Raw genomic sequence first — 72,089 nt, forward strand, 5'->3', positions numbered from 1 at the left:
CTCTTGTCGTCATGTATATCCTCGTCTTCATAATTCAGCCGCGGAGCTGCACCAGGCCGAATCCTTTCATCAAACACTGAAAAAATATTTATTTTAATACTACCTGACCGCCTCCTCTGATTTTCCCCTGTTGCTTTTTCCCGCCTTCTCCACTAGAGAGCCACAAAACACCGCGCACGGACCAAAAAAAAAAAAAAAAAAAAAAAAAAAAAACCTCTGACGTCATCACGACGAGACGGAAGTGAAATTTGTAGTCGTTAGAAATCCTGATGGTGACATGACAAAAACAAACTGATTTCTGCAATAATATCGAACAAACCGAGAAGAAAATCGGGTGAGTGACTGGTTGATAATTTAAAGAGGCGTTCATTGTTCCGGTAGGATGGAAGTCTCAGGTAATATCTCGGGTTTGTTTTATTGTGAGCTGGTTTGAATGAGCTCAATGTTGTTTAGTGATAACGGAGCTAATTAGCGAGCTAACTACAGATGAACGGGTGTTTATGGTCAGAGTTTTAAACCTGTTCAGAATTAAACGTGTTTTATGTTCTGTAAATACAGCCGAGATTATAACACTGACTTGCTGTAACTTTATTGTCAGTCTGTCAGCTGTCTGTGCGTCTGTCATGTAAATAATACTCAGGCCTAACACTGGATGTCTGTCCCTATTTCATTTCATTCACAGATATCTGTGGAGTATTTGATAACAAATATAAAGGATGGTAAGACATGTTTTATTTGAGCTTTTTTATTTTGAAACACAAACACGCTGATTTTATTATTTTCATAATAAGTGATTAATTATTAATAGTCACCTTTTAGGAGCAGGGGAAAATGCATTAACTCTACCTTTCTTTGTTTTATTTTGACAGCACGGTCGAGTGAAGATTAAATCTACAGCCCAGCAGGAGGAGGAGAAGAGAAAAGAGCGAGAGAAGAAGCTGAAGATTTATGTTACTGCAAGAGATGCCTGTTTTTCTAAGGTAATTTTGTATTTAATCCTCCTTTTACACCAGGGTTTCTCAACCTTTTTAGCCCACGACCCCCTAAATAAAGGTGCCAGAGACCGGGGACCCCCACAGTACCTGAAGGTGGTTGAACACAGCCATGCACAATCTAGAATAGCCATGTGGAGATAAGGCTGCCCATTATGAGGGGAAAACAGGAGAGCTTTCTGGGGCCCAGCCAAACTTGGGGCCAGCAAAATCATGGTCCATAGTGAAGTTAAGCTGTGGTATTTTATATTTAACCTGAATGATAACTACTCTCCTGTGTAGTAAGTAGCCCTCTTAAAAATGTAAATCCTTTTGTCAAAAACAGAACCAAAATATGTTAAAATCGCTAAAACGGGTTAATAATGTAAAAATGGTGGAAAAGGTGGTGAAATTGAATTTTATAAGTATGAGAAGTGGGTCAGACATGCCGAAAAGTGGCAAAAATATACAAAAAAATGGAAAAAATAGGTTGAAGTGGCAAAATGGGCATCTTAAGTGGTAAAAAGGGATTAAAAAGTGGCTGAAATGGCATTAAAGTTGCAACAAAAACATTGAAAAAAGAGATAATATGGGATGAAAATTGATGTAAACTGGCAAAAAGGGTTATCTGAGGCAGACATAGGCAGAAATGGGTTAAACTGGCAAAAATTGGGCATATCAAATTGTGAAATGTGTAAAAAGTGGTAAAGAGGGGTTAATAGGGATAATGATTGTCAAGAGAGCTAACAGTTGGTGGAGAGTGGCAAGATTTGGTTTAGAAGTTGCAGAAATGTGTTATTATTAGCAAAATTGGATGGGGAAAAAGTGATGAAAACGGGTTAAAATTGGGCAAAAATGTTTTTTTCAAGGCACCTGGAGACCCCCTCTCAGTGTCTCGCAACCCCACATGGGGTCCTGACCCCAACTCTGAGAACAGTAGTTACACTACAAACATTTAACTGAGATTTTCTAGATGATATCCGTTACACAAATATGATACCAAGGTTTAAAATAACATTCTTCAGATCTTTAGTTATACTTTTTAACTTAAAACTGTGAGTAAAAGTCAGGCACACTCTTAATCACACAATCAGCAATGATCTGTTACTGAATCATCACAGAGGTGTTTGACAGTTTAGACAGTGCAGATTTTGCTGAATCAAACAATACAATACAAGAACTTTATTTATCCCTGAAGGGAAATTCAATGATATATATATTAATTATATAATAGATAATATAATAATAATAATAATAATATAAAAAAATATATATTTAACATTGGTTGTTTAGTATTTAATGCTGGGTGATTAATTGAGTTTGATTGTGATTTTAGCCTCCCACAATCTTAAATACATTGTAATCAAAAGTAAGCTATCACTGTGCTGCATGTCATGATGTAGTTTCTTTGAAAGGTGTTGTAAACGGAGCGTGTGCAGCCTCTCTTAAAGCTCGCAGCGTTGTGCCTGAACACGCTACATGTTTTTGATTTGGTGAAAAGTGAATTTTGATCAGTGTGAGTATAGCTCAGTCTGAAGCCAGCGTGTGTCGAAGCAGATTCTCTGTCTGGACCCCGACTGTCAACACATTCCTGTGAGAATTTCAGGCACAGTGAACTTCCAGAATGCTTTTCAAAGTTAAACCAGGATTTTCTATGATAAGATTACCTGATACTTTTTTATGAAATCATTTCTTAAAAGTTATTTCTTAAAAAAAAAGAAAAAAGTGAGTTCACACTGACCTTTCTTCAGGCCGTCATCGAGCCTTCTTTACAAAAAAACAGCCATAACTCACAAAGGCTGTTTGTACAGGCTATTTTAATTATTTAAATAATTACAGTTTTCCTGAGATCTGTGCAAAAAGTCATATCACCTCTGGAAGATTTGACAAACAGTCAGTAAATTGAGTGTTTAACATTTTCTACTGACATTCATTAATGATTCATTAATGTTTCCTGGTTAGAATCGACCTCTATGAAATTATAGATGCAAGAATTTGTTACATTTAAATGCTGTGGCTGCCCCACAAGGCAATACAGTGGTTAACTGAAGCCTTTTAATTTGAACTTCATGCACAGATGCAGATGTAAAATCAGTTAGTAATCATGTTTAATAATCATGACCGCAGTCTCAGTCGACATAATAATGTTTATGATTTATGCCATAATCAAGGAGCCTCCCTAAGGCTTCTATTTTTGTTCACAGAAAGGTTTTAATATCATTTTGGTTACGCCTCACTTTAAAATTCTGGTTTTGTAACAAGCTTAGTTTGACAAAAACACATGATTTTGACAGAAAATTATAACTGATGTCATCAATAAGTCTGTTCCCCACTTCAGGTCTGATTCAGCTCACAGTTATTGCTCTTTAATGACAGTTAGCAGATATAGTAGAAGGTTTGTCAATAGAGCACAATTTTAAACTTCAGTAAGATTCCAGTAATTATCAAAGAATATCAATCATCAGTCAGTCTTTATTTATATAGCACTTTTTATACAATGCAATGTAGCACAAAGTGCTTTTCACACAACATAAAAAAAAGAAAATACCCCCCATACACACACACACACACACACACACACACACACACACAAAGAACCCCCCAGTGGTATCCAAAGCCTGTTTGGATACCACTGCATCAAAAACAGAAGTCCTGGACACCCAATACAGGTTTCTTTTTCAAAACATTGTAGAAAAATTTTTGTAACTGTCCTTTTTTACACATATCCGGGCAACATTTCAATAACTCCTCTTTACTCACCATTCTTATGAAGTAAATGTGTTTTTCTTATCTTTTCATTACTGACGTAACAGGTACAGTATCGACAAGTAACCACAAGTGTTGACAGCCCTGTTCGCTGTAGATCACAGATGGGTTGGTAGTACTTTGTTTCATTCCAATTAAGGAGAATAAATTCATGACCTCCATAGTAATAAACCATCATAGGTCAGATATTTCTTTCTGTCTGTGTTGTTTTATAAGCACAAACAAACGATAAACATTTTGATTCAAAACCCATGTTGGCACAACCTCAACCTCCAAGCATTAAACCTGAGAATTAATTATTATTAATTCATGCTTAATCTACATCATGCATTCAGTACATGAGTGTTTTGAGTTCAATAAGGATCAGTATGTATTATAAATACTTGATAAGGGGCAAACCTTTAAAGGTCTTTCACATTTTCTGAAAACACCAAACCTCCAGAGCATGTTTTTGTTCGTGACATTCTTGTATTCTCTTTTAAATGAAAGTACAGAGAGTTAGAAAAGCCTCTTAACATGTTTAAATCCTTTGCAGACGTTTGACTGGAATAAAACATACTCCATAAATATGCTAAAAATCAGCAAAAACCATGAGTAGCCAAATGTTGTTTATATCACACAGGGTCCATGCTTGGTTTGCTTGCATTTTCTTGAGGATGTCCTTTGTCCTTAATCCTTTTAATGTTGCTAATTTTAAGTTGTTCAAGTCCCAAAGGAAAGTCTGCAGATATTCTGACTCACCATAAAGGCACACTTTGACTCTATTAATAATCTTGTCTTGCCTTTTGTGTGAGGAGAAAAGGTCCACACTCCAAGGAGCTCCCGTATCTGGCATTTATTAGCAACCAAGTGGTGTTTCGAGCCAGTATGCTCTTCTTTAAACTAGTAAATGCATCTTTGAGAGTCGCCATCCTAAATATGTGAACATTAACATGTGACCTAACACAGCTGAAGTCCATCAGTATCTAATTAGGTATCCCAACATGACAATTTCAAATTCAGAGCTTCAAAGTTACATTAAGATGGATCCTATGAGGAGTTAGACATACCCAAAAATACTAAGTGTATAAACTCAATACATCTAGAGCTAACCCTATATAAGCCAGAGAAATAAGTTACACATCTAAAAACAATTGAAATCAGTGAATATTCCCGAGAGAGTATATCTACTTATCTACTGCACAGGTGTCAAACTCAAGGCCCGGGGGCCAAATCTGGCCCGTGGAACGGTTAAATCCGGCCCGCAAGATGATCTCATATTTCTGTTGTAACTGGCCCATCAGTCTGAGGTCTGCAGATTTCCTCAAGTATAAAAATATGAACTTGATGATTTAAGATAGCCTTGTTAAGTCACAAAATCTGGAAATGTTAGGAGTAAAAATGATTAGATAAGTAGTCAGGAATGTGGGAAAAGAAATTAATTTGTGTTTTAATATCACATTTTTTAATTTAGCATCTCACTTTGATGTCAAACTTTGACATCATAATCCCATAGTTTGACTTTTTAGACTCACAATTTAAAATTTTGAATCATATTTTGACTTTTAATTTCATGATTACAAATTTTATTTCATATTTTGACCTTTTAAGCTCAAGTTTTTGACTTCTTTCTAATATATTTGCCATTGAAAACCCCATCATTTTTCAGCTTCAATGTCATGTTTTGACCTTTTTGAACTAATACATTTATTTTTCTCAGATTGTTGGCCTTTAAACTTAACTTTTTAAATGTCAAAAATGTTCATCATCAGTGCTAAGTCTTTTTCTTCATATTTTATTACCGGTGAAACAAGGCTGACAGTTTATGGTTAAAAGGTGACCCTGTTAGGCCCTCTGGTTAGTCCTGAATCCAGAATCCGGCCCCTGCTGTGATTGAGTTTGACACCCCCGATCTGTTGCTTTATGAGAATCTTAAATGATAGTCAACATACCCTAAATTTAAGGACAGCTGAAGATGGACCAAAATTGAGAGTCTCTGTACTGAAACTTGCCAGTATGTTTGTGTGATTAATGTAAACCAGTGGTTCTGTACTGGTCTGGCATCAGGATAAACGGCAACACAAATTTTAAAACATTTCCAACCTCACTTATGTATTTCATTAATATAGTTAACCTTGGATGGAACAAAACATGATTTAATGAAGAAGCAGGGCAAAATGAAGATGTATGAAAAGCACAGAAGGGCAAGCTTATATTTTATTTTTAATTCATTTTCCCGAGATAGAATGGAAATTTCACTCATTATTTTGGGAAACAAGCTTTATTATTCCAAGAAAAGAAGAAAAGTAAGGTGAAATTTATAATTATGACATTGTGGCTTCCATTTGTTTCTGATAAATACTATTTCACCAATTTATCAGGTTGATTTTATCCTTATACTCATTCCTCTAATCTGCTTTGTCTTCCCCTGACCACCCTCATTTGTTCCTTTATGATAGAGAAAGGAGGGTATTTGTGATGATGAGGCTCTCCAGCTCACCCAGCAGCTTCTGTCATCAAATCCTGACTTTGCAACCCTCTGGAACTACAGGAGAGAAATCCTGATGCACCTGGAGACTGTCAAGTAAGATTATTACAGGTTCTCTAGTCACAGACACATTTCAGCCCCCCTTCTTTCCAGAATATTTGTGTTTCTCCAAGTCGAAACACATGCAAATTTGGCGGGACGTTAAAGACAGTATGGCTGCACGAGTGCTTACTGTCACCAAAAATCTTTTCAAATCCATATACAGAAAACATCCTAAGTAAAGATACTTAAGGGTGGTACTGGCATACAGTAATTCAACCATATTCATCCAGAAATAAGAGATTTATTAGCAATAAAAAGTTTTTACGCTGTTGTTTTGCTAGCTTATCTGAAAAGACACAAGACAACTCCAATGTCAGCTTATGCGAACGCACATCAAACAACAAGAACTTAGTTTGCCAGGACTGAAGAACCAGTCTTCAGGAGAAATGGCGCATTTTTATGTGGAGTTTTAGTGTCCCACTTTTAGGATAATGCATCGTCTAAGAACTGGCAGTGGCTTCATGATTCTGTTTCTCATTTCTCTCCTCAGAGACGAGGATGAAGTCCAGAAGATTTATGAGGCCGAGCTGTCCTTTCTGGAGTCTTGTCTGAAGGTGAATCCAAAGTCTTACGGCAGCTGGCACCATCGAGGTTGGGTCTCCGCCCGGCTGCCTCGACCGGACTGGGCTAGAGAGCTGAGCCTGTGTGATCGCTGTCTGAGCCTGGACGATCGCAACTGTGAGTAAAAGGGAATGCAAAAAAGAAACCCTTTAGAGCATTTTAGCTGCTAAAGAGGAGACTGAAGGGAGTAACCCCCCAAAACAAACAACAGCTGAAAGAGGCTGCAGTGAAAGCCTGGCAAAGTATTAAAAAAGAAGAATGCTAAAGTTTGGTGATGTCAGTGGGTCACAGGCTTGATTCAGGTATTGCAAGAAAAGGATTCACTAAATATTAAGTCTTATTCACTTTAATATGTTCAAATGTTTTATTGTCAGGAGTATTCAGGTGGCTAGTTAGCTTGGGTCATGGAGTAAAGGAGTTCATTTAATGATTTTGAAAAATTTCTATTGAGGGTCAGTACCTTTGGACACCTTATGGTGTTTTATTTCAAATTAATGATTGAACTGAAAAGTACCAAAGCTGTAAAGAGATTATTTCAAAGTAAATTTAGTTTTTCATGAACTTTGCAGCCACAGGAGGGCTGCCAGAAAAGTTTATGCTAATGCTTTTAGCTCATATTTTATGTTCCTCAGGGTTTCTAATTTAAAATGTTTTTACTGCAACGGTCTCCTCTTCTACAAAACTAATTTTCTACAGCCTTTGCATTTAAATCAGTGTTTGCTTCAGTGATCTTTGACTTCAGGGTTTGTGAGCCAACCTTGGTCCATCTTGTTTGCCCCTAATGGCTTTTATCCTTTACATGATTAGTGGATAATAGATTATAAAAACAGCAAAATCTCAAAAGGGAAAAGTTATGACTGGAAGATTAAAAATGCAATAAATTTAGTCTGTTCATGAGGCATGTCATTTTTGTGAAGCAGGGGTTTCTGCAGACAAATGAAGTAGTCAGCCAGCCATAAAGTAGCCAGCCAGGAGGGTCCAAAATCATCTCCCAGTTCATTAGACAAATTGAGCAGCCAGTGCTTGATTCTCTATAATCTGGTAAATATTTCTGCAACAATTTGTGTCTAAAATTTGTGGAAAAAAACTGAGTAATCCACTAATTCTATATATAAGAAACGTCATGAGTGCAATGCATGTAAGATTTTTCACATGTGAGTTCAGTCATCCAAGCTCGCCCCTGATAAGCCAAGAGTCCCTGTAACAGGAAGGCCCCAGCAGGCATTTCTAGGTTTAGTAGAGACTAGATGATGCTGCTCACCTCCACAGCTCACCTCTGGGTTTTCACTGAAATTTGGGTCACAGTTTGTCATGAATGGGGCGATCCTGTGGTCCTGACACAAGACATGAGAACCACAGATGTAGGTGCAGCTTTAACAGCAGTTTGAAAGGAAATGTGCGTTAACTAAAAGTACAGGTTTGAAGGGGAGTCTGACGAAAGCTGGCACTTAGCTAAACAATAAATGTCTGGTATATAGACTAAAAACCTGCAGACTGACCGTCTGAAGTAGTGCTAATTTATGGTTTGTATTAGGCTGTGTTAACCCTAACAAAGGTTGTTTTAAAGGTTATTTATTTTCTAGACCTAACATCTTGACTTGAGTATTTAACCATTCCTGAAGCCTTTTTCTCTTCCAGTCCACTGCTGGGATTACCGCCGGATGGTCGTGAAGGCCTCCGGGGTCCCCGTCGATCAGGAGTTGGCTTTCACCGATCGTCTCATTGGCTCCAACTTCTCCAACTACTCCAGCTGGCATTACCGCAGCACCCTGCTGCCTCTGCTCCACCCGGAGTCCCCCGAGCCCCCGTCACCTTGCCGAGAGCCCCCCCAGTCCTCCCCGCCGCCGTCTCCTCAAACGCACTCCCACCGTGTTTGTGAGGAGCAGCTCCTCAAAGGTAAACAACACAATAATTCCAAAATAGTATGTCAGTAATGCCTTAAAGTAACAGCAGAGGGCAGTGTGAGGCTTTGTAAAGACTTCAGCAGGACATGACTGCCTAATGTGCAATACAGATAAAATATATGAGACCACAGAGTACACATAATAAAAATCTGTTTTTCTGCCTCGTATCTTTGTCAAGAGAACGCCTTAACAAAAGGAACACAGCACATGATTATTATTGCATTATGATATGCATTTATTACGTTTGTCTGACTTATATATATTTATCAATATATAACAATTCACGCTCTAAATAACATGTGTTTTCAGATGCTAAGTGGTCTTGAGCACCTTCCTAGTTAAGATGAAACCTCAAACATCTGACTCAACCACTGAACCGTAGTTTCTGCAGAATGTTGCATACTATTTTAATGATATGTGGTATTAAAAGAGTACCGATCACTTAAAGACTCCATCTTTTTCAAATTACAGTTGCATAAGAGAGGAATGCATCCATTCAGGATTGCATTGTTAGAATTTTTTTAAGAAAGCTTTAATAAAAACCCATGTTTTCTGTCAATATTCTGTCTATTCCAAAGCTATCATGAGGAGAAAAAAGAGAGAGAGCGCAAGCTTTTAACTGTAAAAAAACTAGGTCTGTAGGTTGACTACAGGCTTTGGTGTTCTGAAATAACAACTGACCCACAGCCAGCACCAGCGTGCGCCTGCCTATATTAATATTGATATTCTAAAGTGTTCTTAAAAGGATGTATAGCACGCTTTTGCATGTGGAATTATGTCTTTTAACAAGTTTCATAAGTGAAATGACTTTTTAAAGTATTTAAATTGATTCTTTAACAATACTTGTAACTTCAGCACCCAAAAACCATCAGGTGGTGCAACTGGGAGTTTGTCAGAATAAATGTATTTTCCTTTTATTGATTCTTATTGAAACTTTCTTCATTCAACCCTAAAAGTGTCCACAGTACCTCACATGTATTTGTGTTGTGGTTTACTTCTGTTTTTTATGGATAATGTACCACCACAGGTTTTATTGTCAAGGTATTTAGTGTCTTTAGTGTAAAATTTTGCAGTAAAATACTGAAGAATAATGATACAATTTAAGAAATAAGAGCAAACATGAGTGTGTTTTAACCTTTTATCTGCTTCTTTAAATGAACATTTTACCTGGTTCTAACACTTGACCTCCAATTTCCTTATACAGGTACATCTCAAAAAATTAGAGTATCATGAAAAAGTTCAATATTTTTTGTCACTCATTTCAGAAAGTGAAACCCATATATTACATAGACTCGTTACACATAGAGTGAAATATTTCAAGCTTTTATTTCTTGAAATGTTGATGATTATGGCTTACAGATAATGAAAGCCCAAAATTCAGTGTCTCAGAAAATTAGAATATTGTGAAAAAGTTCAATATTTGAAAGTCATGGTGTCACACTCTAATCAGCTAATGAACTCCAAACACCTGCAAAGGTTTCCTGAGCCTTTAAATGGTCTCTCAGTCTGGGTTAGTAGGCTACACAATCATGGGGAAGACTGCAGACTTGACAGATGTCCAGAAGACAGTCGTTGACACCCTCCACAAGGAGGGTAAGCCACAAAAGGTCATTGCTAAAGAAGCTGGTTGTTCTCAGAGTTCTGTATCCAAGCATATTCATAGAAAGTTGAGTGGAAGGAAAAAGCGTGTTAGAAAAAGGTGCACCAGCATAGGGAGAACCGCAGCCTTGAGAGGATTGTCAAGCAAAATCCATTCAAGAATTTGGGGGAGCTTCACAAGGAGGGGACTGAGGCTGGAATGAGTGCATCAAGAGCCATTACGTACAGACAAATCCTAGACATGGGCTACAAATGTGGCATTCCTCATGTCAAGCCACTCCTGAACCAGAGACAACGTCAGAAGTGTCTTACCTGGGCTGTGGAGAAAAAGAACTGGACTGTTGCTCAGCGGTCCAAAGTCCTCTTTTCAGATGAAGGTAAGTTTTGCATATCATTTGGAAATCAAGTTCCCAGAGTCTGGAGGAAGAGTGGAGAGGCACAGAATCCATGTTGCTTGAAGTCCAGTGTGAAGTTTCCACAGTCAGTTATGATTTGGGCTGCCATGGCATCTGCTGGTGTTGGTCCACTGTGTTTGCTGAAGCCCACAGTCAATGCAACCATCTACCAGGACATTTTAGAGCACTTCATGCTTCCTTCTGCTGACAAGCTTTATGGAGATGCTGATTTCATTTTCCAGCAGGACTTGGCACCTGCCCACACTGCCAAAGGTACCAAAAGCTGGTTCAGTGACCATGGTGTTACTGTCCTTGATTGGCCAGCAAACTGACCTGACCTGAACCCCACAGAGAATCTATGTGGTATTGTCAAGAGGAAGATGAGAGACACCAGACCCAACAATGAAGATGACCTGAAGGCCGCTATCAAAGCAACCTGGGCTTCCATTACACCTGAGCAGTGGCACACGCTGATCACCTCAATGCCACGCCTCATTGATGCAGTAATTCATGCAAAAGGAGGCCCAACCAAGATATTAGATATTATTTTTTTAATGATCTTATTTAATATTCTAATTTTCTGAGACACTGAATTTTGGGTTTTCTTATCTGTAAGCCATAATCATCAACATCTCAAGAAATAAAGGCTTGAAATATTTCACTGTGTAATGAGTCTATATAATATATGGGTTTCACTTTCTGAAATGAGTGACAAAACATATTGAACTTTTTCATGATACTCTAATTTTTTGAGATGTACATGTATGGGAGTTTCAATTCTTAAATTAAATCACAGGGAAAAATGGACTATGTTATGATATTCTGATTTTTTATGCCTCTATATGGGGACATTGCATCAGGTCTAAACGGGTTAAACATCAAGCACACTCATAAAAAGAAAGTGTAGATTTACTAGGGTGTCACTGATTTGGATTCCAAATTGAAAATTGATGGAAATGAGTGTTCAAGTCTGATTAACAAGATCAAAAGGCATTTTTTGCAGTTACATTAGTATTTATGTTCCTTCACGCTTCCTTAATTGCACCATCTGAAGAGAAATCACTTCAAAGTGAAAAAACATAGCATGGCTTTAGGCTGCAGACTCATGACTGCAGACACCGTGGCTCCTCCTGCTATCAAAGACGGCTGAAAAACAACAGAAACATCATAAAAAATACACAGTTAAAACCCTCCTGTTTCAATGACACCAAAACCATTCTTTTACCTGTCACTGGGCCTAAATGACCTTAGCTGCTGAGAAGTTTGACTTTAATCAAATTTTCATGGGTAAAAACGAGAGAGGTCACCCAAACTAGTTGTCTAGGACTTCTAGTTTGGCTGCTGTAGTATGGAGACAGGTTTCATGATCATATTTTTACCCTAAAATCAGGTCTAAGTTTAAAAACATCAGGTTTGATGACAGCCCTAGCACTGTATAAGCTGTGCAGCAAATTCTGACGTGTGATGTTAGTCTGAGTTGTTAACTTTAGATTGTATGAAGTAAGATCCCTCATGATATGACTGTTAATTAAATTCAGAGAAGTTTTTCCATCTTTCTGTCTGGAAGGTAGAAATGTAAAATCCTTCCCCTCAGAGTTAGAGAAAATTTGAATTACCGAGGGGAATCAGACTGGAACATTGTATTTAATGGAGGAAATGAGATGGATTTCCTTTCTGAAATGTACTTTTATTGGATTTAACTGCTTTAGTGTTGAATGCAGCTGCTTTGCTATGATGGATTTTTATTGAATTGTTGTTTAGAAGCCTGGAGGAGTGTGAATCACTCAGCTTTATTTCAGGTTTTTTCAGGGTTTTTTAATCTTTCTTTTTCAGAATATGAGCTTGTACAGAACGCTTTCTTCACCGACCCCAACGACCAGAGTGCCTGGTTTTACTACCGCTGGTTGCTAGGCAGAGGTATGTTGTTCTGAAGTTGTTTCCATATTCACACATTTTTGCAGCTCTTTTTGCATTTAAAGATACAGATTTGCTCAAACATTTTTTTTAATGTCACCAGCTGAGCGTGAGGAGATGATAAGTTGTGTTTACGTCAGTCGGGAAGAAGAGAGAGTGGCCGTCGCCCTCTCCAGGCCCATTAATGTGAGTATCTTTTTTGTCTCTCAGTATTTATGTACCAATTTGTAATTTTATGGGGTATTGTTAGATGATGTGACGTAACCAGGAAAAAGATGTGTATAGGAAGTGATTTATGCATAGAGAAGAGTTATTAAACTGTGAAGTTAAGTCCTGTTGATGGCTCTGCCAACCAGTCAAATTGTGGGAAAAAAACTATCTTGAGCTAATTTTGAGTCCCAAAAGTAGAGACAGAATTTACGTATAAAGTTAAAAAGTTTGATTAGAAATGGTGGATGACATAGATTTAAAAAGCCTCTAAAGTCTGGAGGGGTGGAGTCAGGCAACACTTAAATACGGTCTGTTTCCACCAAGGGATCCAGTTTGGTTCAGTCCAGTTTGTCAGAGTAAACCCTGATCTTTCTAGCGTTTCCATGTCTGATGTCAGTGTGCAACGATTCGTCGCTGTTGTTGGCAACAATCAATAATGATGTCTACCGCCGACAAATTTTATTGTTAATGATCCGTTTGTTACATCTGCACGCTTTTTTTAATGCAGTGTTGCTTTTGTGTTTGCAAAACGTTGTTTTCTCAAGCTGAGATGCTTAAGAGTGAGTAACTCAGTAGTATAACGTTACGGTGTCATTTATTTTCCTCATCGCATTTTAACCTCTGATGTTAACACATGACATAGAGAGTGATTCACATCTCTCATTACTTGTCAACACTTAAACAGTGGAGCGAACTCCAACCAGCATACAATAATTAGGCTTTACATTTATAAAATAAAATCATTCCACCTTTATTCAACACTAGTTATGTTAAAAGCAAGACAAGAATATAGTTTGAAATGAAAGTTTAATAGTGTAAGCAATAAAGTATTAGTAAATACATTTTTGAATGAAGAACTGACGTAATGTCTTTATTTTTAGTTCATATATGTTTGTAAGTACAGCAAAGTTCTTTTTTTTAAGCTGTTAGTAAAAAAAAAAAAAAACAATTGAGCCATCAAAGCCACCAAGGGATCTCACGCAGGGCACCCGACTAGTGGTTTCAGTGGTCAGCGACTAGTAGACTATAGCAGTGGTTCTCAACCTTGGGGTCAGGACTCTTTTGGGGGTCGCGAGACACTGAGAGGGGGTCACCAGCTGCATTTAAAAAAACTGAGAATATTTTTAAAATTATGCTGTTGCTACTTGACACCAATTTTACCAAAGTTTAACCCCTTTTCATCACTTTATAACACCAGTGTTGCCAATTTTAACATGTTTTTGCCACTTAAAACCCATTTTTGTCCATTTTAAACCCTTTCCATCACTTTTTTCTACCTGTTTTTGTCACTTGTAAACCAAATCTTGCCACTTTCTGCCTAATGTGGCCTCTGTTGACCCATTCCTGCCACTTTTTACACCCCTTTTTGCCCATTTTACCACAATTAAACCATGTTTGCCATTATACATCAATTTTTCATCCCATTCCACCTAAATTCTACCAATTTCAGCCCCTTTTTAATCCCCTTTTACAACTTTGTGTACCTGTTTTTTCCACCTTTACTTCTTTTGAGGCTTTTTTGCCACTTTTATCAAAATTTTTGCCACTTTGAACCCATTTCTGTTCTTTAAAAATCCAGTTTCACCTCCTTTTCCACCATTTTTTTTGCCATCATTAACCAAATTTAGCATTGTTTAACCCAGTTTACTTATGTTTTTAATGAAGGTTATTTTTATTTAAAGAAGGCTATTCACTTCACAAATATATAAATAAAGATACTTGTTTCTTTGATAAGAGTGGTTATTATTCAGGTCATGTATAAATATGGTTTTCATAACTTCACTTCACAATGGACCATGGTTTTGTTTACCTCCATGGACCCCCACTTTAGCTGGGTCCCAGAAACCTCCCCCTTTATCCCTCCTTATTGACAGCCTTGTTGATTGACTGTTCTTGAATGTTTATGGCTGTTCAACCACCTTCAGGTACAGTGGGGGTCCCTGGTCTCTGACACCTTTATTTTGGAGGTCGCGGGCCCCCGAAACAGCCCCTGTTGGGTGCCCATTTGACTTTTTAAAGGGGTCTTAAAGAATAATGACAATGGAAGAAAGGAAACTGGGTCTTAAACGGGACCCAGCTCCTGTTGCTCACATAAAAGAGCAGTTTTGTCAAACCAGTCCATTTGTTAATGACACATGAATACTTCACTGTAAAACAAAACAAGTTAGAAATACTCAAAATATTTGTTGTGGCTGATTACATCAAAGTTTTGAAGTAGTGGAAATACATTTTTGAGTATATAATTTCACACTGTAATCCCTGATGTGTTAATACAACATTAGAATATTGGAGGCAAATTATTATGTAAAAAAAGTCTCACTGAACAAACAGTACTTGATAAGTAGCAGGTACTTAGTTCTAAGTTGGATCAGTTGACTTTTCCATGTCATCGGGATCACGTACCTGCAAAAAACCTATTGCTTCTTGTCTCTTGGTATTTTTATACAGCATCTTTTAATTATTCTGTTGACTTTATATTAGTGTGCGTCAGCTAGATGTTTTATATTCTACCCTTTGTCCCTCTCCCATCAGGCGGAGTCTGTCGGCCTCCTGCTCATCCTCGACGGTCAGCCTCAAAGAGTGGAGTGGAGGAGCGTCCATCCAAGATTCAAACAGAGCCCCGTCTGGGTATCCTTTACTCCCTATTCTTCTTTCACACCTGTATTTATACAGAATCTAAGTTTGCGCCTTAACAGGTGCATAGTTTTACCTTATCATTATCTGCATACCTCACACTGATGAGTATGAGGTATGTGCCTCAATAAAAAGACTGGTCTGATCACTTAACTTTTAGAGGTGTTGCTGAAAGGTAATGCTGTTGTTTCCTCCCCTTTAGTAGGTCTGTTTGTCCAAAAGGATTTTAGCTGCATTTTACAGCAACAATGCTCCAAACTGAAAAGGTGACCCTTAGTGAAAATAAACAAGATAAATGAAAAACTAGATAGAAATAAACAGAATGACTGTAAGTCTTTTAAACATAAGCTAAAATTAAAGTAAATCAAATGTGCCATCAAAAACACAGTCATTAAGGATAACATAACGCTGAGATGTCAGGTTTTCTCAGATGACATATTTTTGTTAAGGGATTTCTGCAGTTTGAGGTTCCTCATTGTTCCCATTACATGACAATAAATGCATTTCATAATATTAATATAGTGCAACCAGAAATGACACACAGGTGGAGGAAAAAGAAGAAAATACTTCAATAATCTGTTATAATATCAGCCAGTTTACCAGCGAAGTATGTAAACAACACGGCACACTGTAGTCTCTGTTAAGAGACTGATAATCTCCATAGAGCTCCATGTGTTCAGTGCCATCTGCTCCTCTTCCTCACTGCTCTGATTATTATAAACAGTAGCAGGCCACGATGGTATCACTTGCTTCACTAAGAGCTCATCTGAACACATTACTGTCGGTAGAACAGTGAAAAAACGTAGTTTAAACCAGGGATGTTCCGATACCATTTTTTCCTTCCTGATACAATTGTGATACAGAAAAACCAGGTGTTTGGTATTGGCTGATACCGAGTACTGATCCGATACCAGTGTGAACTTTCTGGACTGACAGTGCAGACTAGCAAATTATTTTAGACCTATAGTTGACTCAGAACATGGCTCAACAAGTAGAATCATAGTATACAGCTTTTCTGTGACCCTAAAGTTGCTTTGCTGCTGCATCACAGGCTCTCTCTATCTCACTCCGTTATGCTTTATTCAGGCAGCATCACATGATTACAGAACAGCTTGCTATTGGCTGACAGACCCTCACAAAGGATTCACAATACAATGGTTAGCATTCAAGCTAGTGGTAATAAATGATCATAATTGGATTTAAATGCATAAAAGGCATTCAATTTCAGGTTTACTAGTGTGGATTTAACCATTAAAGTCTCCAAAAGTCAAACGAGTTCCAGGCTCGCTGAAAATGCTGCCGCAAGGGATTCAAAAGCATCAACAATGTCAATGTGAAAGTACAATGGCTAGCTTCAATAGGAAAAACAAGTAGGAGGCAATGATATACGGTTCAAAAGTTATTTAACTTTTGATAAACTGTGTCAGTTCTTGTCATGTACGACAACACAGGTCTAGAAGGCTTTTTAACAATCACATTCAGAGAAAAACTGTCACACAGCCACCATTCCTTGCTGCTGCAGTGGGTCCTTTGGTTCTTTCTTCGCTGCTCTAAAAATGGTAGCTTGTGCATGCAGTGTTTACCAGTTAGTAGCGCTAACATTTAGCTCGACTAAACGAAGTAAAATATAAAGTTAAACGAAATAGTATCGGATCAGTGCATAAACTCGTTTACTTGCCGATACCAATACCTGCATTTTAAGCAGTATCAGGTGGATTTCAGATACTGGTATCAAGAATTGGAACAACCTTAGTTTAAACTGTGATAAATAAGGTCATTTATTTAGAATATTTGGTTTGAATTAGGGCTGTCAAGATTAGGTTATCAACCAAGGTCCACAATTAGTGCACTAATGTTTTTTAATCTCATGCTTTATTGGGCCTTTTAGCATCCTTTGGGTAAGCCACTACAGTGTCACCCTGCAGCCACAGTGATGTAAAACAAGTCAACTGCTGCTCCTTAATGTCTCATTTCTATTTATAAAAATACAGACAGCTCAGTGGACAGGTCCAAAGTCATTTGAACCTTCTGCTATCAAACATTTATCATCTTACTGCTTCATTATTTCCTTTAAGATCAGTAACAAGCTCTTTTTTGCGTGGTTACATTTGTTTTAAAGTCTAAAGCAGGTCTGTATTTAGACAGGATTTTAATCACCCTGTCTAGACTCATGTAAACCCAATGAGACAGACAACAGAACACTAACGGTAATTAGCTAGATCACTGAGGCATAAGACTACCATGGTCGTAGTTTTAGTTCTCTCTCAAAAATCTAATTTATATAATTAAACCCTTGTTTATTTAACTGAAAGTTTCTGTTCTATCACGGACGGTTTATTTCAGTCACAGCTCCGTCTGTTTCTGGCAGTGAAACGCTCCAATGACTTCTCATGCTGAGAGCCTGTCTGGGATTTATTTTCAATTGTGGCTGATTTATTTTAGAAACTTTCACTTTAGGAATAAATAATCCAGATTCTGTCCTGATTTGAACCTTGACAACTGCTCAGATCTGCGATCTTCCTCCTGGAACGATCAGTGACACCTCCAACGAACACAACCTGACGGTGCACTGGACTGAGAAACACACGCACAGAGACTGCGCCCTCTATACCGGTAACACACAAACACTCTCTCCATGTCATGTTTTGTCTGATGTTTGCTTCCTCCAGCGTCTTCTTACTGTGAACTTTCATAAAGGTCGAGCTGAGAGCTGGTGCAGAGACTCGGCCACGGATCAGGAACTCTTCAGGTATCTTCTCCTCTCTCCAACAGCACACTGTGTTCTTTTAATTTTTAAGAATCGATGTGCAAGTGTTGGTTTTCTGTCTGCAGGAGTGAACTCTCAGTGGAGAAGACCTCGGTGTTACAGTCTGAGCTCCAGTCCTGTAACCAGCTGCAAGAACTGGAGCCGCTCAATAAGTGTGAGCACCTTTATTCATCTCATTCACAGGAGAAAACAAGATGATGAAGTCTGTTGCCAATAACCCTGTTTTTATGTCTTCTTTGAAGGGTGCTTACTGACCATTATCCTCCTGATGAGGGCACTAGACCCCCTGGGTTATGAAAAGGAGACACTCGCTCATTTCCAGACACTCAAAGTGAGTACAGAAAGTCTATCCATTTTCCAATTTTGTACCACTTGTCCCTTTTGGGGTCCCAGGGGTTGCTGGAGCAGAATGCAGGGGTGATTGGACAAGAGGGAGAGTACGTCTTGGATTGGTTACCAGACAGTCACAGGGCTGACAGGCCAAAATGATGCACATTGCTATCCACTGGTTGCTACCCACTGTTAAAGATGAAATAGATCAGTGTAGCTCAACCATGCCTTAGCAAAGAGCCAAATTGTTGGAAATTACCTTTGCAAGAGCCACAAGCTAAGTGGTGAAAAGTGGCAAAAAAGGGTTAAGGTGGCAATAAAAAAAATAAGTAAAAAGGAGGCAACGATTGCCAAAAAGTGACAATAATGAATGAAAAGGGGCAAATTTTGGGGGCAAAGTGGCAGATATGGGATAAAAGTGGTAAAAAATGGGCGAGGAGGGACAACAAAATGAGTTACAGGTGGCAAAATTGGTCGAAAAGCAGCAACGTAGCAAAAAAATTGTGAAATGTGACTTTAATGGGCAAGAAGCAGCAAAAAGGTGTGAAAAGCAGCAAAAAGTGGCATTTTTGGCAAATAGCTGAACAGTTGAAGAAAATGGCAAAAAGGAAAAAAAAAGGCAAATAGCAAAAAGTGGGCAAAAAGCAGCAAAAACAGGATAAAAGTGGCAAAAATGGGCAAAAAGTGGCAGGAATAGATTTAAGGTGGCAAAAAAATGGAATAAGGGGCAAAACAAAAGTAAGGGCAATGGATATGTACAGACAGAAAACAAAGGCCGACAATTAAAGCCTACTGTTTAAGTGTTGGAATCAACCTGACCTGTGACTTGCAATGGATAACTCCGATGTCAAAATTTCCCTTTTTAAAGTATTTTAAATGAAGACACAAAAGAGCCAAATGTGGCTCAAGAGCCACGCATTGAGTAACACTGAGGTAGATTTTGATTTAAGACGTAGAAATTTGATTTTATTCTGGCAGTTCAGCAAAGCATGCTGTAGATTTGGCAGAATAATACACAAAATATGGGTTCTCTTTTAGGATAAATGGGAAACAGAAGAGTCTTGAAGCCACTTTTTCTTCCAATTGGGTTCCATTTGTCATCGTAAAGAAAGAGGGGAGATCTGAGGCTTAACCAGAAGGGAAGCACAGATAAAAAGTCACCACTGAACATACTGGGATGTCTTTACACCAGTGGTACTCAACATGTGGCTCTTTATGCCCCTAGAAAACCTAAAAAAAAAAGAAAACTTTGACCTCAGAAATTATCTATCACATGTCACATTAATCAGTTTGTTTCCCACACTTATACATTCAGCTTAAATTGTCAAACTTAATTGTCAACTTCTTTTTGTCTGTATATTTCAGTTGTCCTTATTTGCAGTTATTTTGTCACTTTTATCCAGTTTTTGCCCCTTTTCAAACCAGTTTTTGACTCTTTTGTCCTACTTTTTGTAGTCTTCTGCCCCTTTTTACCATTTTCCCCACTTTTTGCTCAATTAAGCTGCCTTTTGCCATTAAGTGCCACTTTTTCTAATTTTTGCCCATTTTTCCCACCTTTTTCGCTGCCTTTTGCCAATTTTAGTCAACTCATTTTTTGTCATTCCTCACCATTTTTGCCACTTTTCACCCAGCTTTTGCCATTTTATGGCTGATTTGCCCCTTTCACCCATTTTTGGCACCTTTAACTAATTTTAATGCCACTTCATTTTTGCCATTTGTTGCCTATTTTGACTCATTTATTCAGTTTTAACCACTTTTTATGCTTTTTGTGAAATGCAAATTCAGTGTAGAACTGGATGTATGGTGGGAGAGAGGCTTATTAATCACCTGGTATATGCTGACGATCTGGTCATTGTCTCGCCCTCTAGTGTTGGTATGCAGCAATTGCTTAGAATCTGTTCCTGCTACGGTGTGCAGTACGATATCTTGTTTAATTCTAAAAAGAGTGTTATTTTAACTGTGAAATCTAAGGAGGAAAAGAAATCTAATTTTCCTTCCTTTGTGCTTGCTGACCAAGTGCTTGGAGTTGTGAACAAATTCAGATATCTTGGCCACATAATCAGAGATTTATGTGATGATGATGACATCCAGCGTCAATGCTGCAAACTCTATGCACAAGCCAACATGCCTGCACATATATTCAGTAAGTGTACTGAAGATGTCAAGATTGCTCTGTTTAGGTCATATTGTACTTCATTGTATACAGCACAACTATGGTGCGGGTACAGTGTTGCAAAAATGAAAAAGCTTCAGGTGGCATATTATTATGCATTTAGGATTTTACTCAGGCGTCCAAGATGGACAAGTGCAAGCCATATGTTTGTAAGCAGTAATGTGCCCACTTTTCATGCTGTTCTTAGAAAGTGTATATACAGTTTTATGTGTCGACTTAACCAGTCAAAGAATGAAATCATTATGGCCCTAGCGGTACCTGCACAGAGTGACACAAAATATATGTCATTCTTCTGGAAGCACTGGAATAGATGCCTGTATGTGTTTTAAATCTATTTGTGTTGTTTTTAGTGTTGTCTGTGTTCTTGTATGTATTTTATATGGACCTGAGTCTGGAAATAAAGTTTATCATATCATATCATATATCACCCCCTTTTTTGCTACTTTTTGCCACTTTTTCACCCATTCAAGCTGCCTATTGCCAGTAAATGCCACTTTTTTTCTCATGTTTGCCAATTTTTCCCTCCTTTTTGGTGTCTTTTGCAAATATTTGCCCCTTTTCATCCATTATTGCAGCTTTTCACCCATTTTTTGCCACTTTTCAAACTCTTTTTTTGCCATTTTATGCCTATTATTTCCCCTTTCAACCATTTTTTGCCCTTTTTTGCTGCTTTTTTGACCATTTTTGCCACCTTTGACTTATTTTATTGCCACTTGCCTCCCATTTTTCCACTTTTCATCTTTTAGATTGTGTCTCTTACAAGGGTATTTTTCAATAATTTGGCTCTTTGGTTGAGCAGGGTTGAGTAACACTGCTTTAGACTGTGGGAGGATGCAGGATTGCCCAGAGAGACCCTTACATCTAAAGGTCCTGAATTAGTGCAGCACACTTCCTTTAATCACATTTGCAATCATGATGTCAGGCTGTGCAATTACATTATCCCACAAAATTCTGTGATTATTTTAGTATTCAGCGGTACTCCATGTGTTGGCTTTTGCTGCCCATCTGTCAGCACAGTTGACTTGTGAAAGCAAATAGTAAGGATTTAACTGGGTTTAGGGTTCTTCCCTTTCTGTACTGCACAAGTATCTTGTGTTTGCTTCAAATGAAAGGTTTACAAAAATGCCCGCAGAAAGGCCTTTAAGTTTACAACAGTGATGCAATTGTGCTTTGTTTCATCTATGCTTTAAAAAGAAGCAGCCTTTCATGTGTTTTGTACCGAGAAGTGGCTTCAATCTACTCCAGAGATGTCAAACTCATATTGAGTCTGGGGCCAGATTTGCTCCAATGAGACATCCTGAGGGCCGGACTAGTTAGGCCAGGAGTGTCAAAGTCAATTACAGACTGTGAATTTATGTCTAACCTAAGAGCCTAACGAGGTCAGCATTTAATGATAAACTATCAATATCATTTTCACCAGAATTAAAATATGAAAAATATAAATAAATAACACTGATGACAAATTATTCTGAGATGAAAAAAGTCAAAATGATAAGTTAAAAGGCTCAAAGCCAAGATAAAAAGTCAAACTGATAAGTTCAAATGATCAAAACACGAAATTTAAAGGCAAAATAATGTTTTTAAAAGGCAAATATATGAGAGAAAGTCAAAATCACAGGTTTAAAAGGTAAAAATATGACTTAGAATTTCAAATTATGTATCTAGAAGGTTAACACATGATATGGAAAGGTTAAAAATCATACGTTTAAGTCAGAATTGTGAGATGCAAAATTGAAAATATGAAATGACAACATTAATTTCTCTTCCCACTTTCCTGACTTTTTGTCTAATTATTTTTACCCTGTACTTTTTCAGATTTTAAAAATTTAACAAGGATATTTTAAATCATCAAGGTCAAGTTTACACATTTATGCAGGAGGAAACCTGCAGACCTCATACCGGTGGGCCAGTTATAAAAGAAAGATCATATGCTTGTGGGCCGGATACAACTGTGCCATGGGCTGGATTTGACCCCCGGGTCTTGAGTTTGACACCACTGGTCTAGCCACTCTGCTAAAGCCCAGATCAGTGGAGGGCTGCAGTGATGCTTGTCCTTCTGAAACTTTGTCCCATCTCCACACAGGCTCTCTGGAGCTCAGTCAGAGTGACCATCAGGTTTTTTGGTCACCCGTCTTACTAAGACCCTTCTCCCCTGATTGCTCGGTTTGGCCAGGTGATCAGCTCTTGGAGGAGTCCTGGTTGTGCCAAACTTCTTCCATGTGGGAATTCTGGAGGCCGCTGTGCAGCATAACTTTTTTTTGTAGCCTTCCCATGATCTGTGGCTGTCAACAATCCTGTATCTGAACTCTGTTGGCATTTCCTCTGACCTCATGGCTTGGTTTTTGCTCTCATATCATTGTCAGCTATGAGGCCTTCTGTAGAGAGGTCTGTGCCTTTCCAAATCATGTCCCATTAGTTTAATTTAGCATAAGTGGACTCCAGTCAAGGTGTAGAAACATCAGCAAAGATCCAGAGAAATGAGAGGAGCTACATTTACAGTGTTGTAGCAAAGCGTCTGAATGCATGTGATTTTTCAGTTTTTATTTCTGATAAATCTGTAAAAATGTCTTTAATTCTTTTTTTCACTTTGTCATGATGGTATGGAGTGTAGATTAAGTTTCCATGTTCTCCCTGTGTATGTGTGGGTTCTCTCCTGGTACTCCAGCTTCCTCCAACAGTCCAAAGACATGCTCCTTAGGTCCACTGGTGGCTCTGGAGTGCCCAGGGTTTAATGTTTGTCCCTGTCAGCCCTGTGGTTGACTGGCGACCAGTCCAGGATGTACCCGCCTCTCTTCCAGCTGAGATTGGCTCCAGAACCCACAGAGCAAGTGTTGGAGAAACCCCAAATGAGTGAAAACTAACTCCTAGTTGTAAAAACAAGATTAAACATCATGGTTTTATAGGTTTGCACTGACTTTTACTCAAACAAAGATCAGACCAGGCACTGACGGCTCATGTTTCCCCCACAGGAAGTGGACTCGATGCGTTCTGCGTACTACAGTGACCTGTGCAGCAAGTTTATGATTGAAAACACCATCCTGAAGATGGAGTACGCTGAAGTACGAGTCTTCAGTATTTCTGACAAGGTTGGTTCACTTCTATGAAAAACACACTTTAGTTATCATTACAGTATTTTTATTTGTTCACTGCAGAGTGGTAATAACACTAGAAAACTGGATTGTGATACTTCTAAGGCTGTTAATGTTAAACCGTTAACGCTCATGATTAATCTGGAAACCTTAAAAAATAATGTAGATTAACCATATGACCAAGTTTGACCACAACTTCCTCCTGTAGTCCTCCAGTGTGGATGTTTACACCGCGTTCCAAATTATTATGCAGATTGGATTTAAGTGTCATAAACATTTAATTTTGTGTGTTTCTATTAAACTCATATGGATGGTATTGTGTCTCAGGGCTCTTTGGATCACTGAAATCAATCTCAGACACCTGTGTTCATTAGTTTGCCAGGTGAGCCCAATTAAAGGAAAGGGTAGGCCACAGGTTTCAGCAATATGGGAAAGAAAAAGGATCTCTGCTGCTGAAAAGCCTCAAACAGAGCAATGCCGTGGACAAGGAATGAAATCGTTAGATATTTCAAGAAAACTTAAGTGTGATCATCGTACTGTCAAGAAATTTGTGGCTGATTCAGAGCACAGACGGGTCCGTGCAGATAAAGGCATAATGAGGAAGGTTTCTGACAGACAAATTCATCAGTTTAAGAGAACAGCTGCTAAAATGCCATTACAAAGCAGCAAACAGGTGTTTGAAGCTGCTGGTCCCTCTGGAGTCCCACCAACCTCAAGGTGTAGGATCCTCCAGAAGCTTGCAGTCGTGCATAAACCTACTATTCAGCCACCCCTTACCAGTGCTCACAAGCAGAAACGGTTGCAGTGGGCCCAGAAATATATGAAGACTCATTTTCAAACAGTCTTATTTACTGATGAGTGCTATGCAACCCTGGATGGTCCAGATGGAGGAGTAGTGGATGGTTGGTGGAGGGGGCGGAGTCATGTTCTGGGCCGGAATCATATGGAGAGAGCTGGTAGGCCCCTTTAGGGTCCCTAAGGCGCGAAAATGACCTCAGCAGTATATAGAGTTTCTGACTGACCACTTCCATGGTACAAAAAGAAGAACCATGCCTTCCATAGCAAAGTTTTCTTGCTACAAAGAATAGTTCTGTGTCATTAGTTGCTATGGTCTTAAAGGAGAGAAACTCGTGGTGTGGCCCCCATCCTCCCCTGACCTCAACCCTACTGAGAACCTTTGGAGCATCCTCAGGCTAAAGATCTATGAGGATGGGAGGCAGTTCACATCAAAACTTCAGCTCTGGGAGGCTATTCTGACATCCTGCAAAGAAATTCAAGCAGAAACTCTCCAAAACCTCACAAGTTCAATGGATGCAAGAATTGTGAAGGTGATATCAAAGAAGGGCTCATTTGTTAACATGGAACTTGGCCTGTTAAGATGTTTTTGATTAAAATAGCTTTGATTTCAGTAAATATGACCTCCTAATTCTGCAAATTCAACAAATGACCATTTTCAGTTTTTACAACTTATTCAATGTTTTGAAACTCTGCTGTACATAATAATATGGAACAGTGCATTTTGAGTTTTTTGAAAAAAAAAAAAAAGCAAAAAATCGTTATCATTGGGAGGGTTGTTAAAAAAAATCAGAATTTTGCTTTAACAGTTGATGACTTGAAAATTATACTGACTGTCATTTGCATTGAATATTTAGGAAAAGCAGAGAAAAATATCATTGGAACACAGTGTATGACTGTATATCTGTTGTTTCTTTTAGACTTTTAATGTTTGGTGCTGTCGAGTGATAAAAGTAATTGAGTGGTTTTAAGCCCGTAGTGTCAAAAAAGTTCTGAAGTATCAAAGAGAACTGTAGTCTGCTAAATCAAAGGTTAATAAATCTGTTATTTTGTCATTGAACAGAATCTGACCACTTTGTGCCATCTGGACCAGCTGTTGTTGGTCACTCATATCAACTTGTCATCCAATCAGCTGCAGCGGCTGCCTCCTCAGTTCGCCATGTTGCAGTGCCTAGAGGTGAGACAGACACAATCCAGATCTACAGATTTACTCCTCCTCTTTCATTGCAGGAAACCTTCGCATTGATTTCAAGTCTGATTAAATCAGTTTCTTCCACTTGCAGGTCTTAGAAGCCAATAATAACTCCATTGAAAGCCTGGAGGGACTTCATCATCTTCCTAAACTGGAGGAGGTCCTTCTGAGAGACAACAGTATCCTTTGAATAAATGGTTTCTCAAATTCATAGCTTTGTTTTGGCAGAGAACTTCCTGTTCTGGCTCTGTTAAATCATAATAAGAGAGGTCGATTATATCCGAGTCGTCCTCTCAGTGACTCAGCAAACATGCGAATCAGCCCTGCAGAAACAGCCACGCTAACGAGTGCGAGCATCTGATGTGGTGTGAAGAGCGAGATGTAAAAGATTCTCTGCAGGCAGCAGTGTTTAGACTTTAGATAATTACAGCCAGGATAGATTGGAGCTGAACAGAGGAGGAATTTGTTTTCACCTGAAACTTTTGTTCAGTGATTGATTAAATGAAGTGAGCGCTGACGGACTCAGAAAGCAAAACAGCATCATTAGGAGAGGAAGACATTTAACAGCAGGCGCCCTGTCCTTCATGCATCACTTCCTCTGATAAACTAGAGAGGAGCTCATGTGGTCTGCAGGTCTGTACTCTCAGGCTCTGATGTAGTAATGACAGCGTGGTGAGTTTCACCTTTCATAACAGTCAGACTGCAAACATTTGTGGTTGTACACATAACCTGTAAATATTGGTCCTTCCAAAAATGTCAGACAACAAAACACCATTTGGCCTGGGTTCATATCCTCATGCTCACAAAGCTATGCCAAGGTCAGACTGTGCATTATTACCATTATTATAGTTTGATAGCAGACGTAAGGTTTCAGGATCCATCACTCTGATTGTTTCATGTTTTCTTTTGTGTCACAAGTGGGATCTACATTTGAATTTATCCTCAAATGTTTAGAAATCTGGTTAAAGAAAATGCAAATATATGCATTTTTCCTTCCACTGCTGTTTTAGGAGTCAACAGGCGAGCAGTAGTTGAGACTACTCGTGAAAAACACTGCAGGAGAAGAGGGCTTAATGTCAAATTGATTTGCAGTATAACATCTAAAGCAGGGGTTCTCAACCTTTCAGCCCGCGACCCCCAAAATAAAGGTGTCAGAGACCGGGGACCCCAACTGCACTTGAAGGTGGCTGAACATAGCCATGCACTTTCAAGAGTAGTCATGTGGAGACAACGCCACCCACAAGGGGGGAAAGATGGGAGAGCTTTCTGGGGCCCAGCCAAATCAGACCCAGCTAATCGTGATCCATTTTAAAGTTAAGCTGTGGTATATGCTTATCAAAGAAACAAATATCTTTTCAATTCATTTGTGCAGCAAGTAGCCCTCTTAAAAATGTAAATCCTTTTGGTTAAAACATAATTAAAATGCATCAAAAAAAGCTTAAATGGGTTAATAATGGCAAAAAATGGTGAGAAAGATGGTGAAATTATGTTTAAAAGTTGCAGAAATAGGTTAGAAGTGCCAAAAGTTGGATAAAAATGGCAAAACAATAACCAAAATTTGCAAAAATTGGTTGAAAAGGCAAAAATGGGCATATAAAGTGGTAAAAGGGGATTAAAGAAGTGGTTGAAATGGTGTTAAAGTACCAAAAAATAGGTGGAATTTGGTGAAATAGGATGAAAAATTGATATAAACTGACGAAAAGGGTTAGCTGAGGCAGAAATAGGCAGACATGGGTTAAACTGGCAAAAATGGGCATAGTAAATTGTGAAATGTGGTGTAAAAAGTGGTAAAGAGGGGTTAATAGTGGCAATAATGGGTCAACAGAGCCAACAATAGGCGGAGAGATTTGGATTAGAAGTGGCAAAAACAATACATCAGTGAAAAATGACTCTTTTATTCAGCTGACATTCTCAAATGCAAAGCAATGTAGGTCTATTTAGAAATGTTTAATCTAACCCCCTCATACTGAAAATCACTGCTTACTAGGGGTGTAACAGTATTTGTGTTTGTCCCGAACCGTCACAGTTAGGTGCATGCAGCCTCACGATGAATACGTCTGAACCTATCCAAAAAGGAAGAACAGGAAAAATATTTACCTGCTGATTTAGGGGGCAGTAATGTTCATAAGTTTGAGGAAGAAGAAGAAGTCAGCTGAATGAAACAAACAAAGAAGAAAAGTTCACTCTGTTGCATGACATGCAGACAGAAGAGACCCCTTGACTCCTTCCTCTCTTCATCTCTGCGCCGTTTTAAAAAGCCTCCAGATGTAAAAGCAGAGAGGGTTGAACCATTGCTATTACAATTTAAAGACTATACATGGACTGGTAGACGTAGAGAACATGGTCTTCAAGCGTTAAGCGCTCTGCTAAGACTATGTTGCAACGTCTCGTTCTATGTTTTCATGAGCCGCTCTAGTCTTCACTGACATACAGGAGTAACTACTGCACCAGCTTCTTACTAACAGTGGTGTCACAGGCACAGCACACTTCATGAATCATAAATATAGCACATTGCTCCAAAATGCATGTATGTAATTTGCATTTAAAGTTGTTTTTGTTTTCAAATTAAGAAATATAACACAGTTATTTTTTTTTTTCTTTTAAAGCTCGCATGGAGTTTGCAAAAAACTCATAAAGGCCAAAGGAGTTTTCTCTGAGCTCTGCAGCTCTGCAGTTCCTCTCAACTCATGACTTGGTTTTTGCTCTGATATCATTGTCAGCTTTGAGGCCCTCTCAACTAAATTGTGGAGATACCTGAGCTAAATTTACAGTGTTGTTGTAAATACCTGTGTCATTGTGATATTTTAGGTGTTTTATTTTTAGGCAGTTTGATTGTTTTTTTTCTAATGCTGTTATCATGTTGTCATGATGGGATACTGAGTGTAGATCAATTCTTAAAGGGGACATATTTTACCCTTTTAAGACAAGTTTATATTGGTCTCAGAGGTCCCCAAAATATTCCTGTGAAGTTTGTCACTGAAAAAACAAACACTCTAGTGTTGGTTTTTAGCATGTCTAAAAAATCCTCTGTTTCTGCCCTGCTCAGAACGAGCTGTTTCAGTGTCTGTGGCTTTAAATGTTAATGAGCTGTCTTACTCCGCCCCTTCCAGGAAATGGATGTGGCTCTCCTGATCCTACTCACAGGTGCCAGCTGAGAGGAGGATACAGATACAGAAAGGAGGGTGGAACTTTCTTTCAAGTGGGGAGGGCCAACCAAATATGGGGGCGGGGCTAACTCCCCACATGACATCATGGGAGGAAAATCTGAGAACGGCTTGTTTCAGCACACATTTTCTGAAAGGTGGAGGGGGGGGGGGGGGGATTTTTCTGATTCTTTGGGGGGATTGTGGACAGGCCAGGGGCACAAATTATTGTTAAAAAAGCCTGAAAAAGTGTTTTGTTTTTTTTTTTCTTAATATGGCCCCTTTAAGTTCTAGCATCAGTGTTACCTGCAGCCTTATTCTCTCTCCTTGGTTCCCTGGTCTCCTGCTACCTCTGCATGCAGCACACCTGAGTTCACTCTGCAATCAGAGTGAGGGTTGGGTATAGAGGAGCAGGGGGAGCATGGCATAGATACACACACTCTGCACATGGAAGCTTGGTTAGCTTGTGGGTTGCTCTCTGTTTTAATCTCATTTTAAGCCGGCACCTACAGCCTCTTTTGCTTCTTTGACTTTAATTACCTCCGCCAAGGAGGTTATGTGATCGGCAGGGTTGGTTTGTTAGTTTGTTTGTTAGTAACATAACGTAAAAAGTTATGGATGGATTTTGATGAAATTTTCAGGAAATGTCAGAAATGGCATAAGGAAGACTTGATTAGATTTTGGGAGTGATCCGAATCACCGTCTGCATCCAGGAATTTTTTTGAAGCATTCTTTACTATTGGGAGATAGGGCTAATGGTGGAGGCCTGTGCTCTCCGAGTGCTTTTCTAGTTTCTTAATTGACTGCATGTTTAATTAATAAAGCTTGGAGTATGTGTTGGTGTCTGTTTATAGGTTACTGGTCTCTTTGAGTTCGAGCTGTACTTGAAGGTTGCAGCATAACAAAATTAAAGAGTGAAGGGGGCTAAATTCTTTCAGACTGAGCTGTTTGTTTTTTTTTTAATGCAGGGTGTGCTCTAAGGGACTTGTTTTTGTTAAAGTTAAGACAGCCTGTTGCGCTACATAGATGAATCTTTGTGTTTGTAGCCAACATCTGATGGATGAGTGACTGACTCACATGGAAATGTCGAAGCAGCGATCGACTCAAAGTTACAAACAGCTTCACTACGAGTCCTCTCTGTGAGTGTGCATTAAACACTTATATTCACCTCACAGAGCTTCTGCAGAGGTAATTAGCAGCAGCAGGTTTTTTACACTGTTACGATTATCCATCTGCTGTCATGTGCAGCCAGGAGTAGCACACCAGGGTATAGGAGGGGTTGGGAGCAGTGACCTGAACGGGTCACGATCAGCTCCATTTCTTCATCAGCTACTAAGCTAATGGTTTTAAAGGTCACATATTATGCAAAAATACACGTTTTCAGGCTTTTCTAGCAAAAATATTTGCTCCTGGCTTCTCTACAATCCCCCAAAGAACCAGAAAAATACCCCTTCTCTTTCTCAACCTTTCAGAAAATGTGTGCTGAAAAAAGCAATTCTAAGATTTTCCCCTAATGATGTCATGTGGGGAGGTAGCCCTGCCCCCAGGTTCAGTTGGCCCTGGCTGCTTGGGAGAAAGTTCCACCCTCCTCTACTTGTCCTCCCAGGAGAGCCACATCCATTAAGCCACACACAAATTTTTGTTAGGATCAGTAGGTCGAGTTTTATGTTGAACCCAAAATGCAGAACCGGAAACAGGTAAAGCGGTTAAATGGATAACAGGAGGTGGGGGGGGGGATCCAGGGTCCAGGGTGTGAGAGGGAATCCACAAGGACGTGAGGGCTGAAGGCGAGAGGCTTTGTGGGGGGAGGCTGGTCAGTGAGGCAGCGTGGCAGAGATTGGGCTTTAACACTGGCGGCTCGTGGAGGCACTGGAAGAGACAGAGGGAGAGCAGGATTAGTCACAGGTAACACACACGTAGGAGAAATCTCAAAAATGATTCAAAGTTTGCAACAAAGCACTAGGAGTTGGCAGATACCACATGAGATGCGGGAATAATCTGGCGCTGGTGAGAACTCTGAGCAGAGCTGAAGAGCTGGTGGTGATTGCTGTGATGAGGATCAGGTGTGCAGGTGCCAGGAGAGCCAGCGCAGAGTGAGACGCCCAATCTCTGTGAAGAGGAGAACAGAACTCCACACAGGAAATAGTCAAACAGGAAATAATTTAAATAAAAGCAAAATGCTGCAATCACCATAATTTTTTTCACCACATTTCTGACTTCTTATCTAAATATTTTTATGTCTTTTTCAGATTTTGTGACTTAACAAAGATATCTTAAATCATCAAGGATAAGTTCACATTTTTATACTTGAGGAAATCTGCAGACCTCAGACTGATGAGACAGTTATAACAGAAATTTGAGATTATCTCGCAAGCCGGATTAAACTGTTCCATGGGCCGGATTTGGCCCCCGGGCCTTGAGTTTGACACCTGTGCAGTAGGCCTATTGTGATGTAATCTAAATTTTGGTTTATTGCCCAGCCTTAGAGTGCACACCAGAGAGCTTAGGCTGTATACGAACTACCTGATGTGTGGGATGTAAACTACAGAAGCTCATCTCCACTTGGCCTAGAACTCTGTCAAAGTCACACCGTTTGTCCTCCTTTATCCCCCATTGTTTTGGAGGTCAGAGGGATGAAGTGGCACGTTACCGGGGAGACTGGGCGACAGGACATGTAGCCGATGTCAGAGAATGTCATGAATGAGACACAGCAACAGAACGGCAACCTCCTGTAGTTCCTGTTTGTTATGCAGCAGTCTTTTATGCTCAGTTAGTGTCCATCAGGATGCATCCTGTTCCAGTTATAAAATGAATCATTTCTCTGGCTTCAGTAATTTTGTAAATATTTGAGCTAATGAAGGGATGTAGATAAGGATTTGTTTATGAATAGTATCTCAGCTCCAGTTTGTATCAGACACGTTTGCCCGATGCTGGCAGCAGCGCTCTCCTTCTGTTTGTTTCTTCTGTCACTCTCCACATCCTCACAGCCAATTTTTCCTTAACTTTTGATGCTCAGAAATCTCCACGCTGGCAGATCTTCAGCCGCTGGCCTCCTGCCCCAAGCTGAAGCGACTCGATCTCCGCGGAAACCCCATCACTCAGACGGCCGACGCGGAGTCTGCGCTGTCCGAGCTGCTGCCCTCCATCACTGACCTGCTGCTCTGATGCGACGCGGGGCAGGAATCACTGCCATCATCGTCCTCTCGTCCTTCACGTCCCCGGCCTGTCTGTTTGTGAGAGAGCGAGTGAGTGGGTGTGTTTTCACACGTCTCGTGGCTCTGTCTGTTCCACTTGTTTGGACGAGTGTCAATCACGGCGACTGTGAGGCTCTGAAAGCCAGATGCTTCGGAGCAAATGTCAGAAAAGCTCTCAAACATCTTAAATCCAATGTCTAGACGTCTTCACGAGTGACTGAGAGCATGAGTGAGTTCTAACTGGTGTATTTCTTTATGTGAGTGTGGACGTCCAAATACTGCTAACACATATGCATGCAGACACACTGACTACAGAGGAACATGACTGTTAATGGATCAGTGTTCAGAAAGATGGCTTATCGCTTCAATGATCTCTAAAACGGTTCAGTTTAAAGTCATCAATCAGAGCATTTCACTCATTTTTTTAAAGGTTGTGTAAAGCATTTAATATATGACACTATACTGTTGCACAGTGAGTCACAGATCCGTAATAAACAGCACACATTGTGTCACTGCCTTCAAACAGATCTTTGTGTTTTATTTACAAAAATGACCTACATGTTTGGGATCTGCTAAAGGTTTTAGATTTACTCTTACTCTTAAAACTGGCCAGGACCAAACTTAACCAGCTTCCAATGGGGAAAGATGACCAAATCAGGGTTACCAGAGCTCATATCTGTAGATTAGGCCTGTACAATGTGGTAATAAAAGATGTCTGCACTTCAGTTGGACAGTATTGCAATTTGCAATAGGAATTATAATTGCTACTTGGGTTGAAATGGATCATTCCAGTTCACACAAAGAGTACCAGTGTGCAGAGATGCTGTTTTCTCTGCAGTCCACTCCCTCAGTGAATCAGACTCAGAGGGTCTATAGGTTTCACACATAACTGAAGCCATCTCCATTTTCTTGTGCTTTCTTTGAAATACAGCATTGTTTTCTTTAAATCTCTCTTTTTTTCTGTCTTTAAGGTGGCCCTAACACTCCATCTGAAAAGCTGTTCTATTTTATAAAGACAGCATCCCTTCTTTCCCATCTTAGGTGGCTGTCACACTAGGGATCCAAGTGCACTTGAGCCCAAAGTCCAGTTTGTTTTGGTCAGTGTGAATGCAATAAACCCCCCTACAAATGACTTGATTCAGTGTGTTGTGAAGTGTGTTGGGAACTATTCAAAATAACAGCATTCTGTGCAAACAAAAGGAGTTTCTCTAAAGAAATGCTAAACTGGGCTTTTAATTTGAAAAGCACAAACCAGACGTGCGCTCACACTGTTTCTTTTCTTTGACATTTTCTACCAGTGTGCAGACAGAAAACTTCACTAGTAGATATTTAGAGAACAACTTGATTAAAGAAGTAGTGAACACTTGAACATTTTTTTTCATCTGTACACTGAGGTATCTGACTGAATTAAAATAAAACACATCAATGATGGTGTTATTTCTGACATTTGCACCAAACTGATAAAAAAAAATCAGCATTTTATGACTTTTAATTAGCCTAAACAGACATAGATACCTACCGTTGGTGGGTTTCTATGTCACAAACTTTTATAGAAGGTGGAATGTTACCTCCTCTAACTTTCCCATTCAGAGACCACTCCCATCCTCGCCTGCACTGCCTCTGCTCAGAGAGCTCCGTCTTTTGTAACTACAAAGATTTGTTCATTTCTGACCCTTTTATGTCAGGATATAATACATTAATGGTTTCATGAGGATGCTCGCTTGGTCATCAAGGAAAATGCAAAGAAAAATAATGGTTCTGAAGAATTTATGAACCCCAAACATACAAATGTTAAGTAGCATGAAAATTAACAAAAACTGAAGTTTTAACAGTACTGCTTTCAGAATAACTTAATATTTGAAATAATAATTTAAAAAATCCTTCCTTTTGAAAAATACCTTAGATCTACAAAGTGTAATAGTGGCTCTTTCTGTAGACATTTTTGTAAACCTTTCAAGTACTGCTTCATACTAACATAACTACTGCCTTTCTTGTGGTTTTGTTATTGCACAGCCTGAGATAATGACTGAAATTGCATGTAGATTAATTGTGCAGCACTAGTGTAGATTCTACATAGAAACATGTCAGAAAGGATCAAACTGTGATGCAGATGGCCAAGCAGCTAGGTCTTACCTCATGTATGTACAGTGCCATGAAAAAGGATTTCCCCCTTTCTGATTCCTGAATTTTTTTTTATATTTATCACACTTTAATATTTCAGATCATCAAACCAATTTTAATATCTAACAAAGACAACTCAAGTAAATACAAATTCTGTTTCTACATGAAGATTTTATTTATTAAGGGAAAAAAAAATCCAAACTTATCTGGCCCTGTGTGAAAAAGTATTCGCCCCCTGAGCCTAATAACCGGTTGTTCCACCCTTGGCAGCAATAGCCGAAATCAAGCGTTTGTGATAACTGGTGATGAGTCTTTCGCATCGCTAAAATGCACGTGAAAGGTCAAAATATGATATCAGGGTTGAAATAATAAATTCAAAAGGTCAAAATATATGATAAAAAGTCAAAATAAGCAATTGAAAAGGTCAAAATTTGAGATAAAATAAGTGAGTGAAAATAATAAATTGACAGTTTAAAATATGAGATAAAAAGCCAACATCATACATTGAAAAGGTCAAAATATTAGATAAAGTCAAAATTATAATTTGAGGAGCGCAGATGGTCCAGTGGTTTAAAGCGCTACCCATTTACGCGGCCTGGGTTCGAATCCGGCCTGTGGCCCTTTACCACATGACTCTCTCCCACTCTCTTCCCTGTTTCCGAGTCTATCCACTGTCCTTCCTCTATCAAAAAAGGCATGAAAAGGCTCAAAAATAAATCAAAAACAAAAAATTATAAGTTATAAAGGTCACAATATGAGATAAAACTTGAAAATAATAAATTGAAAATGGTGAAAATATGAAATAAAAGTTCAAATAATTTATTGAAGTCATAATTGTGCAATGCAAAAAAGAAAATATGAAATGAAAACATAAATGTATTATTTTCCCACATTTCTTTTGATCTAGTCATTTTTACTCTTTATTTTTTCACATTTTAATGACTAAAGGATGTTTCATATCATCAAGGTTAGGTTTACATTTTTATACTGGAGGAAATCTGCAGACCTCATGTTTTAGAGAGTATTTTTTCTGGGTTTCCAGCTCGTCTCATTGTCAGTTTAAGCCTGATGCATTGATTTCTGCCACGCATCCGAGCTGCCATCAACAACAGAGAATTTGAGCAGAACAGATCTGGCAAATATGCAGGACGATAAATCCAAAAATCTGCCACTTAGGCCCTCCCAAACCAAGTAAAGGAAAGTTCCCAAAAGTGTTATTAGGGCCTGTAACACAGTAAGGAGCTGTTATGTTATGTCCAGTGTGAGGAGTTTAAGGTATACTTTTAAGGAATACTGTGGGTGAAATTCAGGTGAAATACATGGTGGACAGAGATGCAGAGAAGGGTTTTACCAGAGTAAATGTTCATTAAGTTTGTTATCATGGTAGATCCTTTTTCCATTCACTGTGAATGAAGAAAAGTTTCCATTTGAAGATACTTGATCCAATCTGACTATTTTTTATCGAGTCTGATTACATGAATAAAGCTGAGCTTATAATTACAGACTTGCCTGAACACATCTGTCCTCTGTCAGAGTTTCAGCTCACGTGAGGAAATTCAACTTTACAACACATCTAATTATATTTATTAACCTCTGACATCACTGGATTTTCTGAAGACTAGCCTGAGGGGAGACGCTTCATTCAGGAGTGTCAACAGAAACAATTAACTAAACTGAAAGAAAACAATTCCATGCCTTCATCAACAGAAATCTTCTTTGTCCTTCCCGTGCAGAGATTTTCCACCTAGTGAGAAATGAGGTCAACGTTTTCTGTTTACATCAGCAGCCAAAAGTGATCCGATTGAGAAGAAGTCTGTGGTAAAAACGTCATAATTCTAAATTCTCATGTTCTCTCATTGAACACTTTTAGTGTTTTATGATTTTATTCAACTACAGTGTCCCTAAAGGTCAACAGAAAATGTATTTGTCAAACACACGATCATTTCATTGATCATAATGATCATAATTATAATCATAATTACTTTTATCAAGATCTGCATTCTTTTTTCTTCAAGCTCCAAAGAAAATTGTTCAAGATCCTGAGAAAGTTGACCGACATCCTGAGAATTTTTGTAAGATCTTGAGTTCCTGGATGTCCTGTGTAAGATCCTGCTCTCAGGACTAAGGCCCCATCCACACGGAGACAAATTCAGGAGTATGTGCAAAAGTTTTTTGTCTCATCGGCATTTCATCCACACAGAAATGCCATTTTAGGAGGCTGTAAACGCTACTTTTGGAAACCGGGTCCCAGAGGGAACAAATCTCTAAACCAGGGGTGTCAAACTCAATCAAGCACGGGCTGGATTCTGGATTCAGGACTAACCTGAGGGCCTAACAGTGTCACCTTTTAACCATAAACTGTCAACCTTGCTTCACAGGTAATAAAATATATAAAAGAAAAAAAATTATTAGTTCAAAAAAGTCCAAACATGAAAGAAATTGGAAAAATAATGTTTTTTAAAGGCAAATAAAATTAGAAAGAAGTCAAAATCATGAGTTTAAAAGTCAAAATATGATTCAATCCAACACGGAGAACAACCAGGAGAAAGTTTGTTATAGTTTTCTGTGATCCCTTTCTCTCTTTGGGTGCATTTCCATGGCAGCGTTACAGCGCCACTTACAGGCTTGGCATATATACTACAGCGTTTTTAGTCGTTTTAGTGGTTCTGAGCTTATGCAGATGTTTCCTGAAACGACCTTATATTTACAGAAAACTCTTTCTAAATGAAACGGAAATATAACGCTTTCTTATCTGTGTGGACAAGGCCTAAGACAAAGAGATCCTGAGAAACTTAATCAAGATCAACAGGAGCCTTCTGAAAATCCAAATAAATAAATAAGCTTTACAAGATAAAGAAAACTATTAAACAGTTTAGCAAACAAAACTAAGGCATGGAATTCACACGATTCTGAGTTGTTGGTTTTTGTCTGATGCTAAAAATTTATTGAGGTCATAAGAAACTTTCCAAAAACTTTAGCAAGATCCAAAGAAACTTCAGCTCTTTCACAAGATCAGCACAAAGTCTGACAAGATCCCCAGTAATGTTTCTTAGATCCTGAGTAACTTAGAATCAATCATGAAGACTTTTTCAAAACTATGAAACTTAAACAAGATAAACCAAAACTTTTCAGACATCCAAACGAGCTTTTGAACGAGGAAGAAAACCTTTTAGATTATTGGAAGATCCTAAGAGACTCTTGACAGAACCTAGGAATCCCAAAACCATCTACATCTTTAAACCAACTTAACAAGAAGCAGAGAATTATTTTTAGATAAGACCCTAAAATTTAGTCAGATCCAGGAAAACTGCAGCTCAAATGAGTGTTTTGCAATATCCTTAGAGATGTAAACAGGATGAACGGAAAGGTTTGTGAAATCTAAATACCTCGTGAAACATGAAAAGACACGTCAGTGTAACAACAATCAGAGTGACAAACGACTCCTGTGCTGACTGGCCTTAGATTGTTGACGGCAGAGCTTTATCTAGAATTGATGTCAAGGCTGCTCGACGGGACGTGCAAAAACAACTTCTGTGCCAGGACAAGCTTTCGGTGTGACTCTGCTCTTGATTTACAAAAAAAAATGTGGTACAGTTCCAATTAAACCGTTGCTTTCCTACAGCTACATCTGAGTTAACGGCTACCGCAGCAGCAGCCCCTGGGTACGACGGAAAACGGTAGCGATCGCAAACCCATGCTGAAACAGGGCAAAAACATCTTTATACATATCTTCTAGGTTACACAAAATATAATCTGCAAGTGTTCAGTATTTACTTATCTGGTCATTGGCATGTTTTCTGCCGGACATTTTGACTGGTAATATTTTTATCTGCTGGACTTCCGCCCTTTTTTACCGGCCAATGCAGGCTAACGGAAACTCAGATATTTATATATATATATATATATATATATATATATATATATATGTGTGTGTGTATATAACATTTCTCTATATAACAAAAACTGGTAACTAATTAGTGTGTTTCTTAATGATTCTCTAAACTGAAATAGTCCCATACCCCACTTCACTTCGCTCTCTTCATTTTGCGTTTCGGCAAATTGAGATAATGCATTGCACTGCTCGAGTACTTCTTCTGTTTGCCCTCTCCCTCTCTCCTTAAGTTAAATCGCCCCCTGATGGGTAAGATGTCTCATTGCTTTTGTTAAAACCCACTCACAACGTCATGACTGTAGATATTGTTGTGCAGTGCAGAGTAAGACGTCTTTAGTCTCTTTATTAAATGCCAATATCAGATCGACTAAATTCCCCGTGATCGACCAAGTTTTTAACGACCAATTGATCGATCATCGATTAGTTGTTCCCATCCCTAGTTCTGACAAAAGTGCCGCTGTGGCTAAGTCTGAGCTGATCACTCCACTAGCAGCTTTCGTATACAAGCATTCGTGCAACGCTTTCCCTGTAACTATCATGCACTCATGCTAAAGCAGGTCTATGGAAGAGCGAAAACATCTTTCCCAATGTGAAAAGCTTTATAGGGTTATTTTTATTCTTTAGAAACCTTGTCCAGTTCTAGTAAAACAGGTGCAATGCTAAACCTATATCTGAGGTATTTACCACATTGGAGGCAGCCATTACTGACAACTTTCAGTGCAACTAAACCCTGGCCATAGCACAACTCTGTATGTACGGCTCTGAACGTTGAGGCAATCTCTCACACAGTCAGTCTGACACATACCAACCCACGTGAAGGGCTGATCTCAGCAGTAAGCCAAAAAAAAAAAAAAAAAACAGGAACCTTTTCCAGATTTAAAGAGACTTAAACAAGTCCCTGTGAAACAAGATCTAAAGGAGCAACTTTGGGAAGACCAAAAGTCCTCAAAACCCCAAGAAAAAAGGCAGGAACCTTTTTTAGATCCAAAGAAACTTAAACATGATCAATGAAACTAAAAGTCTGAGGAAATTAAAATTAACTAAAATTAATTTAAATTAAATTTAAATTAAGGCAAGATCTTACTCAAAGATTATATAAATCTTTCAAAGATCCTGAAAAGGTTTTGCTGGAACTTGACACCCTTTTTTGAGATCAAACCTAAACTTAGAAGGGAAAAAGAATAAGCAAGATCCTAAGAAACTTTAGCAAGATCAACTTAAACTTTTGAGATATTATAGTAAGATTATTATAAGAGATTATTGGAAACATTTGCAGGCTTCTTAGAAAGTTTTTTTGAGGAACAGGAGAACTAGCTTTTTAGACTCTTACCCACATTTTCCACATAGGACGACTGCGCCGCGCACCGAAGTGCTATGGATTTGGTCCAACTGACGGCGAGCAACCTCGCCTACTGGAAGCGTGTCTAGAGCGCTGCACCATGGCACACAGCCCCGATCAGCAGGAAGAAATCACGGGAGAACTGCGAGTTTACGAAGGAATAGTATGTCAACAGCAGACTGTTTTACCTTTGGGGCTTATCATCCTTTCTGGTATAAATCCATGATATTGTTGCTTCCTCCATTGGGTGAGTACAGCAGGAAGTTCAAAGGTTAATGTTTGCTTAAAGGATCTGTGGTTTTATGCAAAATTCTTTGGCTAAATATCCCCAAAAGTTAACTTGTCCTCATCAGTGGTGCCGATGTAGCTCTGTGACCCACTGACCTCTTGGTGACCCTTGGCTCTCGTTGCAGGATGAGACATAATGTTAATACAGTGATGATTTATGATCAGGAATATCCCACATCCCACACCTGTGACTCCCACCTCTGGAGCTTTCTGATTGACCAGTATTGATGCGGTTTGGCAGCAGCCGGTGATGAAAATAGATCTGGAGTGTATCTGGAACGAAGCGGAGCGAAGTGTCGGTCCAGGCGCCGCTGCCGGTCTGGAGTGCCGGCTGTGAAAACGCTCTGATAGACTGAGGAGGGAGCAATTTACTCTGCAGTACGATTTGCTGGCGGTTTGCGGCGTGTTCGCTGTATGTGAAAATTGGAGGTTAGAGATGTTGTCAAGATCCTCTGAAACTTTTGCAGCAACTTTGGTAAGATGCCCAGAAAATTCCTCAACATCCTCAGGAACGTATTCTCAGTCCTAAGAAATTTTTGTTCCACAAGATCAGCAGAAACTTTGAGTAAATCCAAATAAAGTTGCGCAAGATAAAGAGAAGCTTTGAGATTATATGAAACTTTTGCAAGACCCTGAGAATTTTGGCAAGATCCCCTAAAACAGTCTCAAGATCCTGAAACTCAGAGGATTTTTACTGGATCCAAAAACATTTTAACATGATCAACGGAAACAAATTTCAAATAAACGCCTGTGATGTGACGAGAAACTTTGAGATTCTGAGGGATTTTTGCAAGATCTTGAGGAAGTTTGGCAAGAGCCAGATTACAATTTTTCAAGGGGCTCCATGTAAGATTTTTACTTTAAAACTTCCCACTTTTGAGTATATACAGTCATGGACGAAAATGTTGGCACCCCTGGAATTTTTCCAGAAAATACACCATTTCTCCCAAAAATTGTTGCAGTTACAAATGTTTTTGGCATACACGTGTTTATTTCCTTTATATGCATTAGAGCAATAGAAAAAAATGGAAGAAAAAAGCCAAAATTGACATAATTTTACACAAAACTCAAAAAATGGGCAGGACAAAATTGTTGGCACCCTTTTAAAACTGTGGGTAAATCATTTTATTTCAAGCATGTGATGCTCATTTAAGCTCACCTCTAGAAATCACACCTGAAGCCAGTTAGATTGTCTAAAAGTTGACTCAACCTTTGTGTTGTGTGTCTGTGTGTGTCCCACCAAGCATGGAGAAGAGAAAGAAGAGCCAGGAATTGTCTGAGGACTTGAGAAGCAAAATTGTGGAAAAATATGAACAATCTCAAGGTTTCAAGACCATCTCCAGAGATCTAGAAATTCCTTTGTCCACTGTGTGTAATATAATCAAGAAGTTTATAACCCATGGCACTGTGGCTGATCTCCCTGGACGTGGACGAAAGAGAAAAATTGGCAAAAGAATGCAACGCAGGATAGTTGGACTGGTGGATAAACATCCTCAGTCAACTTCTACACAAATTCAGGCTGTCCTGCAGACTCAGGGTGCAAAAGTGTCAGCTCGAACCATACGTCGTAATCTGAATGAGATGAAGCGCTATGGAAGGAGACCGAGGAGAACCCCACTGCTGACAAAGAGACATAAAAAAGCCAGACTGAAGTTTGCAAAATTGTACCTGAGTAAGCCTCAATCCTTCTGGGAGAATATTTTGTGGACAGATGAGACTAAGGTAGAGCTTTTTGGAAAAGCACGTCATTCTACTGTTTACAGAAAACAGAATGAGGCCAACAAAGAAAAGAACACAGTACCTACAGTCAAACATGGTGGAGGTTCAAGGATGTTTTTGGGTTATTTTGCTGCCTCTGGCACTGGGTGCCTTGACTGTCTACAAGGAATCATGAAATCTGGAGCCTATCAAAAAATTTTGGGCCACAATGTAGGGCCTAGTGTCAGAAAGCTGGGTCTGTGTCAGAGGTCATGGGTGTTCCAGCAGGACAATGACCCGAAACATACCTCAAAAAGCACCAAGAAATGGTTGGAGACAAAGCTGGAGAGTTCTGAAGTGGCCAGCAATGAGTCCGGATCTAAATCCCATTGAACACCTATGGAGAGATCTCAAAACTGCTGTTGCAAGAAGGAACCCTTCAAATCTGAGAGACCTGGAGCAGGTCTCTGGAGGTGTGAGAAGCTTGTTGATGGTTATAGGAAGTGACTGATTTCAGTTATTTTTTTCCAAGGTTGTGCAACCAAATATTAAGTTGAGGGTGCCAACAATTTTGTCCGGCCCATTTTTTGAGTTTTATGTAAGATTATGTCAATGTGGTCTTTTTCCTTCTGATTTTTTGTGTTGCTCCAATGCACATAAAGACAATAAACACATGTATACCTAAACATTTGTTGATTGCAACAATTTCTGGGAGAAATGATGTATATTCTGGAAAAATTCCAGGGGTGCCAATATTTTTGTCCATGACTGTAATGGTGCGCACTTTATCCTGATGTGAAGAGTGAGGCTCTTATTGTCTTCATTGTTTGCCTGTATAAGCCTGTGGAGTCATTTCTCTGTGAAGAATTCAGGCCGGGGCGGCGCAGTGGTTAGCGCTGTTGCTTCATAGCTTCCCGGTCAGGGCCTTTCTGTGCAGGGTTTATATGTTCTCCCCGTGCACGCCTGGGTTCTCTCTGGGTACTCTGGCTTCCTCCCACCACCAAAAACATGCTCATCTAAACTGGCCGTAGGTGTGAATATGAGCGTGCCTGGTTGTCTGTTTCTATGTGTTGTCTGTCTCTATGTGTCAGGCCTGCGACCAGTCCAGGGTGTACCTCGCATCTCGCCCAATGACAGCTGGGATAGGCTCCAGCCCCCCTCCCCGACCCAGAATGGAATAAGGGCTATAGAAAATGGATGGATGGATGGAATTCAGATTTTCCTTGAAATCTCAATGGAAGTGACGTCGGGTACTACGTGATGCGTGCACCCCCTTGCTCTGTTTATACCTGACAACAGGGTGTTGAATGGAGAAGGCTGCTTCCATGAAAAAAGACCGGCTAGCTCAGCTCAAACACCCACACAAATTCTGTGAAAACATAAAAAAACTAAGAAAGTTTTATCTGCTGAAGCCCATCAAGCTAAAAGAGAGTGTGACCGACACAGGGGGAAATGGAGGACAAATATCGGTGGAGCATTTGAGAAATGGAGGGAGCTATGCTCAGGATAAATACTGATCCAGAGATGGCTGTCTTTCTGTAGAAAAGGTAAGGCATCACTCCCGACAATGAAATACAATGTAGTGTTTTATGTTGTATTAACCATATGCTACATCACGTCAGCTTGCTAACGAAGATGCTATCCAAACTACGAGAATGTCATGTTGCTCATTTAGTGTTTCCCGGATAATACTGCATCTTTTTCTTGCTTCCTGGCACTGGACTCAACTTACTGAGTTTATTTTTTGATACTTAGTTCCTAAAATATCTTCAACACATAATGTCAGCTCTCTGATATCTGCAGTCGAGGCACCATTATCAGAGCTAATCAACGTTAGCCCTGTTGCTTCTGCTCTAAAATGCGTCCCATTCAAAACACTTTACACATTGCACCCATCAAAAGACAATAAAATTGGTCAATACTGCACTAAGTAGCAAAGTTGTTCATTCATAGAAATGGTTGCGAAAATATCGTCCTTTTTTAATCACCTCATATGAACCAATATTTAATTTTGTGCCGTGTTCGCACTAGAGGTTCAAATATACTTGATTCATTTTCATTTTTAGTTCATGTAACTTTTAAGTGTTACTTCACTTACCTCCTCTGTATACATGATGCCGGTTAATCACCTTGGTCTAAGTGTGTATCAGCTGATAAATCAGAGGCTCATTCATGAGCAAGGACAGCGCCGTCGTGGACAAGCAACACAATGTTGTTGTAGTTTGCCTAATGGACCGGCGGTGTCGCTACACTGACATTTTTCTAAATCTAGCATAGAGCCCCTTTAAGAACCTAAGTCATTATCAAGATCCTATTTTTATTTTATTTTTTTGTTTTGTTTTGTGCAAGATTCTGAGCATTTTCTGGATTAAAGATACATGAACCATTCTGAGATACTTTTGCATGATCCAGTAGAAGTTTCACAAGATCTGGAGAAACTTCGACAAGATGTCTGGGCAGGTTTTCAAGATTCAGGGAAATTTTTGCAAGGTCAGAAGAAACTTGGAACAATTCCAAGGATCCTGAGAAACTTTCCCAAGAAACTTTGGAATTCTGATAATCTGTTTTACAAGGCCCTTTGGAAAATTTAAAAGATTTTGGGATGTTTTGTAAAAACATGAGAAACTTTCAATAGATCTTGATGATTTGGGATCACAAGAAACTTTCCCAAGATCCCCAGAAACTTAAGTGAAATCCTCCCAGGTCAGATTTTTCACCAGTTTCCTGTCTTTTCTATTTCTATCCATTTTCTCAGGATCTGAAGGAAGTCTCTCACAGTGTCAAACTTATTTTCGCCTCCATGCTCCTGCATGTGCTCCAAAGGTTACAGTGGAAATTTTCACTTCTCATCTCATTTCCTACACCCCCAGGATTTGCATTCCTGCAGTTCAACATTAAGACAGCACGTGCACTTCCACCGTGCATGGATATATAGGTGTAAACTTCACTGGTATAGTTGTCGTTGTTAATCTTTGGCATTGCATCACTGAGGTTTGTGAGTAATTCTCCTCCAGGGAATTTGGCTGTGGTCTAAAAGACGCAGCTGTGTGCAGAGGAGAATGTGACAGAGTTGTGAAACTCAGCAGAAGAACTCACTGAACCGGTCTGTGGGGTTAGCTCCACTCATCCTGCTTCATCTACCTGCCAGACTTTTCCACTTTAACATGCCTCCTCCCACCTGTTCACTCAGAGCTCTGCATGACGAAGGTGTGGACCCTCCGTCACACGCAGCGTGGGAGCTGGCGACCTGATGAACGACGTGACAGCTTGACATAAAGCAGATGTGAATAATAAGATAAACGTTGGCTGGATTCCATTTAGCTGATTCAGCTTCTGGAGCCGGAAGCTGCCACACAAAATGACACATTTTATGTGTCTGTGGTGGCGTTGGCGAGGTCAGAGAGTTTACGGTTTTAGCTTATTGGTCCGTCCATACATCCATTTACTGATGCAGTCCACGCCATTCTTTCAGTGTGATGTCTTAAAACCACTTCATGGTGTTTCCTTCAAATGTGGTCTAGATGTCCAGGGTCCAAGAATGATTTAGAGAAACTCCGAAGGTCAAAGGTCAAGGTTGTTAGGCCTCATGTACTTTCCTTCATTTTCTAGCCATTGTTGTAAATGTGATTTCACAAAAGCCCTTTAAAGAATTTTCTTCAAACTTTGCACAAGAACGGTCGACGTCAGCTGGCTTTTTTAGGCCGGCCACACACTACAGGATTTTAAGCCCGATTTTAGGCAAGATTTGACCCCCCGATGATTGTGGGGGCGTATACCGACTGAAGCCTCGTCGCAAACGATTGTTTGTCTGAGTAGTCCGCATGTGTGTGGTGTCAACACGATTAATTTACTGCTCCAAATCGTGTCATAGCCTCCCAGACCCTTAATCGTAAATATCAGACATGTTTGATATTAATGACTCTAGGTCATAGTGCCGCTGACGGAGTACCCACAACAACCAATGCGAGTGAGCAGACCGGGTAGCGTCACCAGACGAATCATACGTACGTTCACCACTCACAACCATAAACACAACAGTACCTTAATTCCAGCCAGGATTTCATCCTGAGTCTTTCCCTAGTTTTATGATTTTTGCTGCACCTGTAACGCGTGCCAGGACAACCTGTTGTGGAGAGACAGCAAGACGGTATCCACAGACATCCCTGTTTTTTCTTTTTTCTGAAGTCACGTGATCATGCAAGGTCGTAGGCAGGTCGGCAGGTGTGTGGTCTCGAGTGATCGGACAATCTGGCTGAGTCGTCTAGTGTGTGCGTTCAGAGGATTAAAGATGAAAAATCTCTGGAAATTGTCCTGAAGTCTATGGTCTGCCACAGTTTTAAAATGGTTTAAGATTAAATAATCGTCTAGCGTGTGGCTGGCCTTATCCGATGCTTCTTAATGTGTTGATGTGGTACAAATATTTCAGGGACCTTTTTCAAACTCCAACTCTTTCAGAGATTTCCCTCATGAAATGGCAGAAACATCCTCTCTGACTGAGTCACTGATTGGACCCTGAAGATCAGGGATGTTTATCTTTTACTTGCAAATGCAGTAGCTCAAAAACATTTAAGGAACTTTCTTGAAGCTTTGCAAGAATGTCCACTCTGACTCCTGGTTGAACTGTTAAAATATAAAGCGGTGATACTCATTACGTGGCTCTGGAGCCACATGTGGCTCTTTTGTGATAATCTGTGGCTCTTTTATGTCTTAAATTGAAATATGATTCCCCAGAAAACCTTATCCACCGCAAGTCACAATAATCAGTTTGTTTCCCACACGTACACATTTGGCTTTGTATGCAAACCTTATTTTTGTCCATATATTTCCATTGCCCTTATTTGCAATTTTGTACCCCTTTTTTCCATATTTTTCCACTTCTTTTTGTCGCTTTTTGCCACTTTTATCCCTTTTTTGCTATTTGCAATTTTTGTATCCCTTTGTTGCCATTTGTGCCACTTTTCGCCCATTTAAGCTGCCTTTTGCCGTTAAATGACACTTTTTTATTCATATTTTTGCCACTCTCTGGTGCTTTTTGCCCATTTAGTCACTTTTACTACTCATTTTTACTCATTTTTTGACACTTTTTCTCACCCATTTTTGCCATTCTATGCCTGCTTTGTCCCTTGTCCCCCATTTATGCCACTTTTTGACATTTTTCCCCCATTAACTGATTTTTATTGCTACTTTAACCTGTTTTAACCATTTTCACCACTTAGATTGTGGCTCTTGCTAAGGTATTTTTCAACAATTTGGCTGTTTGGTTGAGAGGGGTTGAGTAACACTGATGTAAAGGGTCAGAGGTCAAGGTAATTGATACTGTTGTCAAGTTCATTGTTCCTGATGTTCAGCCCTTGCTTGTCATGTCCACTCTGACTTTTTAAAAAAGTTCCAAGCTGGCTTAAAAATATCAACTCTGAAAAAAAAATAGGTGTCCACTGTGACTCATGAAAATATCCATTCAAAAACTGCCCACTTTGATGAAAAAAGTCTACTCGGACGCGCAAAAATGTTTCCTCTGTTTAAAAAATGTCTAATCTGACTCAGAAACATTCTCTCTGTTTAAAAAATATCGGCTGTGCCTTGATAAATATCTACCCTGACTCAAAAATGTCCACTCTGACTTAAAAAAATATTCAGGTTTCCCAGGACTCAGGTGTGAACAGCCCTTTTCAAATCCAGACATAAATTCTCTGTCAGATAGAGGCCTGGGCTTTGACTCGGCCACTCCAGAACATTCTGTGTAGCTTTCTCTGTATGCTTCAGCTCATTGTCTTACTGGAAAATAAATCTTATACCAAGCCGTAGTTCTCTTGCAGTCTGACTTTGATTGTCCTATCTTTACAAGCCTTCCAGGGCCGGCTGCTGAGAAGCATCCCCACAGCATGATGCTGCCACCACCGTACTTCACAGTGGGGATGGTGTGTTTGGCGTCTTGTCTGATGGTCAAAAAGCTCCATTTTGGTCTCATCAGACCAAAGAACTTTCTTCCACTTGATCTTGGAGTCTCCCACATGCCTTTTGGTGAACTCTAGTCCAGATTGAATCTGAGTTTTCTTCAACAGTGTCTTTCTCTTTGCCACTCTCCCATAAAGCTCTGACTGGTGAAAAATCCAGCCAACAGTTGTTGTCTGCAGAGTCTCTCCCATCTCAGCTGCTGAAGCTTGGAACTCCTTCAGAGTAGTCACAGGTGTCTTGGTGGTCTCTCTCACTAGTCTCCTTCTTGCACGTTCACCCAGGTTGTGAGAACGGTCTGATCTAGGCAGATTTACGCATGTGACATATTCCTTAATTTCTTAATGATGGGTTTAACTGAACTCTGGGGGATGTTCAGAGCCTTGTGAATGTTTTTATCGATCCCCTGACTTATACTTTTCAATTACCTTTTCTCTGAGTTGCTTGGAGTGTTCTTTTGTCTTCATGGTTTAATGGTAGCCAGGAATTCTGACTAACCGGTGACTGGACATTCCAGACACAGGTGTCCTTATACAACAATCACTGAGACACATTCACTGCACTCAGGTGATCCCTACTTATTTTGCATTACTTTTCTTTTTGTTTTTTTTGTTTTTGTTTAGCTGACATGACTTTTGTTTTCACTTTGACATTCCAGAGGCTTTTTTGTACTTTTTTGTCAAAAAGCCAAATTATATTGGCCATAATTGATTAATAAAATCAATTAAATGGTAAAAAAAAAAAAAAACTCCAAGGGTGTGAATTCTTTTCTCTAAATATTGTAAAATTGTGCCACAAATTTTTCAACCTCCTGTGCCAGCAGCCAAAATGTTGATGTTACAGTGTCGTTTGGTTGATTGCTTCATCACAGCAGTGGTTTGTGTTCTTGCTTAAGGGTAGATACGTGATGTCTGAGCAGCAGGAGGGCGTGTCCTGGCTGTCGTCAAGTGTTTAAAAAGAGGCCTGAACTTGTAGTCAGTCAAACTAAAGACACAAAGAAGTGAAGATTTCCTGCTTGAATCTGCCTGTTCCATTTCTTCTGCGACTAAACTGAGTGAGTTATTATCTATTTCACTTTTTAAATGCTTAGGCCGTTTTGATTTAGAGCTTTATGCTGAGGCACAGTCATTTACATAGATTTCTCCTGTGCAGGAGCTCATTTAGATGATTTATAGCAAAGAGAGCCTTCTTTTTAATGATTTTATGTCTTGTTGTGAGGCCAGGATTGTGTAAATGATGGCCCAAAACTTCACAGATTGTCATTTCTTGCACGATTAATTGTGTTCGTTGATCTGATCCATGCATGATTTTACATTCTTCACTCCCTACAGCATGAGAAGCTATAAAACATCTGATTTATTTGTTTGGCTGCCAAAGTCTGCAGGGGATTTTCTGTAAAAGTATGTTATACATCAGACATGACTGCGAGCTACAGCAGCCGGTAAACCAACATAGAGGCTCAGTAAGGCATTGTGTTTGGCTCAAATATAAAAGCAGGGGCTTCTATGTTGACTCAAACCTTTAAGGGCTTTTATTTTGACGTCATCATTAAGAGTATCTTTGATGAGTGGCCTGAGGCGCTGGGTCATGAGAGAGGCAGAGGGCTGCTCATGGATCAGCACCCTCATGGAGGACACTTTGATGAATAGCTCATGTTAAATCTGCTGCTGGTGTCATGGGAGTGAACTTCAACCCGTTTAATGAGAGCGAATGTTCAGATCTGAGCATGAGATTCAGGCCGAGAGCAGCTGGGTGCAAAAGGACGACACGTGAAGCTGCAGATGGTCTAATCAGAGAGATTTATAGCTCATTCAGACCCTTCACCTACATCAATTTTCTTATGTTTCAGCCTGATGCTACAGTAGAAAAAATATATTTTTATTCTCATTAATCTACACTCAGTACCCCACCATGACAAAGTGAAAACAGAATTTTAGAAATTTTTGCAAATGTATTAAAAATAAAAACAGGAATGTAAGCATCAGACCCTTCCCAACAACACAGTAAATGTAGCACAGGTTCCTCCCATTTCTCTGATCTTTGCTGAGATGTTTCTACTCCTTCATTGGAGTCCACCTGTGCTACATCAAACTGATTGGACATCATTTGAAAAGGCACAGAAGGCCTCAGAGCTGACAATGCACATCAGAGCAAAAACCCAAGCCATGAGGTCAAAGGAATAGCAGAGCTCGTTGACCGGCACAGATCTACATGAACATTTCTGCTGCCCTGAAAATTGCACAGGGGCCGTTATAATTCTAAAATGAAAGAAGTTTGGCACAACCAGGACAATTCCAAGAGCTGGTCAAAGCATGCTCTGAGGAGAGTCTTCAGTCTAGTCGCTCTACCATAAAGCCCAGATCAGTAGAGGGCTGCAGGGATGGTTGTCCTTCTGAAACCTTGTCCCATCTCCATACAGGATCTCTGGAGCCAGCCAGCTGGGAGGCCTTCAATCAGTCAGTTTAATTCAGCACAGGTAGACTCCAGTCAAGTTGTAGAAACATCTCAGCAAAAATACAGAGAAAAAGGAGGAACCGGAGCTACATTTACAGAGTTGTTAGAAATTTTGATGCTATTGTTTTATAGCTCATTTACCTTTAAAAAGGTTGGCCTTTGGCCTCTTTGGTCCTCTGTATAACTACCGTAGATGTGATAGGAATCTAAGCTAAAAGCAGGTTCTACTACCTTATCAGTATCTTCATCATCATCATCATAAGGTCACATGCTGCTCTATCAACACCAGACTGTCAGACTGATTTGCAAAGTCATGAGAACTATTTGACAGACTTAGCTGACCTGAGATTTGTGAACTTAATCCTGAGAAATATTTTTAAAAGCCAACGAAGATTAAACAAGAACAAGAGAGACTTTCAGGAAAGCTGAATACACTTTTACAGAAGACGGAAAACTTTCAGGCAGTGTTAATTTTGGTAGCTATTTTTTATTTTAGTCTTAGTCTTTGGACAAAATTTCTTTTAGTTTTAGTCACATTTTAGTCATTTCTCCCCTTTTTACTTATAGTCTAGTTTTGGCCCATAAAAAGTCCTCACATTTTAGCCTTAACTTTTAGTCCAGGCACTTATTTTCTTGCCTAAATTTGGTACCAGATCACGGTAGTGTGTTCTCTGCACTCTGCCAAACCTGGGGTCCCTGCTTTCTACAGCTGAGAGGCAGAATGGCTGCAGATGCATTGTTTTTGGTCTGATTTACCCACAGTGGAGAAATATCATGGATTTTGAATGTCAGATGAAAACCACACTCAAAAAACATGACTTGCTCAGTGAACATAATAAAATTATGGAAAGTGTTTCCACCCAAGTAAAATGCATTAACTTAGCCAGAAATAATTTTGTAGAGTGACCTAAATGTAAATATGTTGGGTCAACATGATGTATTTGTGTTAATGTTACTTAGGTACTATGGTTCAGGCCACCTAGATTTGTAAGGGTAAATGTAACATACTGACATAATTTTCCTGGGTCATTTAAACTTGTATGATATTGTGGTGAGCTGTGATAAGGAATGGGTCAACACAAGCTAAATGAGTTTGACAAGCCCTCATGTAATAAGCCTGAGCAGCTGTCTATTCTCTAGTACACAAGTTCAGACACATACAGGCAGGGTAGTCTGCAGCATTAACCCCCTCACTCATGGTGTCATACTTAGAAAAACATTTTCCCCTAAAAACATGAACCAATAAACAAAACATGCATAATTATAACTTTGCAATGAAACATGAACATTAGAACAGTAGAAGAGCAAATTCTTTTGCACAAAACAATCCCAGAAGTCCCTGCTCTGGGCGACTGCTTCCTGGATCGCCATAATATGATTATGAGTTACTTAATTTAATGCTTTAGGTTAAGAGATTACCTTTCTATCAAATGAAAATGAACATAATAGTAATTATAATAAGATATTTTTGACAGTATTTATATATTCAGCAATTTAATGAACTCTAATAGAACACCGAGTCATGAAAAAAATCATCCAAAATGCAGAATAAGACAATAACTAACTGTTGGTTACATTTCAGCACCCTTATTGTTTTCTGTTGGATGGATGAGAAAGGATTAAGCACCTTGTTCCACACATGATGTTTCATCTTAAGGTGACTGCTCCTCGACTTTGCCAGGGAGGGGGGAGGGACACACCTTTTACCATGGCCTTCCACTGTTAAAATAGAGAGGGGTACTCCTAATTAAGAATATGCACATTACTGCCACCTACTGGTCTGGAGTTGTAAGCAGAGGTGATTTGCTCATTGGAATGAGGTTGTGTTAACATAAATTAGTCTAGTAAATTTTAAGTTGTTGCATGTTATGTTAAAACTACATGATTTGAAAGTGTTTAACCAAAAAAGTTGATTTTATATAATAGAAGCTACATATTAGACTTAGGCTCATGTAACAGACACCAATGTTTTTTTGAGTGTACATTATATTTTAGTTTAGTTTCAGTCGTCTTGACTAAACTAGTTTTTTTGTGGTATTTTTTTAAGCAGTATAGAAAATGGATGGATGGGCTCCAAAGGCACAGGCTTCTGTAGTCCTCTGTAGCATTTTTGCAGAAAATTAAGTGATAGGAATCTGAGCTAATTGCAGGCTCTATTTTTGTTACCATTACCACAGTCATCATCATCATCATCAGTATTGTTAGTATCATCCTCCAGGTCTGTGCTTTTATGAGACCGTTATCCAATCAACATAATCAACAAATTATACAATCTGATAAATGATTTTAAAAAATGCTCAGGCTTTAAGAGGTAAATTTCTGTGCTTCCTCATCTGTTTGTTTTTCATGCTGCAGTAAAAAAAAAAAAACGTTTGTTTGCATCTATCAGATTATTGCTTCAGCAGAAAAGTAATTTTTTGATCCCAGAGGGATCTGGAGTCTGGGACTCAGTTTTTAATCTGAACCAAGTGGAGCTCTGGGAGTCTCTGAGATGAGTCAGCTCATAGCTTTGGTGCTGTGGTGGAACAGTTAATGAGGGCCCACCCTGCAGGAGACATGCTGAGCATTCCCTCACAGAAACACTGTGGTGGTAGAGTAGAGATCATCAGAGAGGAAGGGAAATCTGAGCACAGATTATTTATTTAAATCACCCTCTGATGTCCGTGCTCTTTCTTAGGTCAGTTTGAATCCTCTCTGTCTCCTCTGACCTTTTCTGATGGCTGCCTCTCAGGTGTTCAGTGTTCACGTGGTCTCTCTTTATAAAAACAGTGAACATGACTCTATTTAAAGGAACTATTTTACCACCACAAAGGCATAAAGAGACTTCTAATGTGCTCTGTTAAACCCAGGCTGGAGTAAATGTGCTACATTTCTATCTGCTGTAGCAAAGCTTTGCCTCCAGCTATTCCAACCATGTAAGAAGTTTTATTCTAATCAGTGACGTGAGATAAGAGACTCGGTGAAATGCACATACCATAGCAGAGTTAGCGTGTTCAGACTGCTGTGGATTTGTCATTTTGTGGGTCACAATCCTGGGTGAGGCGTTCACTTACCTATTAAACCCCAGGCTGTTACTAACTGTTTCAGTCTTTTGGCACATGAATAAGGAGTGATCTCATCATCACTGTCGGGGCATGTTCGCTGAACAAGTACAGTAACGTGCAGTTTTTCAGCAGGTGTAAAGGTGTGGGTTCATGGTAAAATCAGAGCAAAGAACAGGGTGGATTAAAAACATCCTCCAAGGTTTTACAGGATCGTTCTCGGTGACAGACTATCAGAGAGATCAGTCTTTAATCTGAGCCGAGGAAATGTTACAACGCTCGCTGTTCTGCTCTTTACGGCCACAGAGAGGTGATTCGTTCCAGGGCAGCACCTGCTGAAGGATGCTTTCACTGACTCACAACTAAGGTTGTAATTCAGATCCAGAGACAGCAGAATTCTGGCTCAATAAGGACGGGGGGGGGGGGGATCTCGAACAGTCTTCTCCACTTCAGTGTTCTGCGGCCCAGTCTGAGGCTTGAAAATCCTCTGGGGACCCATCAAAACCCTAGTAAAACCAAAATTCAAGACTCAAAATTACTATCAGTTATGAGTCCCATCTAGGCCCCATCTTTACAGATCCAAGGTAGATCCTTCTTGGGGCCCTAATGTGAGTCTCTTATGGGCTGATCCACACCTGGAGTTCACATGGGCATTCACATTCGGGGCAACCATGGGACCAGTGTTAATTTTGGCAGCTGTTTTTGATGTTATTCTTAGTTTAGTCTTTAAAAGAAAAGTCTTTTAGTTTTAGTCACATTTTAGTCATTTCTATCCTTAATAGTTTTAGTCTAGTTTTAGTCAATGAAAATTTAAAATATTTTAGTCTAGCTTTAGTCCATAAAAAGTCCTCGTTCTAGTCTTTACTTTTAGTCCAAGCATTTATTTTCTTGCCTAAATCTGGTACCAAACCATGGTAGTGTGTTCTCTGCACCCTGTGAAACCTGGGGTCCCTATTTTCTACAGCTGAGAGACAGAATAGATACAGCTGCATTGTTTTATGACAGATTTACCCACAGTGGAGAAATATCACAGATTTTGAATGTCTAATGAAAACTACATTACATTTTAGTCTAGTTTTAGTCATCTTTACAAAAATTAAACTTAGTTTTTGTCAGTTTTAGTCATCACAGATCTGTTTTTGTTAGTTTTGTTGTTTTTTGTCATGGAAAAAAGGCTGTCGATGAACATTTGTAGTCATAGTTTCAGTTGATGAAATTAACACTGCATGGAACCCATGGACAAACCCACATAGGACCCATATTGTAGCCTGCATATAACCCATATGGGGTCCACATGGACCTGCTGATTGATTTATAAAATAAGTAAAAGGTTAAAAACATCCAGGGGGTGAATTTGTTTTGTAGGCATTCCCTGTATAAAGACAATAAGATAGAGTCAAGGAGTCAATCAGGCCTCAGTCTGACAGCGCTGACGTCTGATTATCCCTGAAATAAATCCTAAAGACTGACTAATTATCCCTCCATCACTCTCTGTCCCCATCAAATGGAAATCTATTGAAGCAGACACTCATTTTAAAATTCTCTGCTCACTCTCTGCTATTTATTCAAACTGACAGAGCTGAACATTACATTTGCAAACAGACAAAAGACTCAAATTAGAACTGTCTCTGTCTGAACCTCTCGCAAAAACTCAAACATGTTGCGTCTGAATTAAACGGGGCTGCCGGCCCATGTCACGGTGATGGGAGCGAGTCAGACCGAGTGAGTCAGCTGTGACATGAATGACTAACCGACTGGTTGTTACACACCTATATAAGGTCAAGGAAAGTAAGGCGGTGGGTCAGGAATAATAACCTTTATCTGTGTGCCAATTTTTGAAAATGAAGGTTTTCAAAGAGATTTGACAGGAGAACAAAGCAGAAGTTACCAAACAGCAGATAAAGAAAGCAGAAGGCACCTAAACAACATATAAACCAACTTATGTAAGCCAAATGTAAGAACCCAGACAAAATAAAACAATTATGACACTAAAAAGGTGAAGAAAAAAGAAGATAAAACATAAAGAACTAGAGAGACAGGCTGTAAAATGAATAAATGTAATGGCAGTAGTAAAAGGGAATAAGCCAATAAAGGAAACGAATAAAAACGGCCATAATGTCAGTGAAATCAATCAACATTAAAGGGAAATTAAAGTTGTTGTAGACATCATAGGGACTGACATGAAGAGAAATTGGAAAACAACATCACAAATAAATCTATCCCTCAGATGACCTAAAAAAAATTACACTGAGCATGTTGGGGACAAAAAATGGACGGCATACATAATATATATAATACAGCAATAAAAATACTAAATATTAATTTTCCCCACTTTGTTGCATTAAATATCAAATATCAGAAAATTTCACTAGTGATTCATTTACTACCGAAGGACAACTTTAAGTTATTTGCATTTTTGTTTTTGCAAACTTAATAAAAAAGTCGGACTGAGCACGCTGATGACGAAGAAAGGACACCATACATAAACACAGATTAAAACACCACACATTAAAATGTATCCTGCATTAAAGTTTGAATCAACATTAGAACTTGTAAATATAAAATAACTGATTAATTCTCAGGGATTTAACCCTTTTAATGCCAGATAAATTGCATGAAACCCTCAGGGCTACAGTAAGTTTTATGGAGTGATTTCAGTGGTTTTTGTCTTCTCGGGTAGGCCGTTCCAAAGTCAAGGGCCCTGTCTAAAAATGCAGTTCAATTCAATTCAAATAGCTTTATTGGCATGGAAATCAACTGGGTTCTATTTAAAATAAAAACATATATAGACGCGTACAAAGTCCATTTCCTGGTGGTGGGGAGACTAAAGAGCTTCCTCTGTCATAAAAGCTCACGTAATGTGCTGAAACATTTGCACAGTGTTAACCTTCACCTAGCAGATTAGGAGGCTTCTGTTGGTCGTGCATCCTGGTGAAATGGTTTTGTTTGGTTGTGAAGAGTGGAAAGAACTTGTCTCTGATGTTATCGTACAACGAGCAGGTGGTTAGAAAGCAGAGTTTCATTTCCACTTCCTGTTGGCTGCAGTGGGTGCACAATCTGAAAACGCTCCGTCATCTTTAGCTTTAAGTCAGGGTCGTCCAAACTTTTTTCCACTGAGGGCCACATTCATACACCTCACCTTGAGAATATTAAAGTTAGTAATACCAATCTAAGACATGCTAAGTGGGGCGCAGATAGCCTAGCTGCTAGGTCGTACCCTGTGTACGTGGGAATGCCACTGGTATTTCGTGCTCCATGTATGTGGGGGGAGCCATTTCAATCTTGGCATGCGGCCTCCTTCCTGCGTGTCTTACCCCAACTCTCTCATCCCTGTTTCAACTATTCTCTTTTTCAAAATAAAGGCATGAAAAACCCAAAAAGTATCTTAAAAAATGACAGTCTTAGTGATTGGGTATGCTTAAATGGCTAGTTAGGGGCTGACAAGGCAAACAGACAATCATTTTAAGGATTTTGGGAGGGCCAATCAGGTTTTAGTGCCCCTGCTGACCCCAGCTATCATAATACCACTGGTATTGTTATTTGCTGCCATAATCTTTCATGGCATTATAAATCAAGATATCGTTTTATGTTGGTGGGCGATATGTGTTATCCTAATTTAGTCACAGAAAAAAAAAATTTGGCTTGTCAAAATGTTTGTCTACAGAATTAGCATGGCAGCACCACCACGTGCTGAAACTACTTAGTACAATACAGTTATACACAAGCTTTAAGTTCTGATATAGGCCATATTTCATTTCATTTAAATAATTCGCTGAGGGCCGATCAAAAATGGACTGCGAAGCTGCTACACTGAGAGCTTTTTGAGTATTAAAACCAGTCAGCAAGGGTTAGTGTGACGTTGCAGGATGGACCTTGAACCTCTAAATTACGTTCAGGTCATCCTTAAATCAAAGTGGACATTTCTGCTTTCAGGGTTGTTGGACAGTCAGCCAGCATCATCAAAGTTGAACCATGTGATGTTTCTGGGTTTTGAGAGGAATGTGAAGAGGCCTTTGTTTAAACTATTGTGTTTGTCTTTTTCCCAGAATGCCTGTAGAGCCTCGATCGATCAGAGACAGGTCTGCCGTTGGTCGTTTCCCGTCCGTCACTCTTGGGTTTGGAGACGACACAGACGAAGAGTTAGAAAAGGAAGAATTAGAAGAAGAAGGAGATAAAAAAGAGAATGGCTGTCTGCGCTGGCTGCGTAAAGTCTGCCCGTGCTGCTGCCCAAAAACCAAGGACGATGATGTCACAGAAACGGAGGTCACGGGCCTGGACGACACAGAGAAAGAGGAAGGAGTGAACAAACCTACGACTGAAGACAAAGAGCTGAACAGTAACTAACTCTACAAGAACTGCTACGTAACAAACTCACTGTCTTTTACTTTCTCCTCATGTATTTGTGTTTGTTCTGCAGAGCTCCTCCTGAACGTCTTATCCATCGATTTGATGAAAAGTAAATCAGGACAGAACCGCCAGGAGCACCACACGGATCTGTACCAGACTGAAAACCTCATTATTCGTAGAGGACAGACGTTCCAGATGTGGATCACTCTTTCTCGACCTTTTAACCCCAGCTCTGATGAACTACGCCTGGAACTGAAAACAGGTCAGTGAAACTCCTCAGCGTCACCATGGCTACAAAAAAAAGTTGGGGCATCCTGGAAAACCAAGGTCACTAACTAGGGGACCACGGTCCAGATCTGGTCTGGAATGCCATCCAACCCTTGTGCCCCGTTCTCTGAGCGTTCCTCTCTCAACCTGTGCAGCTTTTTTTACATTAACTGATCAATCTTGACCTGCACAGCTTCTCTCGTCTGTACGGCAGCAACACGTGATGCTACTCAGCCAATCAGATGCTTCGTTCTGACAAGGAACAGCGTGAGCCTTTGTTTTGCGTTTCAGCCCGTTGCAGCAGAGTCAGAGAAGTTGGGGGAGTCTCGGGTCCTGTTGACATGACGAAGTTTTCAGTAGAAATTGCAAAACTTTTGTTGCATTTAGGCCGTCGATTTGGAAACGGGCTCCAGAGTTCAAAAATTAGTGAAACGCCCCCGCCTCCGTGTAGACGGGCAAAACAACACTTTCTGAAAACGCACGTGTGCTACTGTTGCAGTCAGTTGTCGTGTGAGTGTTGTAGCAGCTCGAACCAAGGATTTAGAACGTTGCAAACAATATTATTCTCCTTTTTAAGGCTTTAAAAGCCTATTTTCGTCGTACTGTTCATTTTGGACATGATTCTGTCTACTTTTTTTATTGATGACTATGATAATCACTGTCATTGTAGAGCTGCAGAGAAATTTCACAGCTCATATAAATACAAAAATGCTTTTCTAGCTTACTCTTGTTATAACGTAGATATCCACGAAGAATAGTTTTTCACAAATTCCGCTCCTACAGCCTTTAATTTCTCATCTATTTTCTCATAAAGCGCAGCACTTTCTGCTTATGAGCGCAGCTGGAAAAAGGAGAGCCTTTTCAGAATGATATTTCTATTTCTCTTTTTGCCTGTTGGAAATTATTTCGCCTTTATCTCTCTTCTTAAAGTTTTAACGTTGAAACTCCAGCCTGCAGACCAGGGGTGTCAAACTCAATCACAGCAGGGGCCAGATTCTGGGTTTAGGTCAAACCTGAGGGCCTAACAGGGTCAACATTTAACCATGACTGTCAACCTCATTTTCACCAGTAAAAGAAAAAAAAACAGCACTGATGATAAATAATTTGGAAATTCAAAAAAGTTAAAATGATAAGTTTAAAGGCTCAAATCTGATATAAAAATTCCAATTTGTTGTTTCAAAAGATCAGAACATTATATTAAAAATAGAAAAACGATGTTTTTAAACAGCAAATATATAAGAATAAAGTTGAAATCATACATTTGAAAGGTGAAAATATGAGATCAAATTTGAGTTAAATTGTGAGTCTGGTAGGTCAAAATATGGGATTAAAAAGGAGTGAAAAAATGTCAAAATATGAGCTACAATCCAAAATGATGACTTAAAAAGTTAAAAATATGACTTAAATTTAAAATTGGAAGTCAAAAAGGTCAAAATATGATATAAAAAGTAAAAATAATTAATTAAAAATGTCAAAATATGAGAAAAAATGTGAAATCATGGGTTTAAAAGTCAAAATATGGAATTAAAAAGCCAAATTAAGGAGTTTAAAAGGTCAAAATATGTCTTAAAATATAAAATTGGGAATGTAAAAGATAAAAATGTGATATATAAAGTCCAAATCAGGAATTGAAAAGGAGTCGTAATCTGGATATGCAGAATTGAAAATATGAAATAAAAACGAATTAACTTCATTCCCACATTCTTGACTTTTTATGAAATTTTTCTTTAATTTTTCAGATTTTTTGGCTCAACAAGGATATTTCAAATAATCCAGGAGAAGTTTACATTATTATACTGGAGGAAATCTGCAGACCTCATACTGGTGGACCAATAATAATACAAATATGATATGATCTTGTGGGCCGGATATTACTGTTCCACAGGCCAGATTTGGCCCCCGGGCTGTGAGTTTGACACCCCTGCTGTAGACTAGTAGATCAGCTAATATTTTCATGAAACAACAGAGAATTGGCCAAATTTGATTTCTACTGTACAGCTGGACATTTGAACATGGAGCTCTATGAGGACTGACTCAGAGACTCACACCAAAGGAGCTGCAGATTTCATGTTCTTGTTCTGCAGATACTCTGCAGTTTCACCACAGTAGTTCTACATTTCAGCACATTTTATCAATAAACAGACATAAGAACAGAAATATAAAGATGGATTTGGATTTAAGTGTGAAACTCGGTTGCATATAAGCCTGAGCATCCAAGTTTGCCTCTCTGACCCTGTCAGAGTGCAGAGCTGCTGCGGTTCAGATTTTTGAGCAGAGGACGAGGAGGGTGTAGAGAAAACATGATGCACCAGGAGGGGGTTTTGGGTCTTACCTTGTCAATCCAGCACCTCGTGTTTACAGTTCGTATTGTGATAATGAGTGATGAAGGGGGAGATATCAGAGGGGCAGATTTTGGGCTTTCCATCCCTATGGTAACAGTCGTGGTTGCTAAGCTCCAGTAAGACACCTCGGCCCTGCTCTTAGTAAAAAAAAAAAACAAAAAAAAAACACGTCAGTCAGAGCCTCTGCAGCCAGCTGTTTACCCACAATTCATCTGTGCTGCTCCCTCACTGTAAGGAGGAGAGGACACAGACAAATATAGATCCTGTAATTACAGCTGTGTGATAACCAGGCCAGCTCCAGGATAATAATTACTACGTCTGTAATAGAACGGCCGAGCGGCTGTAGCAGCGAGGAGGATCTGACCCCGAGTTCAGCGTTTCATAATCAGGAAACAGGCACAGGAAAATGGCTCTAATCAGGTCTTACTTCCTGTTTAGGTCTGATATTTTACTTGAAAAACAGAACATCATATGCGTCCAAAATAGAGCAAAATGTAGACGCCAAATTCAACATTTACTAATGAGAGGTGACAAGAAATAAGAAATAAAATAGAGAGTCTAAGTGAGTTGATTTAAAGATTCAGTGTGGCTTACAGTGTAAAAGACGGCTTGTGGAGCCTCACTGGGCAAAAAATGAAATAGATTTAACCGGAATAATAACCAGTCTGCCAAAGCAACAAATATCTATTTTTTTATTCATTTGTGTTTTAGTTTATCCCCATCCTAAAGATTTAGATCCTTTTTCTAAAAAGCAGAACTACAATGGGTTAAAAATAGCTAAAATTGCAAAAATTGATGGAAAGGGTGCAGGAATGGGATTTTAAAAGAGGCAGAAATGGGTTAGAAGTGGCAAAAATGAGTGGAAAAGCTGGTGAAATGGGATAAACAAGTGAGAAAACTGGTTTAAACTGGCAAAAAGTGTTAAAGTGAGGCAGAAAAACAGGCAGAAAACATCAAAATTGGTTAGACTGGCACAAATAGGCATAACAAATAAAGTGTAGTTTTACTTATTGTAAAAAGGGGTTAAAAACTTGCGGTGATAGGGCAACTGAGGAAAAAATATATGGCAAGAATTTGCTTAGAAGTAGGACAGCAGGCAGAAAAATGGTGGAAAGGGTTTAAAGTAGAAGAAATTGGCAGAAAAGGTGGTGAAATGGGAATAAAAAGTGGCAGAAATGGGTTTAAAATGGAAAAAAAAAGTGGGAAAAAGTGAATAAAATGTGGCAAAATTTGCAGGAAGTGGCAAAAATTGGTGAGAATTGCTCCAAACTGATGAAAAGTGGCCAATAGTAGCGGTAAAATTGGGAGGGAAAAATAGGTGAGAAAGTGGCACAAATAAATACTTTCAACAGTAGAATCCAATAATAATTTAACACTCTTTTTTTAGCTCCAAAGTAAGCTAACTGTTAGCCAGGATGCTAGCACCCATGCTACTGATAAAACATATCAATATCATTAACCAATCACAGCTGGGGAGGGACCGTTCTCTGGTTCGTCAGGGGCCCGGCCAATTATGTGGGCAGGGGTTGTGTGCAGATTTACTTTTGTGGATTTTTTATTTAGATTTCACCAAATGACCAAGTTTTTATTTTACATTTAAGTAATTTGATGCATATCTTTTGGTAAAACGGGTAAAATACAGTTTGAAATCATTCAAGGCATCTGGTGACCCCCTTTCAGTGTCCGGAATGGGGTCCCGACCCCCAGGTTGAGAACCACTGCTTTAAGGGACACTGTAGTCAAGCCTGTTTGGATTTCATATGGTTTGCACATTTAAGTACATTTAACTTAATTTCAAATGTTTTTGCAAATGACCTGAATACTTAATCTGATATTTCACTCTTCATTTTTCATAAATTTGCAAAAATGTCTAAAATTCTGTTCTCCCTTTGTCATGATGGGGCAGTGCATGTAGATTCATGAGAATTAGAAAACAAATCTACTGTAGCATCAGGCTGAAACATAAGAAAATTACAAAAGAGAAGGGGGTCTGAATACTTCCTGAATATGAACCAGACTTCAAAAAGGGAAATTCATGCTGATGTAACGACGGTGAAATAGTGACCATGAATAACCATGCAGTCATTTTAAAGGCCATGTGTCACAGCAGAGATAAGCTGGAGCACAAAAGCAGCCGTGAATGAAGCCCATTTTAGGTCCTTTCAGAATCATGACACCACGTCCAAAATAATGGATATTACATGTGAAAACAGAACGACAGAAAGGCCATTTTTCCTCTTTCAAACACATCACAGCCGAGTGTGCAGTGTCCATACACTGGTCACCGATCCTGAAGCCCTCTCCCAGCAGGGAGCCCAATCCAAAAACACTGTGCTGCTTCTGTTCAATTCAGCCGACATCAGTGACAGCGGAGTGCTTCGACTTTGTGGTTTTTTCAGACTGTGAAGCCCCGCTAACAACAGAGAGAGGCTGTCATTTTCATAACATCTCCCAGAGTGAAAGTGTGTGGAGGATTGGACTTCAGGATCACAATTTAGTCGTTCTCCCAGTCTCACCTGTTCTCCTTTACTTCTTCTGGAGATGTAAGCCTCTGATGTGGGTCTGTCCTCTCTACAGCTGCATGTTTGCAGAACATTTCAGGAGAATCTTTCTCCAAAATGACAAACTGCCAAGTAGAAATGTTGGCTTTTGTGTGAGGAAAGCTCAGCCAGTGTCGTCAAGGAAATATTTTGACATTTGCAAAGTTCACAGATTTTTTTTTTGCCTGCAGTTTGTTAAGGAAGGCAGATAGAAGCTGACAAATAGACGCCATGAAGAAATAGAGAATAAAGTTAGCATTAGTCAGATATTTCTCATCACAGTTATGTTATTATAATTAGGTTAATTTATCTAACAGGGTTAACAGAAGGCTCTGCCACACAAAAGCCAGCAGCCCCGCCCTCATCAATAACCCTCTGTTGGTGAAATCGCGATGTGGTGACTAGGTCACGCTAAGACGTTTGTAAACACACCAAACAAAGACTCGATTACACCCACAGAGGAGCGAGGATCAGAACAGGGAGTGGTGACGTTTTCCATATTCAGGTCAGATTACAGCAGATCTGAGCTCATCAACCTCTCCCAACATTACTCTGGTCTGGGACATTTGGCACAGATTAACAAGAGGTTATGGTGAGAAATGCATCCAGAAGGGCAAGGGACCCAAATCAATAGAGTAGGGAGTTTTAAGGCAGGTCCTGGCAGGCAGAGGGGTCATTAAAACAGACTCTGGTATCAAGGTTTAGCTCCACTTAGCAGAAGACTGTGGCTGTAAGAAAACCAAAGAGGTGGGACAAGATCCCACTGGTTACCATCTGATGAAGATTAAAGGTCACATATTTTACCCCTTTAAGACAAGTTTATTTTGATCTCAGAGGTTCCCAAAACATGCCTGTTAAGTTTCTTGCTGGAAAAAAAAAATCTAGTATTAGATTTTTGCATGTCTAAAAAAAAAACCTTTATTTCAGCCCTGCTCAGAAAAAGCTGTTTCTATGGCTTTGTCACTGAGCTGTCTGACTCCGCCCCTAACTCCGCCCCTCTTAGGAAAAGGACGTGGCTCACTGGATGTGGCTCTGCTGATGAGGATCAGGAGAGGAGGGCAGAAGTTTCTTCCAAGTTGGGAGGGCCAACCGAACTTGGGGGCGGGGCTAACTCCCCACAGGACATCATGAGGGGAGAGTCTGAGAACAGCTTGTTTCAGCACACATATTCTGAAAGGTGGAGAAAGAGAGAGGAGGAAGGAATGGATTTTTCTGATTCTTTGGTTTTCTTTGGTTTTAGTTTTGATTGTGGACAAACCAGGGGCACATATTTCTGTTAGAAAGCCTGAAAAAGTGTGCTCTGCATAATATGTGACGCTCAGACTTCAACTGGTCCTTTCAGAAAGGTTAAAATGAGTCTGTGGAGTTTAGGGTAGTCTTTTACTGTATGTGATGTCATTTAGCAGGCTTTGATTGAATACTGTGTGCTGTCAGATGGGGCCCACTTTGGGAGGTTTCTGACTGTCGCTGCAAAATCGCTGCAAAAGCACTAGGACCCCCCTTACCCCCTTAATATAATCAAAAAGTTGATTTTCGGTATTAGGAGTCGCCCCTCTTGATAGTAGCACCCCTTTTTACCTGTAATATGTATGTGTCATGAACTTGCATTGGTTAGTAATGATGTTGGGAACGTTGGTGTGGGACTGAAAGAAATACTAAAACTGCACTGATGTTCTGGCCCCCTGCTGATGGGGAAGGGGGCCACACAGGAAGTTGATCAACATTACCATATATGGCTCCTATGCTGGATCTGTAAACATTGGCAAATTGAATACCAGCAAAAATCCAATGTCTACTCTTTACTGGATGATCTTTGGCTACATGAGTTTAAATATCAGTGTAAAACTACTCAGAGTTGATTTTAACTCCCAAAGAGTAATTCTAACCCCATTCTGAGCAAGATGGTTATTAATGTTGGAGTTATTCAACAGTGTTGATCCACCAGTGTTAATTCAACTCTGTAGAGAGCATACTGATCTAAATTCAGCCCACTACTATTTTAAATCTGGGGGGGGGGATTTCCCATCATGCTCTTGGGCAGCATGTAAAATTGTTGTCTGTTGAAGTGATCCCTGCAGAGATTGCTTTGCTTTCAGTTCTGTTGGATTGTTGTTTTTAATGTTCAGCACTTTGCACCATGAGTGAAGCTATCCACTGAGTTAGCCATTTCCTATGTGTACTCTGCAGCGTACTGATTTTCAGAGATGTGGTTTTGACATAAGTGCTCTAAATAAGTGACAGTCTTAAAGAATGGAAGGTGCATTGCAATGTGTCAGTAATTAGAATTGCAAATGCTTCAAATTTACACCCATGGGGAAAGGAAAAAACAAGTTTTACTGATAAAAGTACACGTATAAATTTAAAAAAAAAAACAAGTGTTAAAATTTTGCCCTGAAACACCCTCAAAGGGTGAATTTAACCCGGGACCTGTAAAAATTACATAAACTCAGAAGAAGTATTGCATTTAGCAGCAGGGAGTAGACTTGACCGTGATGATTTTGTGGTGTACCAGTCATTAGTGCCACACACTTGATATAATTGCAAATTCAATTACACACCATGCAATTACACAACCTCATAAAAGGATGCAATTATTGTTGTACCAAGTACTTCAAAGTTTTACTAAAATACCTGCAGAAAGTCCCTTTAGTTTACAATCGTGCCACTGTTGAACTTTGAAGATGTACCTTTATTTTTTCAAAACAGGAAAAAAAAAAAAAAATTAAGTCAGTAATGTAAAAACATATATTTGCATGTTTTCAGTTGAGAAATCATATTCTTTGCATTTGCCTTGATTCCTATTGAGGTGCCCTTTAGCAAGGCACAGCTCTTCTGCAGGCAGCAGCCCCTCATTGGACCTCTCTTTGGTACAGAGTTACTCAGCCCTGCTCAACCAAAGAGCCAAATTCTTGAAAAATACCTTTGCAAGAGTCACAATCTAAGTGGTGAAAAGTGGCAAAAGAAAGCTTGAAGTAGCAATAAAAATAAGTTAAAGGGAGCAAAAATGGTCCAAAAGTGGCAAAAACCTGACAAAAAAAAAAAAAAAAAAAAAAGAGAGAAAAGTGACTAAAATGAGCAAAAAGCAGTAAAGAGTGGCAAAATAGGGCAGAAAATAGGAAACAAGTGGTATTTAATAGCACAAAGTAGCTTAAATGGGCAAAAATAGTGAAAAAGGGCAAAATGGGATAAAAGTGGCTAAAAGAGGTTGCAAAAATGGGCAAAAAAGAGAAAACAAGTGGTATTTGATAGCAAAAAAGTAGCTTAAATGGGCTTAACGTGATTTTAAAAAATGGTTAATGGGGGGGCAAAAAGTGGTAAAAGTAGCAAAAAGTGTCAAAAAGAAGTGTCAAAAAAGGGCAAAAAATAGAAAACAAGTGGTATTTAATAGCAAAAGTAGCTTAAGTGGGCTAAAACTTGTGAAAAAATGGTAAAAAGGGGCAAAAAAATGACAAAAGTGTCAAAAAGTGTCAAAAATGGGCAAATAAAGTAAAAATGGGGTACATATTGGCAAAAGGTAGCTTAAATAGGCAAAAAAGAGAAAACAAGTGGTATTTAATTGCAAAAAGTAGCTTAAATTGGCGAAAGGTGGTGAAAAAAGGGACAAAAGTGGCAAAAAGTGTCAAGAAGAAGTGGCAAAAATGGGCAAAAAAAATTGAAAAATGTGGTACTTAATGGCAAAACGTAACTTAAATGGGCGAAAAGTGGCAAAAAAATGTGGTAAAGGGCAAAAAAGAAATGGAAAAGTGGCAAAAGGAAGTGGCAAAAAATGGGAAAAAAGTGGTTTTTGGTAGCAAAGGTAGCTTAATTGGGTGAAAAGTGGCACAACATGGTGAAAAAGGGCAAAAATGGGAAAAATTATGTTTGACAAATTAAGCCTTCAGTATAAGTCTGGGACACGAACTGATTAATGTGATGAGCTTTTGAGGTCAAAGTTCCCCTATTCTAAGGTTTTCTGGGGCAATAATATTTCAAATTAAGACATAAAAGAGCCTCAAAGAATCACAAAAGAGACACGTGTGGCTCCAGAGCTACTGCTCTGGTACATGTCCAGGATCCTGCTTCATGCATGCCTATGTTTGTGAAAACTGTATTTATTTATTTATTTTTTTCATAAAAGAAATAGAGGGTTGTGTTGCCTCCCCTCAGAGATTCAGTATTTCTCTGCAGACTCAGGAACAGAAGGAGGACCGTTTCCTTTCAACACTGGCCTCAAACAGCTGCCAAGATTTCTTTTATGGCACAGCTACGCTGAGATCAGTGCTGCCGTGACATGCAGCCTATATATAACGGCTTATATGTGCTGTCAGTGTTGCGTCTCTTCGGTTGCTGTTTACTCAAACGCTCCCAGGTGAGCTGTGGAGGAATGCAGGTGTGGCATGAATGCTGCCGCTGTGCTTTGCTATGTTTGGGCTCGGCCTTGCAACAAAAGCTTCATGCCAGCTTGATTTCATACACGTTTGTGATAAACATTTCCTGCCTTGTTCTCAGGCTCTCTGCCAACTGTGGCGAAGGGAACCCACGTCATCATCCCGCTGGTGGAGGAGTTGCAGGATGGCTGCTGGGAGGCAGCCATCGTGGAGAAAGACAACAAAAGGATAAAAATGTCAGTGAATTCTCCTCCCGATGCTGTCATCGGCCGATATCAACTCACCGTGGAAACGAACTGTCCGGATGGCCAAGCTGTCTCCACACATAACCCTGATAACGACATCTACATGCTGTTCAACCCCTGGTGTGAAGGTACAACAATCACACACTGCATCCAGTCAGAAGGCTGAGCTCTAAACGTTTTGGCTTCACTTTAAGACAGCTATAACCTCGTCCATCTTTGTATATACAGTCCACAGCTGTAGATCTGTAAATTTGTTAGACATCAGAGCTGTTTGAATAAAAGCTCTCTCCTTTTCTGAAAACCTCTCAAACTATTCACTAAAAAAGTGCCATAAAAGAAAACATTCACATCAAGGTCTCTTATTGTTCAGTAGGATACCTGCAGCATCACTCATCAGACCTTCATCAGTCTAAAAGCTTTTTATCTCAACAAGGTTGCAGCATTATTCATCTTCATTTCTATAAACACATCCATGCTGAATAATCAGCACTGATAGTGTTATAAAAGCCTCATAACTCACAGAAAAGTTTTATTGGAAGTATTGCACAAAGGAAAGATTCACTGCAGTCGGAAGAGCTGAGTAAAATCAGAGAAAGGAAAATATCAGACATTAGATATTTCTCCATCTTTAAAGTTGTTCTGGTTGGCCCTCTTTAGACGACACCGTGTTCATGGACTCTGAGGACGAGCAGCAGGAGTACGTCCTGAATGACATTGGACGGATTTACTACGGCACGCAGAATCAGATCGGAGTGAGGACATGGAACTACGGACAGGTGAGATCTGGAGCTCAGGGCTGCACGGTGGCACAGGGGTTAGCACTGCTGCCTCACAGCAAGTGCATTCCTGGTTCTCCATGTGCTTCTGTGGGTGCTTGCTAGGTGGTTTGCTGGCTCTAAATTGCCCAAAGATGTGAGTGTAAGTGTGGCTGCTTGTTTGTCTCTGTGTATCAGCTCTGTGATTGGCTGGTGACAAATTTCAGGTGTAACCCAGCTTTTGCACATACTAGAAGGCTGTGTCATCTACTTTCCAATGCTATGTAGATTTAAACTGGGTTTAAAGCTGAATTTATTCTCTCTGTTCTGGTTTCAGTTTGATGACGGGATTCTTGCCGTGTGTCTCTTTGTCCTGGAAAAGAGTGGAACTCATTCATCTGGTTGGCGAGATCCCATTAATGTGGTTCGAATCATCTCAGCCATGGTAAGATCTAAAATTTTCTCCCCTAATCTTTGCATTTGTTTGCTGAATTTCACTGTTTGCTGTTCACGCAGTTGTAACCAAAGATTGGAGTCCACATGGGAGTAAAAAATTCCCTTTCAAGAGTCTTTGCAAGTTCAAAACTTCCTTTAAGATGAAAAGTTTGACAAATTAAAACAACTTAAGTGTTTGTTGCTTTTCAAAGACATAATGAAAATATACAGTGCCTATTTACTGATTTTATAAATCAAACACGGTTAATATTATTTGGATTTTTTGACAAAATATTGCAAAAAAAAGTTTTCTACAATGCAATATTTAATAAAATGAGTATTATGAATTAAATGACTGCATACATATTCACCCCCTTCAAGTCAGTATTTAGTCAGATGTGCACTCAGGGTTGCACATCTGCAATTTTTCTCGATTCATCTTTGCTAAACTGCTCAAGCTCTGCCAGGTTCCATCGAAATGATCACTGCTGCACAGTGTTGATAAAACTGTTTTCTGTAATTGGATGACACATGATGAAGGAGAAAAGCTGTTAAAAGTAGCCTTCCTGGTTAACAAAAAAGGAAATTCATGTCCATTTTTTGTCCAGGTGAACTCGCCTGATGATGATGGCATCCTGGAGGGAAACTGGTCTGGAGATTACTCACTGGGAACCAGTCCGGCAGTGTGGAGTGGGAGTGTTGAAATCCTGACTGAATACCACAAAAACAAGGGAACTCCAGTGAGATACGGGCAGTGCTGGGTCTTTGCCGGTGTCGTCACTACAGGTCAGAACAAATCCACCTGCTCATACAGGTGTGTGACATCATTCCCTCAGACGATTATCTCTGACACGCTCCCTCTCCTTTCGTTTCAGTTTTACGATGTTTGGGCATCCCCAGTCGAACTGTGACAAACTTCGACTCAGCTCACGACACAGACGTCTCTCTGACCACAGATGTTTACCTGGACGAGAACCTGGACCCATTAGAGCACCTCAACTCTGACTCCATCTGGTTCGTCCCATCCTCTCTCTCTCTCTCTCTCTCTCTCTCTCTCTAAGCTGCTTCATCTTTTTATTTCATTTAATCTGACCCCCGTGTGTCGACCTGCAGGAACTTCCACGTGTGGAACGACTGCTGGATGGCCCGGCCTGACTTACCTGCAGGAAACGGAGGCTGGCAGGCCGTTGACGCCACGCCTCAGGAGACCAGCCAGGGAACTTTCCGCTGTGGACCGGCATCCCTCGCTGCGGTCCGTAACGGTCAGGTGTTCCTCAAGCATGACTCTCCATTTGTGTTCGCTGAGGTTTGTGAAAATCTCCTCCTCCTTCTTAGAAACTGTAGTTCTTTTCTCACATACTCATCCTCCAGGACTGAACACCTGAGCTTCTCTTGTTTCCTGTGGATGGATTTTGTTGCACGCTGTGATAATAATGAGTCATATGGTGTGCACCAGAAGCAGCGTGAAGTTTCCATATGTTCAGAGCTTTATTTCTGTTTCTGTGCAGGTAAACAGTGATAAAATCTACTGGCAGAGGAACGTAGACGGGACCTTCAGTATGATCTACAGCGAGAAAAAGAAGGTTGGACACTACATCAGCACCAAGGCTGTCGGCTCTGATGACCGCATGGATATCACACACCTCTACAAACATCCTGAAGGTGAGAGAATGTGGACAATTAACGCTTACTCAAGGAGAAATGTCAGCATCTTTAAACCAGTTAGGTGATTATTAAACCCCAAATCCTGAACCTGAAGCCAGTTTAAAGTAACAACAGTGACACCTGCTGGTAAAATTATCAAGACCGTAATCAACCATAGAGAACTTGAGCAGACACTGTTAGAATCAGGGAGGGTTCAGGGGGTTGACTGCCACTCCTGATGACCTAAAGTTAAAAACGCACACAGTAAAATTGACCTTTAAGGGGCCACTTTGGCTGGAAGATAAAATAAAGTTCCCTACAGGGTGCAAACTTAGTGGACAAAGTGATAAGACACATCGAGGATGCCTGCTGATGGGACAACAAGTGAAAAAGAGACACTTATGGCACCCTCTCAAAGGCCAGAATGGTATAAGAGCCCTCTTGAACGCCTTTCAAGGGGTCGTAATTCAACAAAGCACCGTCTAGAGTAGTGGTTTTCGACTGGCTGGGCATCAGGACCCACTAAAACCGCCTTAAGAGAAGTCGCGACCCAGGTTTTTGAACATGTTTAACCACTCAGATTTATCTGATATGTCTTTGGACCCTATAGAAAAAACACATACTAAATAGAGACAAGACTAAATAAACAGGTTTAAAAACACATCATTGCTGAAGAAAACACATGCATACATTTTATTTTGCTCAATTTTTCTTAGACAGCATAGAAATTTTGTAATTTCCTGAAGAGGTTCCTTGTCATCTTGGGAAAACCAGAAGTGTTATCCACAGAAAAGGAGATAAATGAGTAGAAAGCTTGAAACAATTACTGAAATTTACTCGTAATCAAAGGAAAACTTCAAGAGTACGTCTATAAAATTACCCTATGTCTACTTAGGGCTTCTGTATATAGAATTTCTGCCTCATTTTTTTTTCCTGGCACACATTTGCGACCTATTGGAAAGAGCTTTGCGACCCACTTTTGGGTCCCGACCCACCAGTTGAGAACCACTGGTCTAGAGTTCCATCTCACTGGAAAAATTTGATACTCTCTGGGGTATCCTCTAAACCACAAGCCCTTCAGGGGGCCCTCTTATCGGCCAAATTGTGAATCGAGGATGCCCTCTCAGGGAACGGTGATAAAGAACCCTCTTGGGTGCTCTTCAAAGGGATAAAATTTCAACAATGTACTACTTAAGGGTTGCGCCCAGTAACCACAACATGAAAAGGTGCCATCCAGGGTGCCTATTTGTTGGAAAAGTTGTGATAAAGTGCCCTCTTGATTGTCTTGTATGGAGACAAAAGTCCACAAAGAGCCCTCCAGTGTGCCCTCACTTAGTGCTTTCAGACAGATCCAGTCTGGCTCTAGTTCTTGCTCGAGTCTCAGAACCTTGGAGCTTTCTGGCAAACCAGCCCAGGATCACACCAGATAAGTGGAACCAAAATAGGAGGATTACTCCACATTATTAAGGGGGTTTCTTGAGTCTATTAATTATTTAGTCTGGCGTTCGGATGAACCCAGCCCTCGCCATCTCTTCGGCAAGTTTGGCACAAACCTTTCCCTGTACTACTCTGGCGCCCAGATCGCAACCAAACATTTCGTCCCCTCAGCAGACCACTTTTCTCCTTATTCAGCTCTTTTCCACAACCTAGAATACACACCCACTGTCAGGAACTATTTTTTGGTTCCAGCTGAGAACCAACTTTTCAAGTTCTGAACCTTTAGGCAGGGACGGGCCTGCCTGCAGGTCTAAAAGGCCTATGAAGGCCCATTTCTCCAATAGTGGAGAAATGGAATAAAATGCTGTTGGTCCATAAAGGTCATTTTTGCCAACATCCACTCTCATGTATCTGTGCAATAATGGTTAAATGATCAATAATTCCTCTTCTGTTTTATTACAGGTCTGTAGTCCATAAAATAACATCTAAACCTCTAAAAATGTTCTCCCCTGCCTCTCAAACTTAGTCGACACTTATTTACAGAGGACTTTACACCTACTAGGAGCTCCGTGTGAGATATAAATTACACCTAAAATTATTGTTATCAATACTATAATTGATAGTGTGGATTCTGGCATCCTTTTACTATAGTGTGAGATAAAAAAGGGTGGGCTTAGTCATGCTCAGGCATGATTAAAAAAAAACATACCTAATGTGAA

The 72,089-nt window shown here is 39.7% G+C and overlaps 2 protein-coding genes across 2 annotated transcripts in view; both read left to right on the forward strand.

Annotated features, from left to right (window-relative positions):
• Window positions 1-216: 216 nt before the first annotated feature.
• rabggta (Rab geranylgeranyltransferase subunit alpha) lies at window positions 217-33,313 on the forward strand. Its single transcript, XM_041791852.1, has 17 exons — window positions 217-334; window positions 683-719; window positions 870-980; window positions 6,176-6,300; window positions 6,797-6,984; window positions 8,506-8,763; window positions 12,599-12,682; window positions 12,783-12,865; window positions 15,422-15,517; window positions 18,031-18,136; window positions 18,221-18,272; window positions 18,356-18,444; window positions 18,533-18,621; window positions 23,763-23,879; window positions 25,741-25,854; window positions 25,961-26,048; window positions 32,029-33,313. Exons 2-17 carry the CDS (start codon window positions 717-719, stop codon window positions 32,175-32,177), a joined length of 1,752 nt encoding a protein of 583 aa, XP_041647786.1. The 5' UTR covers window positions 217-334; window positions 683-716; the 3' UTR covers window positions 32,178-33,313.
• Window positions 33,314-48,481: 15,168 nt separating this feature from the next.
• Window positions 48,482-72,089, forward strand: part of LOC121512489 (protein-glutamine gamma-glutamyltransferase K-like) — a 28,010-nt gene continuing 4,402 nt past the window's right edge. The window contains exons 1-10 of the mRNA XM_041791786.1: window positions 48,482-48,550; window positions 57,038-57,327; window positions 57,409-57,600; window positions 66,976-67,227; window positions 67,757-67,875; window positions 68,192-68,299; window positions 68,898-69,075; window positions 69,165-69,303; window positions 69,403-69,595; window positions 69,798-69,951. Of these exons, the coding sequence (XP_041647720.1) occupies window positions 57,039-57,327; window positions 57,409-57,600; window positions 66,976-67,227; window positions 67,757-67,875; window positions 68,192-68,299; window positions 68,898-69,075; window positions 69,165-69,303; window positions 69,403-69,595; window positions 69,798-69,951 (1,624 nt within the window). The 5' untranslated portion in view covers window positions 48,482-48,550; window position 57,038. The remainder of the gene's footprint in view (window positions 48,551-57,037; window positions 57,328-57,408; window positions 57,601-66,975; window positions 67,228-67,756; window positions 67,876-68,191; window positions 68,300-68,897; window positions 69,076-69,164; window positions 69,304-69,402; window positions 69,596-69,797; window positions 69,952-72,089) is intronic.

Source organism: Cheilinus undulatus, linkage group 7, assembly GCF_018320785.1.
Source record: "Cheilinus undulatus linkage group 7, ASM1832078v1, whole genome shotgun sequence".
In the NCBI taxonomy this organism is placed as follows: Eukaryota; Metazoa; Chordata; class Actinopteri; order Labriformes; family Labridae; genus Cheilinus; species Cheilinus undulatus.

Bases quoted from the DNA above. Each gene is read 5' to 3' on its own strand.
- rabggta (XM_041791852.1), top strand. The intron at 12,683-12,782 runs GTATGTTGTTCT...TAATGTCACCAG, and splicing joins CCGCTGGTTGCTAGGCAGAG to CTGAGCGTGAGGAGATGATA. The intron at 15,518-18,030 runs GTATCCTTTACT...ACAACTGCTCAG, and splicing joins TCAAACAGAGCCCCGTCTGG to ATCTGCGATCTTCCTCCTGG.